Genomic DNA, 52,739 nt, shown 5'->3' on the forward strand with positions numbered 1-52,739 from the left:
ATATGAAAACTTTTCTCTTATCTCCATACAGAGGTCTGAGGACAGTTCCGTGTCTGGAAAAGACTCTAAGGTACGTCGCTGCACCTGTCTGGTCCTCGTCTCCTTTCTCCGCTTTCTCAGAATTGATCCAATCAGAATACAGATTGCAGAGAGGTGGTCGAGCGTGGAGCATTTTAATTTGAGGTGGAGTCCGTGTTCTGTGTCGGATACACGGTTCTAGATGTTTGAGTTTCCTCTCCTTGACCTGGGTGGTTATTTCCTGTCTGTGTTCAGGAGGTGAAGGAAGAAGACGGGACGAGCGAGGTGGATGCGGACGAAGGGATGGAGGTGAAGGAGTGCGGTGAGGGCGACGCAGAGGGATCCTACATGTCTGAGGTGGAGCCGCCGGCGAGTGAGAGCGAGGATGGATATGGCACCAACTCCCAGCGTGGATACACGGCCGACTCAACGGCCAGTAGCCCCGCCTCCTCGCAGTTGTGAGCCCCGCCCGCACCTTCCCTTATTGTTCTGGACATTACCGGCTGTGGTTTTTATTACTAATCACGATCTTCTTCCTCCTCCTTCCAGCTCCATGTGTAGTGAGGATCAGGAAGCCCTCCAGGCTCAGAAGATCTGGAAAAAAGCAATCATGCTGGTGTGGCGGGCAGCAGCCAATCACAGGTCAGCAAATCTCGGTGGGGGTCGAACATGAGTCTCACGATCGATGAATGACGATTGTGCATGGATGCAGGGCAGAACGTAGCTCCGGGGAGGACTTCGTCCACACCGACGTTCGAAATGAACGCCGGGCGCGTTTTTACTGTTTTGTAGCTGCGTTCGATTGGCCGAAAATGTGCAAAAAAAAAAAAAAAAAAAAAACTCACGAGACTCTTGTGTCCCTCGTCGATAGTCGAACCCCAGCGAGACCACTGAAGGTTCTCGCGTCTGGAGAGACGTCGGTCCGTTCAGTTAATTCCTCAGTTAACCCCTCGTTCAGCAGAAAGCACCTAACTTGCCCGGCGGGTGTGTTTTTAAGGTACGCCAGCGTGTTCCTACAACCGGTGTCAGATGACATCGCGCCAGGATACCACAGTATCGTACACAGGTACCCCGCCGCAAATCCCGAAGAAACGCGCTTGGTGAAAAGCTCCGTTTTCATTTGACCTCTCGCGACGAACCTTCCCTTAGGCCGATGGACCTATCAGCCATCAAGAAGAACATCGAGTCCGGCATGATCCGCACCACAGCCGAGTTCCAGCGCGACATCATGCTGATGTTCCAGAACGCGGTGATGTACAACAGCTCGGACCACGACGTCTACCACATGGCGCTGGAGATGCAGCGCGACGTCCTGGAGCAGATCCAGCAGTTCCTGGCCACGCAGCTCATCATGCAGACGACCGAGGCCGGCATCGGGACCAAGAGCCTGCGGGGCCGAGAGAGCACCCGCAAACCGGACGCCAGCGATAAGGTGGGGCACGTGCGCGCCCGGACGTCATACCTATACACACCAGTCGTCCATAATATCAAGTCCCATGGTGCCCGAGGCCAAGAGCCGCGTGTTAGAACTTCACACGTTTACGTTGTCCCCTTCTTGTCCCTGTCTTCAGTTTTTTTTTTTAGCTTATTGACAATTTTTTTTTTGTTGTTGTTAAATTTTTGTGGACGTCCAGACAGCTAGGAGACCTTTAATTTCCTCAGGGCTCCACGTTAGCGGACCTTGTCTCTCTGATCACTCTGCCCACCGCTCGTGACGCCAGAGGAAAAGTTGGCTCGTATTGGATTGTGGAGCTGCAGACCAGTCAGAGTGACCATGCTGACCCGAGTCCAGCACCAAAGGGGCCAAAACCGTTTACCCTCATTTTACCTTCAGCAGGGTCACGTGCCCTGCCACGCGAGTGGTCTTCAGATCTCCGTCCAGTTGAGCATGTGTGGGACATGTCTCGTCTTGCAGGACTTTGGACCAGATACCTGCAGATGTCTAGTGGAGTCCATGCTTCAGTGTTCTGGTGGTGGAAGGTGGACCTGCTCAGTATGAGGCGGGAGGTTTTAATCTTTATTTGAACGCTCTTCACATGTTCATTCCCACAAACGAGGTTGTATGACCAGACTCTTCACAATCAATTCCAGCACATTTCTGTCTTTTTGACCCTTTTTAATCCTCAAGGTAAGAGGCATGTTTCTATAGGTTTATGGGTGGGTGTACGTTGCATGCGGCTATAATCACCTGTGAAGCATCTGTGAGTCTCCATATGTCCCATAAAAAGAACGTTTTATCGCTGTAAATTGTACAAACCGAGCAGGAAAACGGCGTTTCTCCACTGGGTACCAGTCTCCAAAAGCTGATTAATATATAGATTATATATATATAGATTTAATATAATCTGGAATAATTATGCCATTTCCTCGGATATATCGAGACGAGACGTCCGTATGCACGCGCACACACACACACGTACTTACGAACGAACCCTCAGAGCGCAGCCTGTCTGTCCCGTTTCCCCTCGTCTTTCATTTCATCTCTCTGCTTGTGTGTCTCCTCTCTTCCTCTCTTTCTTACTGTGCTGTTTGCCCTCCTGCAGGACTCTGTCCCCATGGCCTCTCCCGCTTTTCTTCTCTCTCTCTTTGTAAGTATCCAGGGCTGCGTGGTCTGGTGTATAAAGCCAGAACACACACTTACACAATGACGAACGAAATGCAATATTGTGACCCTGTTGGGAAAATGTCTCCGCTGCAAATCTTTAGGTCTCCGCCCCCTTTTTTGGCGCACTTCTCCTGTTTATTTCTCCCTTTTTATGCGACAGTCTTTGGGTGTTTTTTTTTTTTTTTTTTTTTTTTTCTTGCTTTTCTGCAGGGCGGCTCTGGCCGACGTGTTCACTGCTGGAAACGTTGCTGTGTTGAACCTGCCGAGTCTCCATTTTAACCGCGTCTGTTTTCTGCCGTTCAGGACGGCGGCACCAGGGGGCGACGCAGCGCCATCGAAGCGGACCTCAAGATGAAGAAGTGACCGGGAGAATGTGGGAGACCGCTCAGCAATTCAGGGAGATTCTGTTCATCAACACAATGACGAATGTACCACCATCATAATAATCATCATCATCATCCTCCTCCTCTTACTCACCCTCACACACGTCATCACATGTTCTACAACAAACACTACCTGGGTCGTGCTGAATATGTGCGAGGACCGAGTTCACACTCCCTTTTAAATAGATATAATAATAATATATACTCTGTACGAAGAAACATTTACTCGCGCTATACGTTACGCAGTTTATTAACACGTACCAATGTAACCTGGTTATGTCAGGAGGGAGGATTTATAATAACCGCTGTAGAATATAATATAATGAGGATGGGAGTGTGATGTGTTGAACGGCGCCCAGACGGTCCACCTCCCCTCTGTAAGGGTCCATTTCAAAATGTCCCTTTTTTATGTGTGTGTGTTTTGTACAGGAAGCAGCCTTGTTAGTGTATATAGTGTTTCTGTTTAATAAAAGTCCCGTTAAATGAACAGCGATGCACCTTGTTAAAATATTTTTTATTTTGCATAATTCACAGGCAAGACCGGCTTGCTCACATTTCCAACCCAGTGTTTTTACAATAAATAAATCAAATCTACAAACCGCACGCACTCAAATTCACAGGTTTAGACATGCAATACGTGACAAACAAAAAGGAACCAAACCGGTTCTAGGTCCCACTCGGGTTCAGACCTTCTCATTTCTCAGTTGAAACTAATATCATGTAGTTAAGTTGTTATAATAAATACTTGTGATGTATTTGTATTAGCAGCCGTATCGGACCCGGACTTCTTCTGGTCCTCGATGCTCAGACTGAGCCCCTGTTCCCTGCCTGGTCCCTCACCAGAGGGAAACTGACTGGAAGCGAGCCTCTGGTCCTGGTCCGAGAACGTTCATGGACCACAGGAACGTGGACGAGTAGAGCTTCCTCTTGACGAGCCCGGTACTCCGGCCGGAGGCGCAGGACCCTGCCGGTCCTGAAGAGGCTCCACAGGCCGGCCAGCTGTCCACGTCCGGGCCGGAGCAGCACGGACACCCTCGAGGTGGCGTGAGCTGCGGTCCACCTCGGCCAGGGTGCCCCAGCTCCTGGAGAGCGTCCGTGGCCTCCAGAAGAAACAGGCGGACGAGGGCGCCCCGCACGCCGCACGGCTCGTCCGCAGACAGGCTCAGGATGTCTGCGGTGATCTGGCCGCTAGCCTGCGGGGGAGCAGCAGCTCCTGGCAGCCCAGGCAGGAGGTCTTGGCCTGGGAGAGGCATCCCTCAATCCGCCTGCTCTAGATCAGCTTCTGAAATGCGGTCTGAGGCCAATTCCAACACAATTAATATAAAGGACCACACATGCAAGCAGCAATGGTTTTATTATTGTAGGTGACAGCCATTAATTTTACATCTAAATTACGGTCGAGAAATACTCGATATAATCCCGATATACTCACCGCTCCGGTCCTCCTCCAGCGCCGGGATCAGCCCCATGTCTCAGCACCATGTCTCCTCTCCATGGGCGCAGGCGCGCTTTATATACGGCGCGGCGCTTCCTCGTTTGCGTCAGCCGCGGAGGCGGGACTTCGTATGGAAGGCCAAGTGGCAAAAATGTGTGAGAGAAGATAACGTCCGACCGGTGAAAATCTTCGGACTCTGACTGTTCCAATTTGCAGTTAGAACGTTGCTCGTCTTCTGAACCCATTTAGGATAGAAGTGAGTTCGCTTAAAGGAAAAATGAAAATGTTTACATGTGAACATATCGGGAGGTTTTGACTTTTTTGTCCTTTCATATGTGAGGAGCAACCGGCGCGTCTTGTTAAATCAGCCGGAGATCACGCAACCGTGCGGCGCATTTCATTCATTTCTGAATACGATCTGAATAAGATCTTAATAGGATCTGTGTAAGATCTGAATAAGATCTAAGTAATATCTGTATAAGATCTGAGTAATATCTGAATAAGATCTGAATAGGATCTGAATAAGATCTAAGTAATATCTGTATAAGATCTGTGTAAGATCTTAATATGATCTGTATGAGATCTGTATAAGATCTGAGTGAGATCTGAATAAGATCTGATTAAGATCTGAATAAGATCTGTGATTCAAAAGATTTTCATTTGATGTGCCACTGTAGCCACGTTTCCGATGTATTTGTTTCGGGTAAATTCCCAGGAATGGGGAAATACTCCACTGACTCTTCTCTGGAAGCATAACGGGGGAATTTCGGGCTTTCCGCGTTATTGGCCAGGCAGGTCGGGGCAGGTTCACACTCGAGTATTTCAGGTCTTATTTAATAATACATATTATTACATAGATATGATACATACATGAGAGAATTCACATAATTAATCCATAAATATAAACTGCCACTAATACCTGACTAGGTATCTGATATGAGAACATTTACATTCACACCCTTATCCAGAGCGCCTTACAACCAGTATTTACAGGGACAGTCCCGCCCTGGATACACTCTGGGTTCAGTGTCTTGCTCGGGGACACGGAGGTAGTTAGGGGGGGTTGAACCTACAACCAGCCTTTTATTGTGACTGTTTTCTGCTGTTGGGATGATTTATCTGACCCCTGACAGGTCATCACCCAGTCGGGTCACGGGGTGTGTTCGTCACAGTAATTACAGTCACTCTTCAGATATTGGACCGGAAAAGCTGGAAGAAATGCTGGCTGCATTTTGCTGTGTTCTGATTGGTCAGTGTCTCCTGTCCTAGGGTGCTAGTAGCCTAGCAGGTACACTCGCCTATGAACCAAAAGACCCAGGTTCAAATCCCACTTACTACCATCGTGTCCCTGAGCAGGACACTTAACCCTGAGTGTCTCCAGGGGGACTGTCCCTGTAACTACTGACTGTAAGACGCTCTGGATAAGGGCGTCTGGTAAATGCTGTAAATGTCCTCAAACACACCTATTCTCATTTTCAGTGACAAAAAGCACCAGTGGATTTAATTGAAGTTATTTTACAAAATCGTGAAATTTCCTGGTTCTCGCCCACCAGCGCTGAACGTGGACTGCGTGAAGACCAGCACGTCAGAGTTCAGAGTTCTCCTCTGGCTCACATCTCAGTGGGCGCGGCGTGTTGCTGATCTGGAGGCTGGGCATGGAGCTCATTGGTCCAGCAGCCCCCAGTGCCAGGTCCAGGGTGGGAGCCAAGCAGACCTCCTCCTTCTGCTGCTGCTGCAGGTGCCGGACGATCTCCGTAGACAGGTAGTGGGGCTCATGGGTACGCTGGTCTAGAGGAGGAGCGTCAGATGTTGCATCAATCTTCTGGATTCGGACTGTTTATTTCTCTAGATCCTGAACGCATCAAGTGACTTTATTTCCCTCACCGTCCAACAGAATCAGCCGGTAGAGGTTCCGGCACTGCAGGGAACTTTCCAGAATGTCCCGCAGGGTCCTGTAGAAAAGGAGGACTTGATGGCGTCTCTGGGCTTCTCCAAACCCAGCGCTGCTCTCATGGGACATCTGGTGGAGGGTCAGCAGTGGCGTGGCGTACTCCAGAACACAGAAATGAGGCTGAAATGCAGAGAGCAGCGACACTGATCAGAAGGGAGGCTCCGCCCTCCCGAGGGCGGAGCTGTGGGTGTGGCCAGATTCCGTCAAACAGGATCATTCTGAAATGCCACAATATCCCTCACATTTCTGGTGAGTCGACAGTATGAATGACGTAAGGTTGTAAAGAGGAAACTCGCCTTCCCCTGAGCGTCCATCACTTTGTAGAGGCTGTTCTTAAAGACCCGCCCCCTGACCCCGGCACGGTCCACCTCCAGAGGGGGCAGGTGAGCGTGGAAGCGGACGTTGGGGTCGTCGACCTCCGGCCGAGAAGAGACGGCGGCGTTGAGGGGAAGCAGGATGTGCAAGCGGGTTGGCCCCGCCCCCTTCAGAACGGCGCCATTTAATTCCTTCAACTTCTCTACACTTTTCTGCAGATCTGCACACAAACACACAAACACTCCTGAAACGAACCCAAACACTAAACCTAAAGAGCAGCGTTGTAAGGCGGGAGATTCCATCTCCATGAGGAGTCATCTTGAAATTGTGTCCCCCTACAAAGAAGGACGATAAATGGGCTGGAGTGCCGAGACGGGAGAGTCGGGTGGGGGTGGGTGACCACTGAATTCCTGTTTCAGGGGTTCGACCCCTCTGGAGAGGTCCAGCTCCCTCTCTGGAGTTCCCTCTAACTTTCTCTACTATTCATTCCAGCCTTCCGTCCCCACGGATTTCCCGGGATGCCGAGTGCTTGGGAATGATGAGTAATGGAAGTGACGTACGCGGCAGGACCAGCTTCAGGTAGCCCAGGTAGAAGGACCAGGCGAGGCCATGTGACACGTTCATCTTCCCCGCCTCGCAGACCTCCGACATCTCCACCGGAGACGGCACCTGCAGGACAGACAACAACAACAACAACATTTATTTCTTATAAAGCCCATAATCACATACAGTACGTCCCAATGGGCTTTGACAGGCCCTACAGTTGACATCCCAACACACTTGACCCTTCTGGACACAAGGAAAAGCTTCCCAAACGTTGGGAAGGAGTGACACAGACAGGGACGCCCTTCCAGGGTAGAGGGCGCCGTCTCTGCAGGTGGTGACGGTTTGTCCAATAAGAAGAAAAATGTTGTCTCTGTACTGGAATAGATTGTAATGCGTGATCTTGGTTCACCGGGCTACAGGAACTGGGACTGTGGGTGCGGTGGGACAGGTGGACACGTCCTGCCTCCGCCACACTCACCTCTAACCTTCTACCTGAACAGCCACGGGTTCCAGTTTCTACACAGTCTGGCTCCTCGCACAAAACTCTGCGGAAACGTGATCTTCCAGTCGGTGGAACCAGCTCACAGTCTGAACTCACCGCCGCAATTTCACTTTTATTAATAGCAGAAATTTGGGAATAAATAACCAAAAAGGCCCCATTTACAGAAACGATCTTTAATCTTCTTACATGCAAAACAACAAAAATGCAAATTTCACACAAATGTGTTTGTAGACTATCTGACTGGATTTAAATGAAATTTGCATTTTTTCTGGGAGGTTTTATCTTCTACAACAGAAGAGAATTAGATCGTACCAGGACAGCGGTGGTCTTCAGCAGCAGGAAACAGGACGCGGAGATGAGGACGTTTAATAGGTCATCACCAGACAGAGGCTCCGCCCTCAACATGAACAGCAGCGCCAGCGCGGACACGCCCACCTGCGCACGGTGACACACACACACACGCAGCATCCGACACACACTGCCGCCGTAGCTGAAACACACATTCAACATGCGTTAATATGCATGTTAATACACACAGCAGGTGGCGTTTTAATACAGAACATATTTTATATAATTTTATATATAATTTTGTGGTAGTAGCCTAGTGGGTAACACACTCGCCTGTGAACCAGAAGACCCGGGTTCAAATCCCACTTACTACCATTGTGTCCCCTGAGCAGGACACTTAACCCTGAGTGTTCTCCAGGGGGGGACTGTCCCTGTAAATACTGATTGTAAGTCGCTCTGGATAAGGACGCCTGGTAAATGCTGTAAATGTAAGTGATTAGTATAAACTCACCGCTGGGGGAGGTGGAAGCACCACTCCTCAGCCACCAGACACACCGTGAGGAGGGTGACCCCGAGGGCGAGGCCGCACAGGGTCAGGTGCACCGTCTTCACGACGAAGGACACCGGCCGTCCCAGCAAGCAGCAGATCAGCGCGAAGATGCCCAGCACCACGCCACACACACGCCGCAGTGTCCCCCGAGGCCGAGGGACCACCGACTCCACGTCTCGGGGCGGCCACATCTGTCAACACACACACACACGTCGAGAAGAAGAAACCAGTCAGACGGTTTTCAAAATAACATGATGCGTCTCGGGGGGACACGCCCGTTTCCAGCAGGGCCTCTACCTGCCGATTACTGGAAACCCCACAGGCCACAAACTCACTCGTTCATTCATTCATCCATTCATTCATTCACCTCCTGCACATAAAAACCCGTTTAACACGTTCTGTACAATCTTTACTCTTCATGCTTTAGATGATGGAGATAAGATTTTACACATTTTACACATTATAAACTCACCCTCCAGCAGGAAACTCCTTCTCCACCGTCTCCTCCTTCTCCACCGTCTCCACCGTCTCCAGCCTCTTCTTCTCTGAGATACTTTCACATTTACTTTCATTTCCCTTCTGTACACACATGGTTTCAGAAGAAGCGCCACCTACTGGGGGACTACAGTGACACACACACACACACACAAATCCAATAAAGCACATTGACTTGAATTGAGATAGAGACTGCAGCTGAATATTTTGTATTGTATTGTTCTTAATTCACATTAATTGGTTGGTTGGTTTTGTGCTGGTGAAGTAAACCTTTCCTCGTGTGATAATGGGGTGCAGTATGAAGCAGGTTTCTGGTAACTTGGTGACATGAGGATTTAAATAAACGTGCATATGGAACAAGATTTGAAATTTTATTTAAATTATATTGAATTCAAATCTCCTTCCATCATACTATTATCCACAACATATCTTCCAAATAAGACATCTTATTCTGTTTCTGTACTGCTCTGAATAAAACCTCACACATCTCACTCTTTACTGTTCTACAACTATTGAGGACCACTGGTACCCTACAATTTATTTAGTCTTAATGCATTTATAAATGTATAATTTAATTATCCCAGTTTCTTTCTCCAGTCTGATCTAATGATAGAATCTATGGATTTGTTAAAGTTAATGCAACATGCTTCCAGATGTTCTCAAAACACTGGACCTTTTTACTGACCTTCTTACTGTTAAAGGATCCTCAGCTCGTACCTGGGCTCTCGTGAAAAAAGATGGATTTACATAATCATGAAGTATTGGTTCATTTGTCAATGTCACATTGTGTGTAAGGAACTTGATTCGTGGTGCCGCTGGAGAAAATGGCTGCTCCTAGTACACAGCCCTGTGGGACTCCGCCCAGTAGAGGTGGATCCAGATGATTGTCAGCTGCATCTGAGGCTGATGATACAGACTTTGCTATGGAAATTATGGTATCACAAATGTGTGCTGAGGATTCAAGTAGCCACATGACCCCAAAAGAAATGCTAGACCATGTTAATGGATGCTGTTTTTCAAGATCAGTTCATTTAAACGCGAAACGACTGTAAAGGTTCATGCATATTTTATTCAGTAGTAAAAAAGTAACCCATACAGCATGCTTACACCTTCTTTACAGCAGGGAGTCATAAAGATGCCTCAACTTATCACCAAAAAAGAGAAAAACAAAAAAAAAAAAAAATCACAAAAAATCAGTGAGCTCTCAAAGCAAAGCACAGAAGACCAAACAAGAGTGGGGAAATAATGGAAAAAGCTGAACATTTTAGAATATCATCATTATAATATTAATAATAATAATAATAATAATGGGAATATATAACAGGAAATTGTTTTTCTTAAAATGTGGAAACATGTTAAGCTTCTTTTTTTTTTTGCTTTGCGTCAGAAATGGTCCATGCAATCATGCTCCAGCAATCTGGATATTTGTTCACAGAAAATATTAATATTCATTCACACAATCCATCAATTCTGTACATAAACTGAGAAAATGTTTTAGTATCTGTACAGCAAAAGTTCAAAATAATATTCAAATACAAAAAAAATGAGAAATAAAAACAGCCAATAATAATAATGACAAATAAAGTTGCCTGCCCAAAATAGATTATATACAAAATAAAAGTCCTGCTTCATCACTGTAGAACAGGAAAAACCACCATATTTCTACTCTGGGAACAGTAAGCCTCCTTCTTCCTACACTGATCCAGGATCAGTCTGAGGACTCACTGCCAGCCATTTGGAAACAAAACCAAAGACTTTTTAAGATCTTATTACGCTTTGCATGAAAACGTCTAATGATGTCTGAGTCTCCAAAAATCACCAGTTTATTACAGGTTTCTTGTAAACCTTTTTTTTTTTTTAGCTTGCATGATCAGAAATACAACCTCTGCTCTGAAGAAGCTTCCCCTCAGAGAGGTTCAATGAAATCTGAAGTCATATTTAAGATGGAATTAGTTCAGTACGCAGCGCTGCATTTCGATTAAAGAACAAAGAGCAGATACGGTGTCTCCACACAGACTGGATGAGTGAGGCATTGTGGGTAATGTGCTCTGGTCTCTATTTATGACCAGCACATTCATTTGTTTGAGAGAATAAATTCTCAGGTTGTTATTAGATGCTTTATCTTAAAATGCCATAATAAATAACTTGGTGAAGATAGAATATGAAGCTTTATGAAGCAACATTTGCAGACACACCTACACCCTCACAAACCGCATCATAATCTATCTGTGTAACGTAACTTCCATTAATAAAATCAATGCGACACACACCCACACATACACAATCCTCTCATAATCGCAGCATACAAACAGTAATTCAGATTATTATTCTTTAAAAGCAAATGATACACACACACACACACACACACACACACACACACACACACTCATATTAATCTCATATAAAGATCGGAGCGTGATGTTATTGTGGCGAGAGGTGGGGAGGGCGGAGTCACTGGATATTGCTGTTGCCGTCGGTGCCGTTGGGCTCGTTGGCGTTGAGGCGGATGCTGGACAGGACGTCTCGGCGGGGGGGCATGCGCTCGTTTATACGGTCCAGACCTTTGGCCTCCTCAAAACTGGTGATCTTATGTTGTGGGGAGAAACCACGGATGGCTGCAGGAGAGAGAGAGAGAGGAGAATGTAACTAAACACTGTCTACGTACAACACACACACACACAAAAAAAACATTGTCTCACACACACACACACACACACACTTGACCAAGACGACACTACACACAAAGTACAACACACTCACAGAGAAGCTTTTAGGAGTTTCATGTCAGACAGATGTGTGTGTGTGTGTGTGTCAGTAATGTGCTGTTAATATATGTTATTATGGATAAATAACATATAAATAACAAGTGGGTGGTAGTAGCCTAGTGGGTAAGACACTTGCCTGTGAACCAGGAGACCCAGGTTCAAACCCCCCAGGTTCAAGTCCCTGAGCAGAACACTTAACCCTGAGTGTCTCCGGGGGGGACTGTCCCTGTAACTACTGATTGTAAGTCGCTCTGGATAAGGGCGTCTGATAAATAATGTAAATTATAAAATTATATGTATTGCTGTAATATCTTTGTGTTTGATATTACGACATGAAATCCACACGATTAGTCCTTGTTTATAACAATGATCTTCATCATTAGATTTGATATAATGATTATATAGTGAGTGTGAGTGTGTTAATGTGATTAGTGTGAGTGTGTGTGTGTATTTAGTGTGAGTGTGTGTGTGCGTGTTTAGCATGAGTGTGTGTTTGTGTGTTTTTAGAGTGTATGTTTTTAGAGTGTGTATGTGTGTTCAGTGTGTGTGTGTGTGTTTTTAGAGTGTGTGTATGCGTGTTAAGTGTGAGTGTGTGTGTGTGTGTGTGTGTGTTTTTAGAGTGTGTGTATGTGTGTTAAGTGTGAGTGTGTGTGTGTGTGTGTGTGTGTGTGTGTGTGTGTTTAGTGTGATGGTGTTAGTGTGTGTCTAGAACACAGGTGTGATGTCCCAGCCAATGACATTCCCATCTGTGGCCACGCCCCGCTGGGTAAATCTGGGTAATAGCCGCAGGCGTTAGCATCAGCGACCGTGCGCTAGCTGCCCGGCTAGCGGTCGTTATGCAACCCCGTTTGGTGCGGCGGCAGAAGCACACGCAGCGGCCGGGCAGTTTACCTTCGCCGTCCTCATCCGCCGTCTCCACAGCTTCTATGGCCTCAATGGTTGCTGGGAGGAGGGACAGAGACACGGAGAGACAGAGAGAGGAGGAGGCCGGCAGCAGTTACACTCACAGCCTTTAGCTATGGAGGCTAGTTAGCAGTTAGCGTTAGCCACTAGCCTTTAGCGGCAGTGCTTGTTAGCTTGTTAGCTGAGGGTGAAAGTTAATCAGCAAGAGAAGACAGGGGGACAAAGAGGGAGGAGGAAAGGACATCTTACCGCTCTGTAGTGTCTGTTTGCCTCCAGACAGAACCCCACTGGGCAGCATCCCAGTTGGGGTTAAACCTTTCAGGGTCAGAACATTCTCACTCTCCTCCCTACGACACACACACAGCATGTTAATCTCAAGGAACGTTCCCCAAAATACATGTTGTCTCCAATAGACCCAACTCGGTCCCATTGCAAAAACGTAAATACATACACAAATAAAAACCGTTTACTGGTCTTATAGAGACCCAAATTAACCCACATTAATAACAACCATATGTGACTAAGATGTCAAGCATTGTCAGATGAACGTTTTGTATGATTAAATATACTCAAATATGATTTCAAGTGGGGGAAAATGAGTTTAAAGACGTGCTCTTCGATCCTCATACACAACACACGTGAATACTCACCGTAAGACCGAGAACATCTTGGCCATTTTGCCAATAGCCCGGATCTTGTTCCTGATCACCTCTTTACGTGCTGCAGCTGCACTGGCTAATGGTGAGCAAAGAATATTAAAACCAACCAAACACACACACACACACACACACACACACACACTATGGAAACATCTTACCATCAAAAATTTCATCTCCATCATTCATGAGTTCATCGTCAGAGCAGATGCTCAGCACGTTCACCAGCATCTCGGTCACTGTGGAGCAAAGCAAGGTCCATGTATGAGGTCCATCTAAGGTCCATGTGTGTGTGTTTGTGTGTGTGTGTGTGTGTGTGATTTCACCTTTTTCTCCAACAAAAGGCAGGGACCAGGTGAAGACGTCCATGAAATTGGGCAGCCAGTATGGATGTGGAGAGCAGTTAAACTGACGAATGTTCATCACGTTATTCTCATACTTCAGAACAGCAGCTAAATCAAACAGAAATAACAGAACACGCAAACACACAATTCAACAAAAACTGTACACACACACACATGAAGGTTCATCTGTGTGCATGTAGAGGTGAACTCTGACCTTTGTTATTGTAAACGTCCAGGTAGTTTGGAGCTGAGAAGATGGTGATTAGGGAGGGGAATCCTGTGGTTTGGCTCTTACGGTACATGCGGTAACTTTATAAACACACACACACACACACACACACACACACTTAGATATGCTGTAACTTTATTCATTTATTTGAACTAGAACCAGGGCGGCGCTTACCCAGCATCCTGTGCTTCATGTGCTCTGATGATGGACAAGAGATTGTTGGTCTGCAGAAACTCACACACGGCCGGGTAACTATGGAGACACACAGATCAGACAAACGTGACGCCCCTGGAGTTCATCCTCAGTTTTTAATTCCGTTTTCTGAGTTTGAAACAGACTGATTTATCCTGCGTGTGTGAACATCCATCTACACAAGATTGTAGAAGTCGGTCTTCATTCCTGCCACAAGGTGGCAGTGGTGCGTTAACAGAGCCTGGCCAAGGACCAACGGGAATCCAGGAGAGGTGGCAGGTAGGGTTGCCAACCGTCCGGGACATCCCGGACATCCCGGAATACGCGTGATTTAGCTCCAGTGCCGAATTCTAATCACAGCCTCGCTGGCCAATAACTGATTCAGGGGTGTCACATCCTGCGAGACAACTTTATATAGATCTATTATCTTGGCCCGGCGATATAAAGCGCTAATAACACAAAAACTACATTTACATTTACAGCATTTACCTGACGCCCTTATCCAGAGCGACTTACAATCAGTAGTTACAGGGACAGTCCCCCCAGGAACAATTTAGGGTTAAGTGTCTTGCTCAGGGACACAATGGTAGTAGTGGGATTCGACCCCGGGTCTTCTGGTTCATAGACGAGTGTGTTACCCACTAGGCTACTACCACCCTACAGATCCCACAATGCAGCGCTTCAGTTGCCTTGCTGAACGTCACCTTTACCCTCCAGCTGAATCTGCACAGGACCAGTTTCCACCGGGGATACCAAGTAAAATTCACCTCCACCTATATAAAGAGACTTCGGACGGTGCTTGGGACGTCCCCAGGGTCTGCTAGGCCCTTACTCTTTTGGGAGGTCCCCAGGGTCCCGTTGGGGATCTCATTCATGTGTCTTGTTGCTTTGTGTGATAGAGCCTTTGTTGTTAGCCTGTGTTAGCCTGTTAGCTTCATGTACAGCCCTGTTCGTTAACGTTTGTGTGTGTTTGAGTCGTCCCCGCTGGACCGTCCCTTCCTTTAGGCTGTACTGATGCTGGTTAGCTGTGCTGAGTCCGCTGTTTTATTCTACCTGTTAGCTCACTGGATATAAAAGCACTGTTTGTACGCTTCGTTTGGTTCTTAGACCCCTACACTTAGGAACGTGACCACGTGGACTTCATTTTCCTCACCTGTAGAAGTAGGAACAGCCTCTGACTGAGTTGTGACAAAAGTACTCCTGAGTCTTCTCATTTCCAAAGTCTTCCAGGGGGTCCGACCACAGCAGGTCACACATCGGCCCGAAGGCTGGGGGCTCCTTAAACCGGTCCAGCTGAGAGAGACAGAGGGGAGGACAGCAGACGATTTTCATGCACGGACTAGACATGCAGGCCAGCGTTTGTGGCGTCTTTTACCTTCTTGATGTCGTCCAGCGTGTGGATCTCGGGTGAAAGGCCACCATGGACACAGAGGAACTGCTGGTTCATGAGGGCCGCGAGCGGGAGGCAGTCGAACGCATCCATACAGGAGTCGTACACCTGCTCAGAGTACTTAATCTTACCTGGAACAGAGAGAGGAGACATCTCCCATCGCTCCTGGAGGCCAGTCACAGACCCTTTTTTTACTGGTTTTAGACCTTTTATAACCTCCTCGTGTCAACATGGTGTTGCCACAATTGTCCAAAATGGCAAAAAACTGCAACTATTCTCAACAAGCAGTCATTAGCAGAATATTAAAACCCGCGTCTCCGCCCTCTGTGCTTTTTACACGCCTTGTTCCTTGTTGGCAGACAGGAGTAGGAGTGAAAATGTCGGGTTGCTTTTCACATGTGGATTCTGCATGAATTAGCAGATTGTGTGTGTGTGTGTGTGTGTGTGTGTGTTCCGCTGCTACTACACTCAGTCCTGCCCATCTGTTCAACATCCCAACTCGAACCGACACCGTCAGCGGCAGGAAGTGTTTGGAACGTTGGACTCACATTCCTGTTTGAAGGTGAAGTATTCTGTTAAATGTCTGCACTCGTGGTTTCCACGCAGGAGAAATATGGTCTTGGGGTAGAGGCTCTTCAGCGACCATAGATACAACACACACTGCCGGAGAGGACACACACACACACATCACGTACACGAATTCACACAGTGTTAGACCTTCTCTACAGGTCTACTAAAACACAGGCTACACAGAGTCTCTGTCTTACTAATATGTGCAACGTTCACCTCGATGCTGAAGTAGCCTCGGTCCACGTAGTCCCCCAGGAAGAGGTATCTAGTGGTGGCAGGAGATCCACCCACTTCAAATAACTTCATCAGGTCAAAAAACTGCCCGTGGATATCACCACACACTGGTCCAGAGCGCGCACACACACACACACACACACACACACACACACACACACACCATGGTCAGATTCAGGAGTCACTATCAAGTATAAAATACTTATTAATCAAAGATACAAACGTCCAGCACAGCACAGGGCGACACGGTGAAACGCGTCCTTTGTATTTAAGTGAAAGTGAAGTGATTGTCACATGTGATACACAGCAGCACAGCACACAGTGCACACGGTGAAATTTGTCCTCTGCATTTAACCATCACCCTGAGTGAGCAGTGGACACCATGACAGGCGCCCGGGGAGCAGTGTGTGGGGACGGTGCTTTGCTCAGTGGCACCTTGGCAGATCGGGATCTGATTACGGGGCCACTTCCCTAACCGCTAGGACACCACTGTCCCTAACGGGGAGCAGTGAGTGGGGACGGGACCTTCAGTCGGGACCTTCCGGTTACGTGCTAGGCCACCACTGCCCCGATGGATTAGCCACAACCATCACTTATACTGTACAGCTCCTTTTATTCCACTGCTTACATTTACATTTACAGCATTTACCAGATGTCCTTATCCAGAGCGACTTACAATCAGTAGTTACGGGGACAGTCACTCAGGGTTAAGTGTCCTGCTCAGGGACACGATGGTAGTAAGTGGGGTTTGAACCTGGGTCTACTGGTTCATAGGCGGGTGTTACCCGCTAGGCTACTACTAGCACTGCTGGTCCTAACGTCACGTCATGAAGACACGTTACTTTCAGAAGGTCTTCGCCTTCGTAGCGAACTATAAAACGTGTAAATGGACCAGTGTGTGTCGGTCATTATGCTGCCATATGTAGCATCATTTCATTTTCATGCTGCCCGTCCGCCCGTGTGGATGGTTGGCAGCAACGCATTCAGCACACTGGGCATTCAGACAGGGAGTGTGTGTGTGTGTGTGTGTGTGTGTGTGTGTGTGTGTGTGTGTGAGAGAGAGATTCTTGGCCCACTAAATCTCTCCTGGTGAGAGATGAGTCGCAAACTCTGTTGCCATGGCGGCACATTTCCTGGATATGAAGGGTACCTGTGTGTCCATGTGACTTCGCCTCCTGCACGGCCTCTCCTGCTCTTTTTATTTAGAATATGATGAAGTAACGTAGTAAAACGTAGTGAAACGTTCAGACACTCGAACGCTGATACCAAGCTGTTCTTGATGAATACAGTAACCGTTTCAACCAAAGCGAGAAATGAGCTTCAGGTGGGAACCGCTAATTAGAACCTGTGGCCCTGGGGGTCACCGGTGGCACCTTGACTGAGGTTAACAGTGGTAGTAGCCTAATGGGTAACACACCCGCCTATGAACCAGAAGACCCAGGTTCAAACCCCACTTACTACCATCATGTCCCTGAGCAGGACACTTAACCCTGAGTGTCTCCAGGGGGGGACTGTCCCTGTAACTACTGACTGTAAGTTGCTCTGGATAAGGGAGCCTGGTAAATACTGTAAATGTAAATGTAAATGGTTTGGGGGACATGGAGGGAACCCGTTACTGTGCACACGTAACGGGGTCATTTTAAATATTGATCATGAAGTGAAAGTGAAGTGATTGTCATTGTGATACACAGCAGCACAGCCCACGGTGACACAGTGAAACGTGTCCTCTGTATTTAGCCGTCACCCTCGGTGAGCAGTGGGCACCATGACAGGTGCCCGGGGAGCAGCGTGTGGGGACGGGACCTTCATCAAGGGGACCTCAGTGGCACCTTGGCGGCTCGGGACTTGAACCCGCAACCTTCTGATTACGGCGCCGCTTCCTTAACCGCTAGGCCACCACTGACCCCGCGTTGCTACTTCTTAACATCGTTGGCACCGTAACAACCAGCAGGCCGAGTGTAATGCTTCTATACGGGGCTGATTAGTACAGTATTAGTAGTATTGTAGTAATGAAATGTGCAGTAACCGGATCAATACTACCAGAACTAGGCCGTGCTCAACCATAATCTAACCACCAATCTTCAACAAGCACGTCCTCTCCACCTGGTTCTGCCTTCAGAAGTAATAATCAGTCGAGTGAACCTGTGACCGGAGCCTCGATGTCCAGGATGGTCTTCTCCTGCCGCAGAATGGCCGCGCCCTCGTTGATGATGCGCAGGGCCACCATCTCCTCCAGACGCCCCTCTTTGGTCAGGTGGGCCTTGAGCAGGTCGACTCGCGGCCGTCCCTCCCCATCAAAGACCTCCTTCATGGTGAGCCGGTGACTCAGAGGAAACGGCACCGCTGGAGAAGCAGATTCAAGCATACGGACTTATTTTCACACACACAAGCGTGCTTGAAGATACATCTACCACGGTTCCAGTGGTCATTTCACCACAAATCAGACTGGGCTGAACTGACGCGGAGAAGATCCTGCTCAATCGGGCTGAATGCTCCTCATCTGGAGAACTTCAGAGACAACAGCAGTGGCAGCTCCATCCATCACGCTCGCCATAAACACAAAGATGGCCGCGTTTAGGTGTGAGGTTTCAGAGCAGGACTCTCACACACACACACACACACACTCACACACACTCACACACACTCACACAGTCCTATATTAGCCATACAGTATAGTTATTCAACATGCTGCACGCTGGTGTACACCTTGTTTATATAGTTCAGGTTCTACAACCACACGTCACCACCACGACACCACTAATAATAATAATAATAATAATAATAATAATAATAATACATTCATTTCTCTAACGCCTCACAAGATGCTCAATTCCTCATTACTGCTGAACATAAACAAGAATTGAACAGTATGGAGACAGAATGGATGGAGATGATGATGTCAGCAGCAGTTTGGGTGTCTGTACATTATCAAGGTCATCAAACTGGGACTGTTTGACCTTGACCTCCCGATACACTCACCTACCTACACACACACACACACACACACACACACACACACACACACACACACACACACACACACACACACACACACACAATGAGAACCACATGACTGGTGATCCGGCTTTCAGAAAACCCCAACGTCCCCTGACAAACACACACACACACACACACACACACACAATAGCAGAGGCTCTAAGCTGAAGAGGATTGTTCTGCCGGGGCCCCAACAGAACTAACACAGATAATGACCCAGAATCACCAGAACACCAGGAGAAAGTAGGACGCTGGCAGCCCCCCGTACCCCAGAGGTACGGAGGAGGAACTCATTCAGGTCACAGCTGTGATACCGCCTCGCTCCACCCGACATGCACCACCCACCGAACTGAGGCGTCCTGTACAGCATTTACACCACCCGCCATACTACACCGTCCTATACAGTACTAACACCACCCGCCATACTACATTACCTACACAGCTCATACTGCACCGTCCTATACAGCATTTACACCACCCACCATACTGCACAGTCCTATACAGCATTTACACCACCCGCCATACTGCACAGTCCTATACAGCATTTACACCACCCGCCATACTGCACAGTCCTATACAGCATTTACACCACCTGCCATACTACATTACCTACACAGCTCATACTGCACCGTCCTATACAGCATTTACACCACCCGCCATACTACATTACCTACACAGCTCATACTGCACCGTCCTATACAGCATTTACACCACCCGCCATACTACATTACCTACACAGCTCATACTGCACCGTCCTATACAGCATTTACACCACCCACCATACTGCACAGTCCTATACAGCATTTACACCACCCGCCATACTACATTACCTACACAGCTCATACTGCACCGTCCTATACAGCATTTACACCACCCGCCATACTACATTACCTACACAGCTCATACTGCACCGTCCTATACAGCATTTACACCACCCACCATACTGCACAGTCCTATACAGCATTTACACCACCCGCCATACTACATTACCTACACAGCTCATACTGCACCGTCCTATACAGCATTTACACCACCCGCCATACTACATTACCTACACAGCTCATACTGCACCGTCCTATACAGCATATACACCACCCACCATACTACACCGTCCTATACAGCATTTACACCACCTGCCATACTGCACCGTCCTATACATCATATACACCACCCACCATACTACACCGTCCTATACAGTACTAACACCACCCACCATACTGCACCATCCTATACAGCATTTACACCACCCGCCATACTGCACCGTCCTATACAGCATATACACCACCCACCATACTGCACCATCCTATACAGCATTTACACCACCTGCCATACTGCACCGTCCTATACAGCATTTACACCACCTGCCATACTGCACCGTCCTATACATCATATACACCACCTGCCATACTGCACCATCCTATACAGCATTTACACCACCTGCCATAATGCACAGTCCTATACAGCATTTACACCACCTGCCATACTACATTACCTACACAGCTCATACTGCACCGTCCTATACAGCATATACACCACCCGCCATACTACATTACCTACACAGCTCATACTGCACCGTCCTATACAGCATTTACACCACCCGCCATACTGCACCATCCTATACAGCATTTACACCACCTGCCATACTACATTACCTACACAGCTCATACTGCACCGTCCTATACAGCATTTACACCACCTGCCATACTACATTACCTACACAGCTCATACTGCACCGTCCTATACAGCATTTACACCACCCGCCATACTACACCGTCCTATACAGCATATACACCACCCACCATACTGCACAGTCCTATACATCATATACACCACCCACCATACTGCACCGTCCTATACAGCATATACACCACCCGCCATACTGCACAGTCCTATACAGCATATACACCACCCACCATACTGCACAGTCCTATACATCATATACACCACCCACCATACTGCACCGTCCTATACAGCATATACACCACCCGCCATACTGCACAGTCCTATACAGCATTTACACCACGCGCCATACCGCACCGTCCTATACATCATATACACCACCCGCCATACTGCACCGTCCTATACAGCATATACACCACCCGCCATACTGCACCATCCTATACAGCATATACACCACCCGCCATACTACATTACCTAAACAGCTCATACTGCACCGTCCTATACAGCATTCACACCACCCGCCATACTACACCGTCCTATACAGTACTAACACCACCCACCATACTGCACCGTCCTATACAGCATTTACACCACCCGCCATACTACATTACCTACACAGCTCATACTGCACCGTCCTATACAGCATTTACACCACCCGCCATACTACATTACCTACACAGCTCATACTGCACCGTCCTATATAGCATTTACACCACCCGCCATACTGCACAGTCCTATACAGCATTTACACCACCCACCATACTGCACAGTCCTATACAGCATTTACACCACCCGCCATACTGCACAGTCCTATACAGCATTTACACCACCCGCCATACCGCACCGTCCTATACAGCATTTACACCACCCGCCATACTGCACCGTCCTATACAGCATATACACCACCCGCCATACTGCACCATCCTATACAGCATTTACACCACCCACCGTACTGCACTGTTCTATACAGTATTTACACCATCCGCCATACTACACAGTCCTATACAGTATTTACACCACCCACCATACTGAACCCACCATACTGCTCATACTACACCGTCCTATACAGCATTTACACCACCCACCGTACTGCACTGTTCTATACAGTATTTACACCATCCGCCATACTACACAGTCCTATACAGTATTTACACCACCCACCATACTGAACCCCACCATACTGCTCATACTACACCGTCCTATACAGCATTTACACCACCCACCGTACTGCACTGTTCTATACAGTATTTACACCATCCGCCATACTACACCGTCCTATACAGCATTTACACCACCCGCCATACTGCACAGTCCTATACAGCATTTACACCACCCGCCATACTGCACCATCCTATACAGTACATTTACATTTTTTTTACATTTACCGCATTTATCAGATGCCCGTATCCAGAGCGACTGACAATCAGTAGTTACAGGGACAGTCCCCCCCTGGAGCAATTTAGGGTTAAGTGTCTTGCTCAGGGACACAATGGTAGTAAGTGGGATTTGAACCTGTGACTCTGTAGTCTTCTGGTTCATAGGCAAGTATGTTACCCACTAGGCTACTACCACAGTACTAACACCACCCACCATACTGCACCGTCCTATACACCACCCAGTACACTACACCGTCCTATACAGCATTTACACCACCCACCATACTGCACCGTCCTATACACCACCCAGTATACTACACCGTCCTATACAGCATTTACACCACTCACCATACTGCACCGTCCTATACAGTTGTAACACCACCCAGTTATTACAGCAATAAATCTACATCATGTACCATCCAGACTGTACAAAATAGAATGTCTTCTGAAATTGAGATTATTTGGGAAATCGCTGATTGTGCAAAGTAAGTAGATCACAGTTCCTCAATAATGTTGATAACTTGAGGGAATCTGCAAACAAGTTGACACAGAGCTGCTGCACCAGGTTCTACATCGTGCCCACCCAGCAGCTCCACCTGGTGTGTGGAGTTGGAGACTAGTCCAGCGGTCCCACAGAAGGTCACGTCGTCTTCACTAAAAGACAGCAGCGCGGACCACCAAACCTTCATTACCCGCCAGCTCCTGCCTCTCCTCTCTACCATCCAGATGTTCTTACAGCGATGGGGCCTGGTTATACTTCACCAGGTCTTCTGTACAGGCGTACAGTAACCAGCGAAGAGAAAGAAAACCAACTGGCCACGGTCTCTCTCAAAAAGCCACCGGTGGGTTTAGATTAGAGCTGCTGGCATTTCGTTTTGACGCTTTTATGTAATGAAATAGCCGGCGGCTCAAATGTCAGCAATTACTCTGAAAAGAACAACAACGAATGATCAGGAATGATCTCTCAGGATTACAGCGCCGTGGCTATCCTGGACTCTAATCCTGCAGCATCACTCTCACCTAAATCCATCCATCCATCCATCCATCCATCCAGGTGCAAACAGCAAGTAAAACACATCGTTTCTTCTGCAGAGCATTCGATCATGGCACCCAGTGAAGAGTCCTGATGGTGCCCACTCACACGTGCCCAGGTCCACCCTGCTGGCCAGAGGTGAGATGTTGCTCCAGCTGCAGGGTGCGGGTCTCTAATAAAGTGTCCATCTGAGGTCCACGCGTCGTTGGACGTTTATATAGGCCGCCCCGCAGCAGGCATCATCATCATCATCATCATCATCATCACCATCACCATCACCATCCTCATCCTCAAACTGCGCGCCAACCCACCAACGCACGGACGTTTTCTACCTTTAAGTCTTCCTTTGGCTGTCATCCTGATCCTGCCAGGAATGTAGCATTGGAGCGGGATGCTTAATCTCTGCTTCTCTCCTTCTCTCTCCCGCAGATGCGCGTAGCCGACCGAGCAGCACTGCGCATGCGCGGCGCAGCCGAGTCCAGGCGACGCGCCGCGACGGTGCTGCTGATGCTGCGTGCCGCGTCACACGGTGGTTCCCGTCCGTCTGTCCGTTCCGACGATCCGCAGAATGGATCGCAAATCAAAGTAATTACCGAGAACATGCACGTCCAATATAGTCACACCTGGTACAGGCCCCGCCCACAAGCTCACGTTTTAAACACGGATTCACGTGCAGGCAAATCAGCGATGGGGGACTGACATTTCGCTTTTACCTTTTTATTCGGAAAATGTATTATTATTTCGGTTGTAGAGTCACATGGCAGCATCGTTTTATATTCAAAAGTTTCTTTGCCTGTGTTTGTCATTAATGAATAATTCGACAACATGAAATAATGCAGATGTATATACACGTTTAAAATGCTGACGTATAATACAAAAACAGTTGGGATAATTATGAGAATTAAAGTATGACCGAATGAATCTCGTGTTCTCGCGATAGTTGTGCTACGTCTGTGAATATCCGTCCGCGCGTGTAAAACTTCCTCTCTTCTGAGGTATTTACTACATCTGTCATCGTCAATTTCATGTTCTGAAGCCATAGTAGACGAGCGCCTACGTTTGTAAAAATGATTAATAAATTATGCTTTGAAAACAGACGTTTAAAGGAAGCTCATACACACGGGATGAACTGAAAACGGTCAGTTTATGAGGGAATCGTGGAACTTATTGCGTCCATTTTGGCTCCAGCTGCATTACAGGCTCCGCCTGTGTTGCCATGTTGTCGTGTTTCATCAGTAACTGTGGTTACTTTCTCCCCAATAATTGAACTTGCGTAAACAGATACATGATGTATTGTAATAAAAGGTGGGGATGGGGGATATTCCGCCCGTCTACTGCACCTAGTTCGAACCGCCTTTTTATCGCGGGCACCGCTAGATCTGGCAACCCCGCTCTCCGGCCCCGGCCGACATTCCGGCTCCCGGGAAGCGGGCCGCTGCGGCTGTCGGCGGAAGGATCTGCGCGGAGTGAGGGCGCGACGCGGCGGCCGCTGCTGCAGGAGGAAGGAAGGAAGGAACCGAGGTTCTGTTCGGAGTTCCAGACTCCCCGCCCGGCCCCGCATCTTACCCGCCCGTGTTCTGCCTACAGCCGAACCGGCTCGAGTGTCGGTGCGCGTCGTGCCGCTGCGCGAAATCGGAAGCGTTGCTGTTCGTTCCGTGAGGGGAAGCGCCATTTTAAACCGAGCGCGGCCCCATTTTTCCCTGACAGCGGCGCAACAATGGCCCTCAAAAGGATCCACAAGGTAAGGGGAGCGGGTCCGCGGCGCGTCCCGACCTCGGGTCTCCGAAACGGTACACCACACCGACGCCGCATGCGGCCCGGTATTCGCGGTGGCGCCGGTGCTCGGGCCCCGTCTGGACCGGGCTTGCCGGGCCGGGCCCCGGATACTCTGCCGGGGCGAACAGGAGCGCATGGATGGATGGATGGATGGTCGGTCGGTCCGGTTTAGTTTCTCCTCCGTGGGCTGGAACCCCCCGCTGGGGGGTCAGCAGGTCACCAGGGTTGGACGCGGGGACCCCATGTCTGGTCAGGGGTCAGAGGTCAGCATCTTGACTCTGTGTCTGTCTGATTACAGGAGCTGAACGACTTGGCGCGGGATCCGCCTGCCCAGTGTTCGGCCGGACCCGTCGGAGACGACAGTAAGTGTGGCCGCACCTGATGAATTGTGGGTAACGGCCGGGAGCAGGAACCCCCGCAGAACCTTTATATTACCAAACATGCTCTTACATCAGATAACTCTTATTAATATGCAGGGGTGGGACTTGATCAGCTGACTCTGTGTTTCTGTCCACAGTGTTTCACTGGCAGGCCACAATAATGGGGCCAGTGAGTGTCTCTTCCGGCTCTTTCTTCAAATACCGCCATACGTACGTCCGAGACCGGCGCGTAACTCTCTCTCCCTCTCTCTGCCCGACAGAACGACAGCCCCTATCAGGGCGGGGTCTTCTTCCTGACCATCCACTTCCCCACAGACTACCCCTTCAAGCCGCCAAAGGTGAACCATGGGAGCCATTTACAGCCGGTTATACCATCTCATCCGTATTTACGTTACTTGCCAACGGAGACGTATCCCGGGAACTAGAGGGTGGGGATCGCTGCGAGCTCACAACAGGCCAATCAGAGTTCAGCGTGGGTGGGCCCGAAAAACTCTTAAAAAAACCTAAACCGCGAGTACAGGAGGAACGTGCGGAGTAGCCCGTGAAGGTGGTCCTGGGTGGACGAGGTGTTCGGTAGATGAAGTCGATTTCCCCTCTCGCTGTCCCGCAGGTCGCGTTCACCACGAGAATCTACCACCCGAACATCAACAGTAACGGCAGCATCTGCCTGGACATCCTGCGCTCACAGTGGTCACCGGCTCTCACCATCTCTAAAGGTCAGTGCTCCGCCCAGGACCGCCGTGGAGCAGCTTACGTGGGTTCTGACCAGGTGTCCACCTCCCTCCTCTCCAGTTCTCCTGTCCATCTGCTCCCTGCTGTGTGACCCCAACCCGGACGACCCCCTGGTACCGGAGATCGCCCGCATCTACAAGACCGACAGGGAAAAGTACGGAGGGCGCGCCAACGCTGCCGCTGCTCCTCTACGTTGGCCGGGTGTCGCTGATCGGTTCTTCCTTCTGCCCGCAGGTACAACAGAATAGCCCGCGAATGGACACAAAAATACGCCATGTAGTCGTGGAGCCACGGCGGTGGGAAACGAGCAAGACAGACAACCGTGAAAACCCCCAACATCTCCACCTGCAGTCACCGAAGACCTAAAAACAAATTCCACCGAAACCCACGTACAGATCAGGTCGCGCTTCCAGTCCGCCAGGCCTTCCCAGAATCCCGCAGGCAGACGCCAGCATCTCGGGGCGGCGTCCTTCGAAGGCTGCGTAGTTCATTGAGCGAGTGGGCCGCATTGAATCCTGGGATACGTTGGGGGGGCCGTGTTCAGACGCAGCCTTCGAACGACGCGGCCCCTGAAGTGGCGTCCGTTCTAAATTTGACCGTAGCCCCGCCCCCTCCGACGCCCCACGTCTTGCCGGGTGTGGTTGTCATGGCAACGCTCCGGCTTCGTAGGGCCTGTGATAATTAGCCAACTCCAGCCAGCATTCCGTGATGGGGCGGGGCTCCACTTCATTACCTTTGTTTCGTGTGGAGGTTGTGGGATGCTGGCTGTTCTTTTTTTTTATTTCAGCCCAGGAAGGTTTGTGTGTCGTTATTTTTTTGGTCAGTTAAGGGTCGTTTTGTTGGTTCTATTTTGTATAAAAAAAAATAATAAAAATCATAGCATGTTATCAATACCAGTTGGATCTCTGCGATCGTTTTAAAGGACGTGAATCCTGTAACTATATCTCCGATACGTACGAGTACATGCCGGATGGGAGAGGAAGAGTTCGGCGATGGCTGCAGGCGTGGAGAACAGCAGGAGACGGACGTCCTCCACGCCGCAGACCTCGACCGCTGAATGAAACAGTTTATTCTTCTTTTTTTTTTTTTTTTATTCCCTGCCCTGTGCTGTTTAGGGTGCTTTTATTATTATTATTTTTCCTTGTTCTCACTCTTTCGCATTAGATGCTAACGCGTAGCCAGGAGCAAGCTGGCCCTGACTGCCTGGACAAACAACCTCCTCACAGACAAAACTTCTGTATATTTAATTACCGGGAAAGGCTCTTTGAGCTTCGTGTGTTGATTTAAAACTGTAATAAAATGATTACTGAAAGTCTGAATGTTCTTTTTTTTTTTTTGGTCTGAAGTGGGTGAATTATCTTCGTTAGAATGATCGTTTTTATTCACACGACTCCTCTTAATCTAGAAACCCTCTCTTTCTTTCTCTAGCTTCACGCACGTAATAGAATTTGTGTTAGTAGCCTAGTGGGTAACACACTCGCCTATGAACCAGAAGACCCAGGTTCAAATCCCACTTACTACCATTGTGTCCCTGAGCAAGACACTTAACCCTGAGTGTCTCCAGGGGGGGACAGTCCCTGTAACTACTGACTGTAAGGGCGTCTGGTAAATGGAATGCGAATGAGCGCTCGGTGTGGCGCAGCTTCTGTAGTTTACCGGCAGGTGGCAGCAGTGCGTAGGCGTAACTGAACGGACCAATCAGCGCCGGTCCCGCCCACTGTTTAGGTCACGAGGCCGTTACGCAAGCTGGTCGGGTCTCTCACCATTGGCTGCTCGCTTGGTAGGCCACGCCCTCCCGGCTAAGGAAAGGGTCGAGGTTCAGGTGCGGAAAGCGACGTGACCTTGCAGCGAGGCGCCGAAACCGCGACTCACCGACCGGCGCAGGACATGGCGACCCCCCCACTCAACCCCCTGCCCAAGGCGGCGCTCAGCTCCGGCTTCCGACTCGGGAGAGGTGGGTCCCTCTCCAGCGGCGCAGACGGGATCGGGTACGGTGACGTGTGTCGGGAAAAGGAACGTGACGTGTGACGTCACGACGATGAATAACGAGATTAGGACCCGTTCATATGACTGACCTGCAGGGGACTAGATTAGGGACCTGTGTGTTGGTGTGTGTGTGTGTGTGTGTGTGTGTGTGTGTGTGTGTGTGTGTGTTTGTATGTTGAAACTGACTGTCGTTGTGAAACACTGCAGTGCAGCACACGGAGAAATGTGTCCTCTGTATTTAACCATCACCCTTGGTGACAGTGGGCACCCGGGCGCCCGGGGAGCAGCGTGTGGGGACGGGACCTTCATCAAGGGGACCTCAGTGGCACCTCGGCGCTTCAGGGTTCGAACCCACAACCTTCTGATTACAGGGCCACTTTCTTAACCTCTAGGACACCGCTGTTTGTAATGCTGTGTGTGTGTGTCCTGTGTTTGTATGAGTCTGTGTGTGTGTGTGTGTGTCCAGTCCTGCGCTGCAGTGTGTATTAACTCCAGAATGTGGATCTTTATGCTCCAGACCAGCTGATCACCATCGTTCCCGTTGCAGTGGCCGCCGTGGTCGGCACCTACCTGGCCAGCAGGTACTTGTGTGGGCGGAGCCGCCCTAAAAGCCAGGTCAACCCCACCATCAACAAGGACAGTCCCAAGGTGGTGCACAGCTTCGACATGGAGGACATCGGCTCCAAGGCCGTGTACTGCCGCTGCTGGCGCTCCAAGAAGGTACGAGCTGGTGGAGGTGTGGATGTGTGGTGGTGGTGAACGTGTGGTTGATGGGAGGTGAGGTGTGGTAAATGTGTGGTGGAGGTGAGGTGTAGTGTGGTTGATGGGAGGTGAGGTGTGGTAAATGTGTGGTGGAGGTGAGGTGTAGTGTGGTGGATGGGAGGTGAGGTGTGGTGGAGGTGAGGTGTGGTGTGGTTGATGGGAGGTGAGGTGTGGTAAATGTGTGGTGGAGGTGAGGTGTGGTGTGATTGATGGGAGGTGAGGTGTGGTAAATGTGTGGTGGAGGTGAGGTGTGGTGAGGTGTGGTTTGGTGTCTTTTCTGGACAACCGAGACCTTCTTGTTCTTCCAGTTCCCTTACTGTGACGGCGCCCACACCAAACACAACGAGGAGACCGGAGACAACGTTGGACCACTCATCATCAAGAAGAGGGACGTGTAACACCTCTGTGCCATTACTGTTTGTGTGTGTGTGTGTGTGTGTGTGTGTTTACATCTGTCTTTACTCACAAAGGTGTTTAACCAAGAAGTCCTAAATAAATCTGAATGTCAAATCTTCTCTCACTGTGTTTGATCAGGAGGTCAGAGGTCAGGATTATACTCCTCCCTGTTTGTCTTGCCATGGTCACAGTAACCTTGGTTTCTCTTCACAACGCACCTCAGAACTACGTTCTTCACATGTACGATTCTCATGGTTGATGGAGCAGTAGTGTAACGTTCGCCATCTTCATCATCTTCATCTCCAAATGTACATGAACGGAACGTGTTTGTGTAGGATCCTGGTCCCAACCTGACTTGGTTGTGGCTTGGAAGTGTGTGGATCAGGGAGACAGCAGGGTGTCTCCACCCGGATGGAGGAGGATCTTGAAGCTCTTGATGTTTTTGTTCCCGCCAGCAATACGAAACATGAATATTAGTATTAATTTAGCAGAACTTAGTAGAACTGGGCCGGCTGCAGCGAACTTGTTCTACTGGGTTGTTCCACCAGAGGGCAGAACCTCACGGACCTGCGTTCTGTCACATTTTCCAGTGATGTTTGTATCTCATATACACGCACGTTTCTGTTTATTACCGTAATTCTAAATTAATGTAATTATTATGTAATATAATAAACTACGTACTATATATACTAAACCCGTTTTAGAAATGACGTTCTGATTAAATATTCATATAAATATTCAAGTAAACATGCAAACTAATTACAAGTCACAAAAGCAGATTAATCAGAAGCAAAAAAGCGGGGAACAGGAGGAACGTTCATGCCGCGTTCCTCCTCTTTCACTGGCGTCTTTCAACTGGGGCTTTATGCTCCCCTGCAGAGAGGAGGGTCATGTGTCTGGGGCGCCGGGCGAGACCATGTGACGTTAATCCATCTCTCTCCCTCACACACACACACACACACTCACACACACTCCCGCTCAGCCACCCAGCGGAAAGAGAGACAGCAGGTTCCTGCTGAACCACGTTCCTGTCTACCTTCTACACGGTGTTCTATACGGTGTTATGTAACGTTCTGGAGGCCAAACGTACAGAATTCTGTTGAAATATGGCGAGCTTGAATGGGAAATAAAACATATTGACCCCTGAGAGCCACCAGGAACCCGTGTCACTGTTCAGGGACCAGAGCAGCAGGTGCGTCCAGATAGGAAAGTTATTGGAGTAAAAGAGCTGGACGCAGCGTCCCCACCCCCCTCCCCGGGGACGGGGACTGGAATGGAGGTGGCGGGGGAGGGGCTCTGCTGGCCTGACGGTGTCACTTCCCTCCACTTTGGCCTGGCCGCCTGCCAGAGAGACACGGCGGCCAGCGGCAAGATCCGGAGTGGAGTCCGGCCACCGTGGACCGACACCAACGTCATTACATCTACAACTCAACACGAAAAAAAGGGGACTTTCCACCAGCAGCGTTCCGTCTTTCTATCTGCGTGACGAAGTACTAGATGCAGCCGAGAGAGTCTGGACACAGAAGATGCGAAAAGGCCACCAGGTTCCAGGTTCTGGGCTCCTCTAACCTGTTGGTCATCATGGCTCCAGGTTCCAGGTTTGTCTCTCCTCTGCTGGTCATCTCGGCTCCAGGCTCCAGGTTCCTCACTCCTGCTGGTCAGCAGGGTTCCAAGTGTCAGGTTCCTCTGTCCTGATGATCAGCACTGTTCCAGGTTCCTCTCTCCTGATGGTCATTACAGCTCCAGGTTCTACTTTCCTGCTGGTCATCACAGCACCATCTTCCAGGTTCCTCTCTCCTGCCGATCACCTCGGCTCCAGGCTCCAGGTTCTAGGTTCCTCTCTCCTGCCGATCACCTCGGCTCCAGGTTCTAGGTTCCTTTCTCCTGCTGGTCATCTCGGTTCCAGGTTCTTCTCTACCACTGGTCATCTCGGCTCCAGGTTCTAGGTTCTTCTCTCCTGCTGGTCATCTCGGCTCCAGTTTCTATGGTTCCTCTCTCCCGGTGGTCATCTCAGCTCCAGGTTCTAGGTTCCTCTCTCCTGCTGGTCATATCGGCTCCAGGTTCTAGGTTCCTCTCTCCTGCTGGTCATCTCGGTTCCAGGTTATAGGTTCTTTTCTCCTGCTGGTCATCTCGGCTCCAGGTTCTAGGTTCCAGGTTCTAGGTTCTCCTCTCCCGCTGGTCATCTCGGCTCCAGGTTCCAGGTTCTAGGTTCTAGGTTCTTCTCTCCCGCTGGTCATCTCGGCTCCAGGTTGCAGGTTCTAGGTTCTCCCGCTGGTCACCTCGGCTCCAGGTTCTAGGTTCCTCTCTCCTGCCGATCACCTCAGCTCCAGGCTCCAGGTTCTAGGTTCCTTTCTCCTGCTGGTCATTTCGTTCCAGGTTCTTCTCTACCACTTGTCATCTCGGCTCCAGGCTCCAGGTTCTAGGTTCTCCTCTCCCGCTGGTCATCTCGGCTCCAGGTTCCAGGTTCTCCTCTCCCGCTGGTCATCTCGGCTCCAGGTTCCAGGTTCTAGGTTCTTCTCTCCCGCTGGTCATCTCGGCTCCAGGTTCTAGGTTCTAGCTTCTCCTCTCCCGCTGGTCATTTTGGCTCCAGGTTCCAGGTTCTCTTCTTCCGCTGGACATCTCGGCTCCAGGTTCCAGGTTCTCCTCTCCCGCTGGTCATCTTGGCTCCTGATTCCAGGTTCCAGGTTCTAGCTTCTCCTCTCCCGCTGGTCATCTCGTCTCCAGGTTCCAGGTTCTCGGTTCTCCTCTCCCGCTGGTCATCTCGTCTCCAGGTTCCAGGTTCTCCTCTCCTGCTGGTCATCTGGGTTCTAGGTTCTCCTCTCCCGCTGGTCGTCTCGTCTAAGGTTCCCCTCTCCCGCTGGTCATCTCGTCTCCAGGTTCCAGGTTCTCCTCTCCCGCTGGTCATCTTGGCTCCTGATTCCAGGTTCTAGGTTCTAGCTTCTCCTCTCCCGCTGGTCATCTCGGCTCCAGGTTCTAGGTTCTCCTCTCCCGCTGGTCATCTTGGTTCCAGGTTCCAGGTTCTCCTCTCCTGCTGGTCATCTCGGCTCCAGGTTCTAGCTTCTCCTCTCCCGCTGGTCATCTCGGCTCCAGGTTCTAGGTTCTAGCTTCTCCTCTCCCGCTGGTCATCTCGGCTCCAGGTTCTAGGTTCTCCTCTCCTGCTGGTCATCTCGTCTCCAGGTTCCAGGTTCTCCTCTCCCGCTGGTCATCTCGGCTCCAGGTTCCAGGTTCTCCTCTCCCGCTGGTCATCTGGGTTCTAGTTTCTCCTCTCCCGCTGGTCATCTTGGCTCCAGGTTCTAGGTACTTCTCTTCCGCTGGTCATCTGGGTTCTAGGTTCTCCTCTCCCGCTGGTCATCTCGTCTCCAGGTTCTAGGTTCTCCTCTCCTGCTGGTCATCTGGGTTCTAGGTTCTCCTCTCCTGCTGGTCATCTCGTCTCCAGGTTCTCCTCTCCCGCTGGTCATCTTGGCTCCAGGTTCCAGGTTCTCCTCTCCCGCTGGTCATCTTGGCTCCTGGTTCTAGGTTCTCCTCTCCCGCTGGTCATCTCGTCTCCAGGTTCTAGGTTCTCCTCTCCTGCTTGTCATCTGGGTTCTAGGTTTTCCTCTCCCGCTGGTCATCTCGGCTCCAGGTTCTAGGTTCTAGGTTCTTCTCTCCCGCTGGTCATCTCGGCTCCAGGTTCCAGGTTCTAGGTTCTCCTCTCCCGCTGGTCATCTCGGCTCCAGGTTCCAGGTTCCAGGTTCTAGGTTCTTCTCTCCCGCTGGTCATCTCGGCTCCAGGTTGCAGGTTCTAGGTTCTCCCGCTGGTCACCTCAGCTCCAGGTTCTAGGTTCCTCTCTCCTGCCGATCACCTCAGCTCCAGGCTCCAGGTTCTAGGTTCCTTTCTCCTGCTGGTCATTTCGTTCCAGGTTCTTCTCTACCACTTGTCATCTCGGCTCCAGGCTCCAGGTTCTAGGTTCTAGGTTCTCCTCTCCCGCTGGTCATCTCGGCTCCAGGTTCCAGGTTCTCCTCTCCCGCTGGTCATCTCGGCTCCAGGTTCCAGGTTCTAGCTTCTCCTCTCCCGCTGGTCATCTCGTCTCCAGGTTCCAGGTTCTCGGTTCTCCTCTCCCGCTGGTCATCTCGTCTCCAGGTTCTAGGTTCTCCTCTCCTGCTGGTCATCTGGGTTCTAGGTTCTCCTCTCCCGCTGGTCATCTCGTCTCCAGGTTCTAGGTTCTCCTCTCCCGCTGGTCATCTTGGTTCCAGGTTCCAGGTTCTCCTCTCCTGCTGGTCATCTCGGCTCCAGGTTCTAGCTTCTCCTCTCCCGCTGGTCATCTCTTCTCCAGGTTCTAGGTTCTCCTCTCCTGCTGGTCATCTCGGTTCTAGGTTGTCCTCTCCCGCTGGTCATCTCGTCTCCAGGTTCTAGGTTCTCCTCTCCCGCTGGTCATCTCGTCTCCAGGTTCTAGGTTCTCCTCTCCCGCTGGTCATCTCGTCTCCAGGTTCTAGGTTCTCCTCTCCTGCTGGTCATCTCGTCTCCAGGTTCTAGGTTCTCCTCTCCTGCTGGTCATCTGGGTTCTAGGTTCTCCTCTCCCGCTGGTCATCTCATCTCCAGGTTCCAGGTTCTCTTCTCCCGCTGGTCATCTCGGCTCCAGGTTCTAGGTTCTAGCTTCTCCTCTCCCGCTGGTCATCTCGTCTCCAGGTTCTAGGTTCTCCTCTCCCGCTGGTCATCTCGGCTCCAGGTTCTAGGTTCTAGCTTCTCCTCTCCTGCTGGTCATCTCGTTTCCAGGTTCTAGGTCCTCCTCTCCCACTGGTCATCTCGTCTCCAGGTTCTAGGTTCTCCTCTCCCGCTGGTCATCTTGGTTCCAGGTTCTAGGTTATTTTCTCCTGCTGGTCATCTCGTCTCCAGGTTCCAGGTTCTCCTCTCCCGCTGGTCATCTCGGCTCCAGGTTTCAGGTTCTAGGTACTTCTCTTCCGCTGGTCATCTGGGTTCTAGGTTCTCCTCTCCCGCTGGTCATCTCGTCTCCAGGTTCTAGGTTCTCCTCTCCCGCTGGTCATCTAGTCTCCAGGTTCTAGGTTCTCCTCTCCCGCTGGTCATCTCGGCTCCAGGTTCTAGGTTCTAGCTTCTCCTCTCCTGCTGGTCATCTCGGCTCCAGGTTCTAGGTTCTCCTCTCCCGCTGGTCATCTCGTCTCCAGGTTCTAGGTTCTCCTCTCCCGCTGGTCATCTCGGCTCCAGGTTCTAGCTTCTAGCTTCTCCTCTCCTGCTGGTCATCTCGTTTCCAGGTTCTAGGTCCTCCTCTCCCGCTGGTCATCTCGTCTCCAGGTTCTAGGTTCTCCTCTCCCGCTGGTCATCTTGGTTCCAGGTTCTAGGTTCTCCTCTCCCGCTGGTCATCTCGGCTCCAGGTTCTAGGTTCTAGCTTCTCCTCTCCCGCTGGTCATCTCGTCTCCAGGTTCTAGGTTCTCCTCTCCCGCTGGTCATCTCGGTTCCAGGTTCTAGGTTCTCCTCTCCCGCTGGTCATCTCGGCTCCAGGTTCTAGGTTCTCCTCTCCCTCTGGTCATCTCGGCTCCAGGTTCTAGGTTCTAGCTTCTCCTCTCCTGCTGGTCATCTCGTCTCCAGGTTCAAGGTTCTCCTCTCCCGCTGGTCATCTCGTCTCCAGGTTCTAGGTTCTCCTCTCCCGCTGGTCATCTCGGCTCCTGGTTCCAGGTTCCAGGTTCTAGGTTCCTCTCTCCTGCTGGTCATCTCGGTTTCAGGTTCTTCTCTACCACTGGTCATCTCGGCTCCAGGCTCCAGGCTCTAGGTTCTTCTCTCCTGCTGGTCATATCGGTTCTAGGTTCTCCTCTCCCGCTGGTCATCTCGGCTCCAGGTTCTAGGTTCTAGGTTCTCCACTCCCGCTGGTCATCTCGGCTCCAGGTTCTAGGTTCTCCTCTCCCTCTGGTCATCTCGGCTCCAGGTTCTAGGTTCTAGCTTCTCCTCTCCTGCTGGTCATCTCGTCTCCAGGTTCAAGGTTCTCCTCTCCCGCTGGTCATCTCGTCTCCAGGTTCTAGGTTCTCCTCTCCCGCTGGTCATCTCGGCTCCTGGTTCCAGGTTCCAGGTTCTAGGTTCCTCTCTCCTGCTGGTCATCTCGGTTTCAGGTTCTTCTCTACCACTGGTCATCTCGGCTCCAGGCTCCAGGCTCTAGGTTCTTCTCTCCTGCTGGTCATATCGGTTCTAGGTTCTCCTCTCCCGCTGGTCATCTCGGCTCCAGGTTCTAGGTTCTAGGTTCTCCTCTCCCTCTGGTCATCTCGGCTCCAGGTTCTAGGTTCTCCTCTCCCTCTGGTCATCTCGGTTCCAAGTTCTAGGTTCTAGGTTCTCCTCTCCCTCTGGTCATCTCGGCTCCAGGTTCTAGGTTCTCCTCTCCCTCTGGTCATCTCGGTTCCAAGTTCTAGGTTCTAGGTTCTCCTCTCCCGCTGGTCATCTCGGCTCCAGGTTCTAGGTTCTCCTCTCCCGCTGGTCATCTCGGCTCCAGGTTCTAGGTTCTCCTCTCCCGCTGGTCATCTCGTCTCCAGGTTCTAGGTTCTCCTCTCCCGCTGGTCATCTCGTCTCCAGGTTCTAGGTTCTCCTCTCCCGCTGGTCATCTCGGCTCCAGGTTCTAGGTTCTAGCTTCTCCTCTCCCGCTGGTCACCTCGGCTCCAGGTTCTAGGTTCTCCTCTCCCGCTGGTCATCTCGGCTCCAGGCTCCGGGCTCCGGGCTCCGGGCTCCAGCCTCCAGCCTCCTCTCTCCTTCCCGCCGGTCAGCACGGCCACCCGGCTCCTCGCCGGACAGAGTCCATGTCGGCTCTTGTGAGTCGCTCTCCGGGAAAGAACCTCTGAAACGTGTTTGCATGTTGTCCTCCGGGAGGAAGGGAACGTTGGAGGAACCACAGCACGTTCTCCGGCGCGTCTCGGCTCGGATTTGGCCGCGATCTGCGGCGGTTCCGCGTCTCCGGGCTCTTTGTCCGCCTCGGCGCGGCGGTGTCGGAGCGGCGGCCGGCCGGGCGCGGAGCGGAGCGGCTCCCCGGTCTCCGTGAGCGGCGGTAGGTGCGCCTGAAAGGGCCCGAGTGTGTTTGCAGATATGCAGATGTGATGAAGGGGCGGGGGTGGAGGTTCTGGCAGCATCTCCCTACTTTACTGGAGAACGTTCCAAGTTGGAGGAACATTTTCCCGTCCGACACCGGAGCTTCGGAATGAAGGTCACGGAACAAATTTTTCGTCTCATTAAACGTGGAAAATGTAGAAAATTTGGGGTTCGTTTCGGTTTCGCGCTTTTCTCCCCGAAATCGTTCTAAACCAAATTCTCATTTCAGGAAACACAGACGAACGCGGTCGGGATTAATCTTGTATTCATTTAACAAATACATTTTATTCAAATTCCTGTTTATTTATTCACCGCAACTGACCAATTACAAGCGCCACTAAATGCGGTCAGAAATAAAAGTGTTAAATTGGTGTAAATCGGTGTAAATTCCAGGCGTCTGTGGCGCCGACGGACGGTTTGCGCATTGGCCGCCCTGCGCTGAGGACAAAAGAGGATTTTTCTTCTCCCCAAAACTCCCACCGCGTCCGAGGAGCATGGAGACGGGCGTGGGGGCCTGAGGAGGTACCTTCACCATCACCCTCATCCTCCTCCTCACCGCCCCTCACACAGCTTTTAATTACATCTACATGCTTGATGTGGCGCTGTTTGCATAATTAATGTAACTGCTGTTGTAACTTTGTTGCTTGACTCATCCAGCAAAAGTTTTGAGTGTAAAGAAGGAAATTCTGATATTTGCATGTTTTTGCATTTTTTGGTGAACGCTCGCATTGACCGACTATTTACAGTTTATTATTATTATTATTATTATTATTGAAATATTGCTGATGCAGGACGCTGTTATTAATTGGTAATTAACGGCCCTGGTCGTGTTAGAATCAGGTTAAATTTCTCCGGTTTTGGGACTAATTCAGGCCGTTTTTCCTGGTGGTTCCGCGCAGGGTGGTGGCACCGGAGAAGCAACATCTGGTTCTGCTGCAGATCCGGAGATGTGGATGTCCAGGTGAACGCTCCCATTGGCTGGTCTGTTGTTGCTCGGTAGAAGCAGCGCTCGCCGACGGGTCCCTCCTTCCACCCCTGTCCTCTCCTCTCTGACGGGCGGGTACCATGCCTGGCGGCGGGGGGCCACCGGCGGGGGACTCGTCCCCGGCGAACGAGCGCCGGAGCCACGGCGGCATCGTCGCCGAGCCCCTGAGCAGGAGCCTGAAGAGGCCCCATGCTAACGCTAAAGCTAACTGCTCGGAGCCCGGCCGCCACCGGGCCCCGGGCGGGGGCCTGCGGGCGGAGCACAAGTCCTGGCTGTCGGGCCTGCTGGACTCCCCCAGCGGCCTCCACCTGGCGCAGGCGGCCGAGCTGCTGCGCCGGGCCGGCATGCTGCTGCCGCTGGGGGCCGACGGGGCCGCGGGGAGCGCGGGGGCCGCCGCTAGTCTGGAGGGCCTGACCGGCTCGGCGGACTCGCTGCTGGGAAACCTGTCGGACTTCCCGTTGCTCGGGAACGGCTTCCCGCTCCATCCGGGCCTGTTCATCATGACGCCGGCGGGGGTCTTCCTGGCGGACGGGACGCTCGGGGGCCAGGGCGTCGCCGAGCAACAGGAGCCACAGATGCCGATGGACGCGGAGCTGGCGTCGGTCGTGGGCAACGGGAAGAAGAAGAGGAAGCGGTGCGGGATGTGCACCCCCTGCAGGAGGAGGGTGAACTGCGAGCAGTGCAGCAGCTGCCGGAACCGCAAAACCGGACACCAAATCTGCAAGTTCCGCAAGTGCGAGGAACTGAAAAAGAAGCCGGGCGTGGAGGTGAGCGTGTGGAAATTTACACAAACATACCTTTACCGTCGTTAATAACGGTGCCGTAAATGTACACCTTTACCGCCGTTAATAACGGTGCCGTAAATTTACACCTTTACCGCCGTTAATAACGTTGGCGTAAATTTACACCTTTACCGTCGTTAATAACGGTGCCGTAAATTTACACCTTTACCGCTGTTAATAACGGTGGCGTAAATTTACACCTTTACCGCCGTTAATAACGGTGCCGTAAATTTACACCTTTACCGTTGTTAATAACGTTGGCGTAAATTTACACCTTTACCGCCGTTAATAACGGTGCCGTAAATTTACACCTTTACTGTCGTTAATAACGGTGGCGTAAATTTACACCTTTACCGCTGTTAATAATGTTGGCGTAAATTTACACCTTTACCGTCGTTAATAACGGTGGCGTAAATTTACACCTTTACCGCCGTTAATAACGGTGCCGTAAATTTACACCTTTACCACCGTTAATAACGGTGCCGTAAATTTACACCTTTACCGTCGTTAATAACGGTGGCGTAAATTTACACCTTTACCGCCGTTAATAACGGTGGCGTAAAGTCACCTGGTCGAGACACATCAGGTACATGACGTTCCCGCCCTTGTGTCCATATCTATACATTTAGATCTATGTCTGGCTGTAACTGTCCCCCTGAGGGACAGTGGGCGGCCATGACAGTGTGTGGGGACGGGACCATTTCGGGATTGGCCCGTGTGTCTGTGTCTGTATTTGAGTCTGTGTGTGTGTGTGTGTATCTGTATTTGAGTCTGTGTGTGTGTGTGTTGGTGTGTGTGTGTGTGTTGGTATGTGTGTGTGTTTGTGTCTGTTTTTAAGCCTGTGTGTGTTTGAGTCTGTGTGTCGGTGTGTGTGTTTTTTTTTTAAGTCGGTGTGTGTGTGTCTGAGTCTGTGTGACTGTGTTTGAGTCTGTGTGTCGGTGTGTGTCTGTGTCTGAGTCTGTGTGTGTGTGTGTGTGTGTGTGTGTGTGTGTGTGTGTGTGAGTCTATTTTGGGGCGTCTCAGATATCTTCTTCTGGTGTTGGTGTGTAAATGACCGTTTGGAGGTGTGGTTGTTATTCCTACTGAAGTCGTGTCGTTAGGACCGTCTCACTGGTGCGTGTGTGTGTGTGTGTGTGAGTGTGTGTGTGTGTGTGTGTGTGTGTGAGATAACAGCTGAATGTGGTTCCTGTTCCGCTCCTCCCCCTCCTTCCTGCTGCTCCGCTCTTCTCCTCCAGGAAGTGTGGTGGTGAGGAGATTAGAGGAGTTTATTCCTCATCAGCTGAAACCTGCCCAGACGTACAGGAAGCGCGTGTTCGCCCTCCCGGTGCATTGTGGGAACGTGCGGCCGTGGCGGCAGCTGCTCTCACCATTCGGCCGTCACATGACCGCGAAGACAGCTGACTTCTCACACTTGACCTCTGACCTTCTCTCTCTCTCGGAACAGGAGTCACTGCCAAGTGGAGCAGCATTCCGATGGGTCCAGTAGGACTGAGCCCCGTCCCAAAGAACCGAGACAGAGGAGCGGGACGGCCGCGGTGGACCGGACCTCGCCTGCGCGTCCTGCTGACCCGAAGACGGACAATCAGGCGCCGCGCCGCGCGTTCCGCCGCGCGTTCCGCGTTCTCGCTGTTTGTGTGTAGAGAGAATATCGCAGAATGTAGCTCAGCCAAAACCACCCCTCCTCGCAGCATCGTGCCGTGCCAAGTTCCGCACGTTTTACACACACGCACACACACACACACACACACACACACACAACAAAGAGCGCAGCTTCACCAGGAGTTAGTAGAACGTTCGTTTCCCGTAATTCCGCGGTTTTCAGCGTCTCGTAGTCTCATAGCGTCTTTTTTTTATTTATCGGTGAAACTCATTTGCTGCCTGTTGTAACACACACACACACACCCACACACACCCCTCTTGGTGTTGGGACGGTAGAGTGTGTGTGTGTGTGTGTGTGTTGACGCCCGTCGTCTCCCTCGGTGTCCCTCGGCCTGACCTTTCACCCCAGTAACGGCGGGCAGCACGAATCAGGGAGACGCTGAACATGGATCCTTTTGATTTGAAATTAAAAGTATTGAATTTGAATCGATCTGTTTTACTGTTTTAATGTGAATCTCCGTTTTTTTTTTACCACATCGTACCACGTTTTCTCTTCTTTGTTTTCACGTGAACAAAAGCCGAATTCCATCCACAAAAGCGGGTGGTTACAGGTCACCGTGCGGCCAGTCACGCTCCGAGTCGCGTCGCCTCATCTGGGAACACTGTTCCGCATTCCTTACGGGGGCTGGGGGCGGGGTTTATTCATATCTGGGGGGCGGAGTTTAACTCCTGCTAGAGCAGCTGCTCTCCTCCTCACTCCTTTCAGCACCAGTCCAGGAGGCTTCCATGAGTAGATGTGAGGGTGTGTGTGTGTGTGTGTGTGTGTGTGTGTGTGTGGCCTTCGTGTTGGTTCACAATCAAATGTTGAGGTTAATTTTTAAAAATGATAATAGTATTCAGACATCTGGAATCAATATCTGATTTAACGCACACACACACACACACAGACCAAAAAAAATTGCGAGATTGTGCCGTGGCTTTTGTGTTCATGTGACCAGTAGTGTGTGTGTGTGTGTGTGTGTGTCCGTGTTCTTGGTTTCCACAGCGATCGCTGATAAGATTTTCGCTCCCCTGCGGTCAGTTCATTCTGTGACGCCGGATACGGAGCGCAACCATGGTAACGGCGGGGTGAGACGTTACGCTGTAATTGGTAGCAGCGCTGGCAGCAGTCGAGGAGTGTGTGTGTGTGTGTGTGTGTGTGTGTGTCCAGGTCCAGTTTGTCACGCATGAAATCAGCAGCAGCAGGACGTCATCGTCACGTTACATCAGTCATGAGGTCACATGTTCATCTCCGCTGTCACACACATTTTAAATTCGTACTTCAGTCTGATAAGGACCGAACATGAATTTTGACCAGATCCACCTGAAACCAGTCACATGACCAAAACCGCTCACGATACGCCGGAGTTTGTGGAATTACTGGCGCCCCTAAACCGTGAGCGGCACAGCTGCTGGTTAATGATTCATGCCACAGTGTGTGTGTGTGTGTGTGTGTGTGTGTGTGTGTGTGTGTTAATAATTAATGACGTGTCAGGGGAGGCTGCCTTCGTTAGCAGCTCGACCATGTGACTACGTCAGTTTCACCTTGACCCTGAGGCGCGTCTCTGGCCTGATTTTCCTGCCACTGCTCGTTTTGAAGGAGGATCTTCCCACCCAGACCTTTGTTGGTATGAAATGATTTCTGACACCCAGAAGAGGAACTTTAAGGATTTTTTTTGTAAACTAAGTTTGAAAGGGGAGGAGCTTGTATATACTCTACTTTCTCATTCTGGACGATGTAACCCTCTCATGTCAATACGTGACATGCCCAGGTGTAACACAGCACCCATCTCCTCCCTTTCTACTCCATTTCCCTCCATATTCTACACTCCTAATACCCCCTAGTACACAGAGACCACGCCCACTCCCGACACCACCACGCAGGTTATCAGGCGCTTTAATTCCAGCTAACGTGACCACGCCCACTACCAACACCAACATGCAGGTTATCAGACGCTTTAATTCCAGCTAACGTGACCACGCCCACTACCAACACCAACATGCAGGTTATCAGACGCTTTAATTCCTAGTGAACGTGACCACGCCCACTACCACCACCAACATGCAGGTTATCAGGCGCTTTAATTCCAGTCAACGTGACCACGCCCACTACCACCACCAACATGCAGGTTATCAGGCGCTTTAATTCCAGCGAACGTGACCACGCCCACTACCACGACCAACATGCAGGTTATCAGGCGCTTTAATTCCAGTCAACGTGACCACGCCCACTACCACCACCAACATGCAGGTTATCAGACGCTTTAATTCCAGCTAACGTGACCACGCCCACTACCACCACCAACATGCAGGTTATCAGACGCTTTAATTCCAGCTAACGTGACCACGCCCACTACCGACACCAACATGCAGGTTATCAGACGCTTTAATTCCAGCGAACGTGACCACGCCCACTACCAACACCAACATGCAGGTATCAGACGCTTTAATTCCAGCTAACGTGACCACGCCCACTACCAACACCAACATGCAGATTATCAGGCGCTTTAATTACAGTGAACGTGACCACGCCCACTACCACCACCAACATGCAGGTTATCAGACGCTTTAATTCCAGCTAACGTGACCACGCCCACTACCAACACCAACATGCAGGTTATCAGGCGCTTTAATTCCTAGTGAACGTGACCACGCCCACTACCACCACCAACATGCAGGTTATCAGACGCTTTAATTCCAGCTAACGTGACCACGCCCACTACCAACACCAACATGCAGGTTATCAGGCGCTTTAATTCCAGTCAACGTGACCACGCCCACTACCGACACCAACATGCAGGTTATCAGGCGCTTTAATTCCAGTGAACGTGACCACGCCCACTACCAACACCAACATGCAGGTTATCAGGCGCTTTAATTCCAGCGAACGTGACCACGCCCACTACCACGACCAACATGCAGGTTATCAGACGCTTTAATTCCAGCTAACGTGACCACGCCCACTACCGACACCAACATGCAGGTTATCAGACGCTTTAATTCCAGCTAACGTGACCACGCCCACTACCGACACCAACATGCAGGTTATCAGGTGCTTTAATTCCAGTCAACGTGACCACGCCCACTACCGACACCAACATGCAGGTTATCAGACGCTTTAATTCCAGCTAACGTGACCACGCCCACTACCAACACCAACATGCAGGTTATCAGACGCTTTAATTCCAGCTAACGTGACCACGCCCACTACCAACACCAACATGCAGGTTATCAGGTGCTTTAATTCCAGCGAACGTGACCACGCCCACTACCGACACCAACATGCAGGTTATCAGACGCTTTAATTCCAGCTAACGTGACCACGCCCACTACCACCACCAACATGCAGGTTATCAGACGCTTTAATTCCAGCTAACGTGACCACGCCCACTACCAACACCAACATGCAGGTTATCAGGTGCTTTAATTCCAGCGAACGTGACCACGCCCACTACCGACACCAACATGCAGGTTATCAGACGCTTTAATTCCAGCTAACGTGACCACGCCCACTACCGACACCAACATGCAGGTTATCAGACGCTTTAATTCCAGCTAACGTGACCACGCCCACTACCGACACCAACATGCAGGTTATCAGGCGCTTTAATTCCAGCTAACGTGACCACGCCCACTACCGACACCAACATGCAGGTTATCAGGCGCTTTAATTCCAGCTAACGTGACCACGCCCACTACCGACACCAACATGCAGGTTATCAGACGCTTTAATTCCAGCTAACGTGACCACGCCCACTACCGACACCAACATGCAGGTTATCAGACGCTTTAATTCCAGCTAACGTGACCACGCCCACTACCGACACCAACATGCAGGTTATCAGACACTTTAATTCCAGCTAACGTGACCACACCCACTACCAACACCAACATGCAGGTTATCAGACGCTTTAATTCCAGCTAATGTGACCACGCCCACTACCAACACCAACATGCAGGTTATCAGACGCTTTAATTCCAGATAACGTGACCACGCCCACTACCAACACCAACATGCAGGTTATCAGACGCTTTAATTCCAGCTAACGTTACCACACCCACTCCCGACACCAACATGCAGGTTATCAGACGCTTTAATTCCTAGTGAACGTGACCACGCCCACTACCAACACCAACATGCAGGTTATCAGGTGCTTTATTGCCTAGTGAACGTGACCACACCCACTACCAACACCAACATGCAGGTTATCAGGCCTTTTAATTTCAGCTAACGTGACCACGCCCACTACCGACACCAACATGCAGGTTATCAGACGCTTTAATTCCAGCGAACGTGACCACGCCCACTACCGACACCAACATGCAGGTTATCAGGCGCTTTAATTCCTAGTGAACGTGACCACGCCCACTACCAACACCAACATGCAGGTTATCAGGCGCTTTAATTCCAGATAACGTGACCACGCCCACTACCAACACCAACATGCAGGTTATCAGACGCTTTAATTCCAGCTAACGTGACCACGCCCACTACCGACACCAACATGCAGGTTATCAGATGCTTTAATTCCAGTGAACGTGACCACGCCCAACACCAACATGCAGGTTATCAGGCGCTTTAATTCCTAGTGAACGTGACCACGCCCACTACCAACACCAACATGCAGGTTATCAGGCCTTTTAATTTCAGCTAACGTTACCACGCCACACTACCACCACCAACATGCAGGTTATCAGACGCTTTAATTCCAGTGAACGTGACCACGCCCACTACCAACACCGACATGCAGGTTATCAGACGCTTTAATTCCAGTGAACGTGACCACGCCCACTACCGACACCAACATGCAGGTTATCAGACGCTTTAATTCCAGCTAACGTGACCACGCCCACTACCGACACCAACATGCAGGTTATCAGGCGCTTTAATTCCAGTGAACGTGACCACGCCCACTACCGACACCAACATGCAGGTTATCAGACGCTTTAATTCCAGCTAACGTGACCACGCCCACTACCGACACCAACATGCAGGTTATCAGACGCTTTAATTCCAGTGAACGTGACCATGGCCACTACCGACACCAACATGCAGGTTATCAGACGCTTTAATTCCAGCTAACGTGACCACGCCCACTACCACCACCAACATGCAGGTTATCAGGTGCTTTTTTCCAGTGTTTAGATGGGAGTGATGTTAGTGAACATGACCCATGTGCCACATTTTATATAGATTTGGGAACACTGTAAAAAAAATACTTTATAAAAATATTTTAATGTTTGTTTCTCTATTAGTGTTTTGACTGTGCAGAAATATTGAATTCCAACATTAACATTTTTACATGTTTTGTAAGCACCTTTTGATGCCTAATCCTAGAATTTACCTTTGCTGGTAGACACACACTCAGAACTGTCCTCCCATTAGCAGGGTGGAACCCCAGCTCTTGTGTTGCCATGATTGCGGTGGTTTATTAATAAAAAGCCCCGCCTGAGCGAAGGAGTGACCTCTGACACATCACATGAAGATCAGATGGTCCCATGAATGTCTGGTGGTTTCAGATCAACGGAACGATGTCCACTGGATTCTTCTTCAGCTGTGATCTGATGAACCGGCAGGACGTCCCTCATAAATGTACACAGAATTATTTATCAGTTGCATTTTTAAACACTAGATGGCGTCAGAAGTAAAAAGGTGAGTAGAGCAAAAGGAAAAAGAAATACAGATGGAATTAATCAAATGTGGACAAAACCGATTTCATATAATTAATGAAGGATGCCTTATCTGACGCCATAAATGGGAAAAAAATAAATAAATAAATAATAATAAAAAATGTACCAAATTTGTTTGGTAACTGCAGCATCGGCACAGGGCCTTCTGAGAAAAGGATCTGTTGGCGAGTTGTGTAGTGACATTATAAGGATTCCATTCATTTTGTTCAGTTCAAAATACAGCGTGTTACTTTGAGTAACTGATATAGTAACAATGACTACAAAAATAATCATTATTAGCTTTTATTAGAATAAAAAAAACTGATGATGTTAGATGATGAACTATTTTCAGTCTGGGTCATGAACCAGACCTGCTGTAGGTGTGGAAGAAGTGGTTCTTCTTCTCATCACCTGAATCAGAAGGTACCAGCTGGGTTGAATTCTACAGAAATTCTACAGGTCTGCTGTGGCTACCCGGGAGCGTGAGAAGATGGCAACGTAATGCATAGAAAATGATAAATCCATCATTTTTATTAGAATAAAAAATGACAGCAGTGACGTTTTGCCACCTGTGTTTTGGGGTGCAGGAAAGGCAACTTCCTTACTGAAGAGCTCCCCGAAAAACTATTTATTGAGGGGGATAAACTTCTCAAGATATCTGTGGGAACAAGAATACGATATAAAATATTACAAAGCACCGTCCCCACACGCTGCTCCCCGGGCGCCTGTCATGGTGCCCACTGCTCACCAAGGGTGACGGTTAAATACAGAGGACCGTGTCACCGTGTGCTGCGCTGCAGTGTCTCACCATGACAATCACTTTCACTATCAGGCCACCACGGCCAATAATCGGCAGGATCAAAAGGATTTAAAGCCTTTAAAAAACTGCATAAAAACTAGTGGTGGGCCGTTATCGGCGTTAACGTGAGACTCTTATCGGGCGATAAAAAAATATCGCCGTTAATCTATTCACAAAGTTGTGTTGGGAGCTGGGTGTATACTACGCAAGCTATTGTGCCGGAGTTAAATGGTTACACTAGATTTATAAGTATATTTCTTCTTTCTTGTGTCTTTTATTTTCTTATTTCCTAAAGACTTTTATTTTGTTTTTGAGACCCGGTTCAGGTCTCTTGGACACATGGCGTGAGTTGTGAGAGGTGCGTGGGGTTTGTGTGCAAAAAGTTACTTCTTTCATTTTAATTTATGTACATATTAGGAATATTTTGCATGTGTGTTATTTTGTGAATATTTTTCTTATGTTCTTTTAATACTGTATATTGTAGAGAGAGGTGCAGAAAGACGCGATGTTCTGACGCGACCTTGCTTTTTGTACAGAATACACTTTGCACAGAAAATCTCTTGGGTGTCAGATCATCATTTGTGGTTCAAGAAACGAAATCAAGAAGTTCCACAACGCAGAAGAAGAAGCGCTACACTATGATGACTTGCACCTTGATATTTTAGCGTGGATGTATATCTAGCCGAATTGCACTGTAGGGGGCGAGAACGAGTCTTCAAACTGTGAAATTACCACATCAAACGTGACGTGTAATATGGATGCAGCTATTTAACTGAATAAACAGTTGGTAAACACAAGTACATCTTATTGAACATAATTTATTTTCATCACCAATTATCAGAGTAGAACAGCTTTCTCAAGCAGTTTGTGATGCATTTTGGAAACAGGAGATGAGCCCCTGGTCTAATGCTCCACCTGGTTTGAGAAACCCGTTCTCAAAGACTTACTTTTAGTCATTATTTGGGTAGCACACATATTCTCAATGCCTTCAGCAGAATTCAAATGAGCCATTTTAATCTAGATTAATCTAGATTAATTCCAAGATTGCAGTGAGATTAATCTAGATTAATGTAGATTCATGTAGATTAATTTTGCTTAATCTAGATTAATCTAGATGAATTCCAAGATTACAGTGAGATTAATCTAGATTAAGAAAATTAATCTATGCCAACCTCTAATAAAAAGCCTCTTTTTTTTCTTACGACAAATTAATGGTAAAGCGCCGTAATGAGTGTTGATCTGGCGCTTTTTACGCTGTGCCGTTCTGGGGGTGCCACCTTAAATCTCGCCCGGGGCTCCAAATTCGCTTAATTCCTCCTGGGTTTGACATACCAGAAAATACCTGAGAGGCACCGGCCCAACAGCTCATGGCTGTTCTAGCGTTCTAAAGAGTCGTCACTTTACAAATCTCTGTGGAATTATGGGAAGCCATATGCACTGTGCACTGGGAAAGTCTTTTTTCTATCAGAAGAAGGACGTTTAGTTGAAGTTTAGATTGTGTTTCCAGGCACTTTTGACCCAGATTTGTCTGTGTTATACATGTTTTGTATGAAAATGTCTATACTTGATGAAGAACTTTGAATCGTCTACCCCCCTCCTTTTTTAAACCTAGTTTTTGGTTATGAAAATACGTTTAAAGGTTTCTTGGCCTAATTCGACACCCTGCTGTAGAGATGTGACTCTCGACTGAAGGAAATGAATGTAGTTCTGATGGAAGCATGATGCTCACTGAAGAGGCCCGAAGTCTGGTGGTGGAGAGTGTTGGGAACGCTGGGAACGCTGTGTGTTTAGTTGACAGCCTGGCTTTTGAGGATAAGTGCTGGTTTTCCTCATGGTAATGGCTACTTAAGCCGGAACAGAAAGGACAAACACATGGCCGTGGTTTATGGGCACCGTTCCCCTAATTTCAACCTCTGGAACACAGACGCCCTGCCCCACCTACGATATCCCGGGGGGTGTCGGCCCCTGGACCATTTGCCAACCACAGAACCCCAAAAATGGAAAAGGACCCTTCTTTTAAACCTACAGTTAATCTCTGATTTGTTGGAACCCCTTTTAAAGCCTTAATGACCCCGATGGAGGCAAAGCAGCAATTTGGCTCCTTATTTTGGGAGACGCATGATGCCTGTTTATTGTGGAGGGTATAAAATTCCGATTGGATTTTGGACATCCGTGTGTGTGTCTACTCGGGGTTTTATAAAGCAGCGTTTATAATCGACGTGGCCCCTTCATCCGGACGTCTGGCAGCGAACAGACGCACCTCAGTCCGAGTTGGCCCGGCGTGACCACAGGATTGTGCAGAACCAACACGCGCACACACACATATGAAACTGTGCATATTCACAGTTCCATTTTAAATAAAAGAAGACCAGAAACGTCTTGAAAGACAAATAAAGATCATGTTAAGAGACAAGATGAATGAATGAATCTATGCATAAATGAATGAAAGGTCTGTGTGTTGTCAGCGTTCTCCTCCAGTCGGTTATAAAAAGCAGTTTTCTTCCAGCACGGTGGAGATAAAGGCAACATTTACAGAGTCGGAGCGTCCGGGCACACACACACACACACACACACACACACAGTTCACTGTTGGTGCTGACACGGCTGGACTGGTCTGTGTCACCTGCATGGTGACGTGTTGGTTTGGGACGTTGAGCGATCACGTTATGATTATACTGGCTCCCTCGCTGAATCTCTCTCTCTCTCTCTCTCTCTCTCTCTCTCTCTCTCTTTCTGTCTTCTCACCACAAACCCTGAACTCCACTGGTTTAAATTTGGCCTTTCGTGAGTGGTCGGTGGAAATCGCTCACATCCTGTTTACGCCGGACCTTTTTTTCTCTGCCTCAAACCCCAACCGCTGGCGAGATCCTCATAAAAATGCGCCTAGTCAGTCCAAAAGAGAAGGAATAAGAGCAGAAAAATGGCGTTTCTTCAGGGTCCATTATCAACCTTATCCAGTTTAAATAAAAACTTTTTATTTATGGAAAAAATATGTACAGCCTTATCTCATCCATAATCCCGTGAGAATAATTAAAGACACATTAATGGTGACCATCACCTGCTGGAAAAGAGACATGAGACTAAGGTGGAACGTTGCTGCAGACCTTCCCTCACCGCGGAATTTATCATGATTTGTGAAGAGCCTCTAGACTCAATTTGTCCACTTTTTTCTGTCCATTTTAGATACGAGGGCCTGAGCGTTGGCTCCTTCGCTCCTCTCCTCTTTTCTATCAGCGGCACTTGCAGGACTTGACCACCATGTTGGAGAGCTGCTCCACACGGGGGGTGCGGCCCAGGAAATAGACGATGGTCAGGGGTTCCAGGTCTTGTGGGACACAGCAGGGTGTCGCAGAAGCTTCCGGGTTCAGCTTGTTGTAGAGCGGTAAGATCTGTGGACGAAAAATCCTTTAAAGGTCATGAAAATGTGACTTTGTGAGATGATTGAACAGCCTGTCTACGGTCCTGCGGTGGCTAGAAATGGCAGTCGGTGTAAAGAGTGTTTTGGCCGTTCTGCTTCACCGTTCAGAGAGCGGCAGCTCAGACGGTCGGATCTGGAATTTGTCCCCTTATGATGTCATAAGGGGACAAATTACCAACCGTTTCTCATGCTTTTTCCGCCCAGAGAATTTCCGGCTCCGCCCCTAAAACATGATCTCCACCGACCGTCATGGCTTCCAAATGTGTGAAGTATTGCAGTCGCTCGGTGAGACTCGTTTCATTTTTTCTGGGAAGACGTCAACACGACTTCCTGTCTGTACCAAACATTGTGGTTGGTGGACGTTGTTGTCCACCATGTCATTTTGACTTCTATAGGTCAAATGCCTCTCTCCTCCTCATTAGCATTTAAAGCTACAGACGGTGAAACGGCGCGTCCTGGGAAATCTCATTGTGGGACGGGATCAAAGTGGCGGAAAGAGACATTAGATACGGAATTATAGGACCTTTGAAACATTAAAGGTGAAACAAGAAAAAATTCCCTGCAGACTCAATCCAACAGGGGGCAGCATTTCACCAGAAAGAGTTTGGATCTGAGAACAGTTCACTAGGAAGAGCTAAGATCTGAGTTGATTTCAGCAGGAAGAGCTGCGATATCGGCACATTTACGGCATTTACCAGATGTCCTCATCCAGAGCGACTTACAGTCAGTAGTGACAGGGACAGTCCCCCCCCCTGGAGACACTCGGGGTTAAGTGTCCTGCTCAGGGACACGATGGTAGTAAGTGGGGTTACCCGAGGCTCGGTGTGTTACCCGCTAGGCTACTAGCACCCTAATAAAAAGGAGGTACCATGTTGTAGTGGCTGTCGGCGCTCCAGAGGTACGGGCAGCTGCCGGCGCAGAAGTTGGCCTTGTAGCCTTTGGGCTCATGGATCCACTTCCAGTTGAGGTCTCGCCGGAAGTCGATGTATAACGACCTCAGGCAGCAGCCCTGCTCGGCGTTGCTGCGGGAGATGGGGGGAGCGTGACGTGAGCGGAGTGGGCGTGGCCGGCTGTGTTGGTGTGTAAGCGTGGGCGTGGCCGGTACCGGGAGCAGGTGCTGGCGTCCGCGGCCGCTCGCTTCCGCCGGGTCTTCTTCACCGGGCTCTCCAGCCTGTCGGTGGGCAGCAGCGTGAGGATGAGGTGCGGGTTCTTGGTGCTGAACTCGATTTGACCTTTGACCGGCCCTGGTCGTCTGTTCTGCCTGGCGATGTCCTCGTCGACGCCTGGAAACAGGATGAGAAGTATTAAAAACCCGCGTGTCTTGATATCGCCGGTGGAACGAGGCTCGGTGACCTGCGAAGCGAGCCTCCAGCTCCTCGCTCTTGTTCGGGATGATGTTGTTCGTGGACGGGACGAAGGTGCAACACGGACAGTGAACCCCGAGCTTCAGACCCAGGTTCCGTTCTGAGGGGAGACACGTCACAACGTCACGCCGAGGAACAGACACGGTGTCGCCGGACCATCTGGAGACCACGCCCTGACCTCGGTGCGACAGCCACTCCTTGACCGTGTCCGTGACGTCAACGGAGAGCCACGCCCCCTTTTCTCGGGGCCGCACGGTGCGAGAGTCGATGTACCGCTGCGTTGGCGCCGCCTCGTCATCGGCCTTCAACAGCTCAGGAGGGGAGAGAACGGATTAAACGCGACTCGGGCCCCGCCATTACCCGGCCCCGCCCACATAATTTGGTAATTATACACGCAGCCGGGCCTGTAATTACCTGATACACCTCCACCCGCTGCTCGGCGCTGCGCGCCTGGGGGTTGGGCACCCGGTAGATGCGGAACTCGGCCTTCACCAGCGCGCTGGAGTTGGTGTCCACGCCGGAGACGTCGAAGGCCAGGACCCTGTAGTACGGACTCTGCGCCGGCCCGGCGACGGCGTCTGGGTACAGAGCAGAGGTGTCACAGTCACGCAACGCGGGCGCGGCACGCGGCGAACGGCGGGCACCCACTGCGGCCGGCCGGCGTCACGTCCACGCGCTGCACCTCCTTGGCGTAGTAGTCCTCCTCGCTGCTCTCGCGGTCGCAGGCCGCGTCCGCCAGGCCGCCGCGCTCCTTCAGCAGCTCCCGCGTGCTGTTGTACAGCAGCATCACCTCCACCGGGACCAGCTCCGGCGGGGGCGGCGGCTCGGGGCCCGGCGGGCCCTTGATGCCGAGCTTGCTGAGGATCTGGCCCCGGACCGCCTCGATCCGCTTCGACTTGTGGTCGTCCAGGTTGAAGGACTGGCAGGTGGAGAAGGCCTCGGTGGACGCGGCCACTTCCAGGAGCAGGAGAATAAGACTGAAGAACTGCATCTTGGGACGGAGACTTGATACGTGGGAAGTTGAAGAACGTCCTCCTAAAGCAGATCTCCTCATGTCACTGACATGGACTCCAGATTTAACCCATGTTCTAGCGGCATCTGTCTGGGTCCAGATCTGTGTCGAGAAGGAGATGTTCAGCTGGTTTCTAGTCGAGTCTCTGTGGTCACCCCGCCATGGTTCGAGTTCTTGTGGTCAGCTCAGGAACTCGGGACGCGCCGCTCTTATTCCGGATTTCTGCGTTTTAACGCTGAACTACGGCGCGTTTAAACACGTTCACCGGAATAAACCACCGCCATGCAGGAATAAGTCGAGATATGAAATATATTCCTCAAGTTACCTGGACGACGAATAAATCGCTTTCAGGCCCCCAATAAAAAAGGGAAAAAGTGGAAATCCGCTCCAGATCAGCAGCGTTTAAACTCCGAGAAAACTAGTTCAATTCGAGGACGAGGGACGATCAGCAGAGAGAAGGAGGTGAGACCTTCTGGATCACGTCTCACTGAGAGACAGAGACAGAGAGAGGCTGGGAGAGAGAGAG

The 52,739-nt window shown here is 50.1% G+C and overlaps 7 protein-coding genes across 12 annotated transcripts; 4 read left to right on the plus strand and 3 right to left on the minus strand.

Annotated features, from left to right (window-relative positions):
* The first annotated feature begins 39 nt into the window (after positions 1 to 39).
* On the plus strand, positions 40 to 3,493 carry LOC114776774 (bromodomain-containing protein 8-like). Its single transcript, XM_028966869.1, has 7 exons — positions 40 to 70; positions 274 to 476; positions 568 to 660; positions 1,016 to 1,084; positions 1,168 to 1,450; positions 2,562 to 2,606; positions 2,927 to 3,493. The coding sequence occupies exons 2-7, from the start codon at positions 322 to 324 to the stop codon at positions 2,984 to 2,986; spliced, it is 705 nt and encodes a 234-aa protein (XP_028822702.1). The 5' UTR covers positions 40 to 70; positions 274 to 321; the 3' UTR covers positions 2,987 to 3,493.
* Positions 3,494 to 5,837: 2,344 nt separating this feature from the next.
* On the minus strand, positions 5,838 to 9,226 carry LOC114776778 (stimulator of interferon genes protein-like). Its single transcript, XM_028966876.1, has 7 exons — positions 9,066 to 9,226; positions 8,555 to 8,784; positions 8,068 to 8,245; positions 7,268 to 7,376; positions 6,689 to 6,927; positions 6,326 to 6,512; positions 5,838 to 6,229 (listed from the first exon to the last, which is right to left on the minus strand). The coding sequence occupies exons 2-7, from the start codon at positions 8,782 to 8,784 to the stop codon at positions 6,027 to 6,029; spliced, it is 1,146 nt and encodes a 381-aa protein (XP_028822709.1). The 5' UTR covers positions 9,066 to 9,226; the 3' UTR covers positions 5,838 to 6,026.
* A 1,222-nt stretch (positions 9,227 to 10,448) lies between these two features.
* Positions 10,449 to 24,531, minus strand: LOC114776771 (serine/threonine-protein phosphatase 2B catalytic subunit alpha isoform-like). Its single transcript, XM_028966864.1, has 14 exons — positions 23,790 to 24,531; positions 18,514 to 18,714; positions 16,354 to 16,478; positions 16,116 to 16,227; positions 15,553 to 15,698; positions 15,331 to 15,470; positions 14,160 to 14,237; positions 13,971 to 14,065; positions 13,739 to 13,864; positions 13,574 to 13,651; positions 13,407 to 13,491; positions 13,006 to 13,103; positions 12,745 to 12,795; positions 10,449 to 11,703 (listed from the first exon to the last, which is right to left on the minus strand). The coding sequence occupies exons 1-14, from the start codon at positions 23,812 to 23,814 to the stop codon at positions 11,540 to 11,542; spliced, it is 1,524 nt and encodes a 507-aa protein (XP_028822697.1). The 5' UTR covers positions 23,815 to 24,531; the 3' UTR covers positions 10,449 to 11,539.
* Positions 24,532 to 24,889: 358 nt separating this feature from the next.
* LOC114776772 (ubiquitin-conjugating enzyme E2 D2) lies at positions 24,890 to 27,660 on the plus strand. The gene is made up of 7 exons (XM_028966865.1): positions 24,890 to 25,198; positions 25,532 to 25,595; positions 25,751 to 25,782; positions 25,874 to 25,951; positions 26,224 to 26,329; positions 26,406 to 26,499; positions 26,580 to 27,660. The coding sequence occupies exons 1-7, from the start codon at positions 25,175 to 25,177 to the stop codon at positions 26,623 to 26,625; spliced, it is 444 nt and encodes a 147-aa protein (XP_028822698.1). The 5' UTR covers positions 24,890 to 25,174; the 3' UTR covers positions 26,626 to 27,660.
* Positions 27,661 to 28,121: 461 nt separating this feature from the next.
* LOC114776776 (CDGSH iron-sulfur domain-containing protein 1-like) lies at positions 28,122 to 29,608 on the plus strand. Of its 2 annotated transcripts, none has more exons than XM_028966874.1 (3): positions 28,122 to 28,299; positions 28,849 to 29,051; positions 29,402 to 29,608. In XM_028966874.1, the coding sequence occupies exons 1-3, from the start codon at positions 28,233 to 28,235 to the stop codon at positions 29,489 to 29,491; spliced, it is 360 nt and encodes a 119-aa protein (XP_028822707.1). In that variant the 5' UTR covers positions 28,122 to 28,232; the 3' UTR covers positions 29,492 to 29,608. The 2 variants fall into 2 exon arrangements, with proteins under 2 accessions (XP_028822707.1, XP_028822708.1); XM_028966875.1 differs by having other exon boundaries at positions 28,879 to 29,051.
* A 6,481-nt stretch (positions 29,609 to 36,089) lies between these two features.
* LOC114776775 (CXXC-type zinc finger protein 5-like) lies at positions 36,090 to 40,397 on the plus strand. 4 transcript variants are annotated; one of them, XM_028966872.1, is made up of 4 exons: positions 36,090 to 36,508; positions 36,939 to 37,067; positions 37,445 to 38,297; positions 39,757 to 40,397. In XM_028966872.1, the coding sequence occupies exons 3-4, from the start codon at positions 37,611 to 37,613 to the stop codon at positions 39,796 to 39,798; spliced, it is 729 nt and encodes a 242-aa protein (XP_028822705.1). In that variant the 5' UTR covers positions 36,090 to 36,508; positions 36,939 to 37,067; positions 37,445 to 37,610; the 3' UTR covers positions 39,799 to 40,397. The 4 variants fall into 4 exon arrangements, with proteins under 4 accessions (XP_028822705.1, XP_028822703.1, XP_028822706.1 ...); XM_028966870.1 differs by having other exon boundaries at positions 36,090 to 36,504; XM_028966873.1 differs by lacking the exon at positions 36,939 to 37,067 and having other exon boundaries at positions 36,090 to 36,504.
* An 8,975-nt stretch (positions 40,398 to 49,372) lies between these two features.
* On the minus strand, positions 49,373 to 52,733 carry tgfb5 (transforming growth factor, beta 5). Of its 2 annotated transcripts, XM_028966866.1 has the most exons (8): positions 52,539 to 52,733; positions 51,850 to 52,315; positions 51,616 to 51,779; positions 51,380 to 51,512; positions 51,191 to 51,301; positions 50,943 to 51,120; positions 50,706 to 50,859; positions 49,373 to 49,808 (listed from the first exon to the last, which is right to left on the minus strand). In XM_028966866.1, exons 2-8 carry the CDS (start codon positions 52,253 to 52,255, stop codon positions 49,650 to 49,652), a joined length of 1,305 nt encoding a protein of 434 aa, XP_028822699.1. In that variant the 5' UTR covers positions 52,256 to 52,315; positions 52,539 to 52,733; the 3' UTR covers positions 49,373 to 49,649. The 2 variants fall into 2 exon arrangements, with proteins under 2 accessions (XP_028822699.1, XP_028822701.1); XM_028966868.1 differs by having other exon boundaries at positions 51,380 to 51,503; positions 51,850 to 52,733.
* Between the last annotated feature and the right edge of the window lie 6 nt (positions 52,734 to 52,739).

Source organism: Denticeps clupeoides, unplaced genomic scaffold (genome assembly GCF_900700375.1).
Source record: "Denticeps clupeoides unplaced genomic scaffold, fDenClu1.1, whole genome shotgun sequence".
Taxonomy (NCBI): Eukaryota; Metazoa; Chordata; class Actinopteri; order Clupeiformes; family Denticipitidae; genus Denticeps; species Denticeps clupeoides.

Excerpts from the sequence above, each read along its gene's own strand:
- LOC114776774 (XM_028966869.1), top strand. The coding sequence starts at position 322 with ATGGAGGTGAAGGAGTGCGGTGAGGGCGACGCAGAGGGATCCTACATG. Across the intron at positions 661-1,015 it reads CGGGCAGCAGCCAATCACAG|GTACGCCAGCGTGTTCCTAC; the intron begins GTCAGCAAATCT and ends TGTGTTTTTAAG. Across the intron at positions 1,451-2,561 it reads AACCGGACGCCAGCGATAAG|GACTCTGTCCCCATGGCCTC; the intron begins GTGGGGCACGTG and ends GCCCTCCTGCAG.
- LOC114776778 (XM_028966876.1), bottom strand. The coding sequence starts at position 8,784 with ATGTGGCCGCCCCGAGACGTGGAGTCGGTGGTCCCTCGGCCTCGGGGG. Across the intron at positions 8,246-8,554 it reads TGCTTCCACCTCCCCCAGCG|CTACGGCGGCAGTGTGTGTC; the intron begins GTGAGTTTATAC and ends TGTGTGTTTCAG. Across the intron at positions 6,230-6,325 it reads CCGGCTGATTCTGTTGGACG|ACCAGCGTACCCATGAGCCC; the intron begins GTGAGGGAAATA and ends CTCCTCCTCTAG.
- LOC114776771 (XM_028966864.1), bottom strand. The coding sequence starts at position 23,814 with ATGACAGCCAAAGGAAGACTTAAAG. Across the intron at positions 13,865-13,970 it reads GGACGTTTACAATAACAAAG|CTGCTGTTCTGAAGTATGAG; the intron begins GTCAGAGTTCAC and ends TGTTTGATTTAG. Across the intron at positions 11,704-12,744 it reads GGCGGATGAGGACGGCGAAG|CCATCCGTGGTTTCTCCCCA; the intron begins GTAAACTGCCCG and ends TCTCTCCTGCAG.
- LOC114776772 (XM_028966865.1), top strand. The coding sequence starts at position 25,175 with ATGGCCCTCAAAAGGATCCACAAG. Across the intron at positions 26,330-26,405 it reads GGCTCTCACCATCTCTAAAG|TTCTCCTGTCCATCTGCTCC; the intron begins GTCAGTGCTCCG and ends CCTCCTCTCCAG. Across the intron at positions 26,500-26,579 it reads TACAAGACCGACAGGGAAAA|GTACAACAGAATAGCCCGCG; the intron begins GTACGGAGGGCG and ends TTCTGCCCGCAG.
- LOC114776776 (XM_028966874.1), top strand. The coding sequence starts at position 28,233 with ATGGCGACCCCCCCACTCAACCCCCTGCCCAAGGCGGCGCTCAGCTCC. Across the intron at positions 28,300-28,848 it reads CGGCTTCCGACTCGGGAGAG|ACCAGCTGATCACCATCGTT; the intron begins GTGGGTCCCTCT and ends TTTATGCTCCAG. Across the intron at positions 29,052-29,401 it reads GCTGCTGGCGCTCCAAGAAG|TTCCCTTACTGTGACGGCGC; the intron begins GTACGAGCTGGT and ends TTGTTCTTCCAG.
- LOC114776775 (XM_028966872.1), top strand. The coding sequence starts at position 37,611 with ATGCCTGGCGGCGGGGGGCCACCGGCGGGGGACTCGTCCCCGGCGAAC. Across the intron at positions 38,298-39,756 it reads AAAAGAAGCCGGGCGTGGAG|GAGTCACTGCCAAGTGGAGC; the intron begins GTGAGCGTGTGG and ends CTCTCGGAACAG.
- tgfb5 (XM_028966866.1), bottom strand. The coding sequence starts at position 52,255 with ATGAGGAGATCTGCTTTAGGAGGACGTTCTTCAACTTCCCACGTATCA. Across the intron at positions 51,780-51,849 it reads CGTGACGCCGGCCGGCCGCA|ACGCCGTCGCCGGGCCGGCG; the intron begins GTGGGTGCCCGC and ends CTCTGTACCCAG. Across the intron at positions 50,860-50,942 it reads GACGCCAGCACCTGCTCCCG|CAACGCCGAGCAGGGCTGCT; the intron begins GTACCGGCCACG and ends CATCTCCCGCAG.